At 32.5% G+C, this 72,089-nt stretch overlaps 7 protein-coding genes across 18 annotated transcripts in view; 3 read left to right on the top strand and 4 right to left on the bottom strand.

Moving 5' to 3' along the window:
• Window positions 1-9,528: 9,528 nt before the first annotated feature.
• LOC103501583 (reactive Intermediate Deaminase A, chloroplastic-like) lies at window positions 9,529-25,440 on the bottom strand. The gene is made up of 6 exons (XM_008465190.3): window positions 25,043-25,440; window positions 11,514-11,629; window positions 11,240-11,284; window positions 11,087-11,160; window positions 10,379-10,428; window positions 9,529-9,837 (listed from the first exon to the last, which is right to left on the bottom strand). Exons 1-6 carry the CDS (start codon window positions 25,224-25,226, stop codon window positions 9,743-9,745), a joined length of 564 nt encoding a protein of 187 aa, XP_008463412.1. The 5' UTR covers window positions 25,227-25,440; the 3' UTR covers window positions 9,529-9,742.
• Window positions 21,607-25,028, bottom strand: LOC127149781 (uncharacterized). Its single transcript, XM_051085685.1, has 2 exons — window positions 22,114-25,028; window positions 21,607-21,931 (listed from the first exon to the last, which is right to left on the bottom strand). The coding sequence occupies exon 1, from the start codon at window positions 24,151-24,153 to the stop codon at window positions 23,506-23,508; it is 648 nt and encodes a 215-aa protein (XP_050941642.1). The 5' UTR covers window positions 24,154-25,028; the 3' UTR covers window positions 21,607-21,931; window positions 22,114-23,505.
• Window positions 25,441-32,991: 7,551 nt separating the features above from the next.
• LOC103501584 (calcium-dependent protein kinase-like) lies at window positions 32,992-37,676 on the top strand. The gene is made up of 8 exons (XM_008465191.3): window positions 32,992-34,182; window positions 35,917-36,060; window positions 36,182-36,334; window positions 36,456-36,571; window positions 36,675-36,842; window positions 36,932-37,059; window positions 37,152-37,251; window positions 37,335-37,676. The coding sequence occupies exons 1-8, from the start codon at window positions 33,504-33,506 to the stop codon at window positions 37,404-37,406; spliced, it is 1,560 nt and encodes a 519-aa protein (XP_008463413.1). The 5' UTR covers window positions 32,992-33,503; the 3' UTR covers window positions 37,407-37,676.
• A 6,700-nt stretch (window positions 37,677-44,376) lies between these two features.
• Window positions 44,377-45,857, bottom strand: LOC103501585 (protein translation factor SUI1 homolog 2). Its single transcript, XM_051085686.1, has 2 exons — window positions 45,706-45,857; window positions 44,377-44,968 (listed from the first exon to the last, which is right to left on the bottom strand). Exon 2 carries the CDS (start codon window positions 44,930-44,932, stop codon window positions 44,594-44,596), a length of 339 nt encoding a protein of 112 aa, XP_050941643.1. The 5' UTR covers window positions 44,933-44,968; window positions 45,706-45,857; the 3' UTR covers window positions 44,377-44,593.
• Window positions 45,858-48,761: 2,904 nt separating this feature from the next.
• LOC103501586 (ATP synthase gamma chain 1, chloroplastic-like) lies at window positions 48,762-50,138 on the bottom strand. Its single transcript, XM_051085687.1, has one exon. It carries the CDS (start codon window positions 49,974-49,976, stop codon window positions 48,924-48,926), a length of 1,053 nt encoding a protein of 350 aa, XP_050941644.1. The 5' UTR covers window positions 49,977-50,138; the 3' UTR covers window positions 48,762-48,923.
• Window positions 50,139-52,663: 2,525 nt separating this feature from the next.
• LOC103501624 (uncharacterized) lies at window positions 52,664-57,737 on the top strand. 4 transcript variants are annotated; one of them, XM_051085697.1, is made up of 9 exons: window positions 52,664-53,150; window positions 54,065-54,121; window positions 54,340-54,392; window positions 54,521-54,572; window positions 55,354-55,419; window positions 55,495-55,554; window positions 56,532-56,574; window positions 56,932-56,976; window positions 57,191-57,737. In XM_051085697.1, the coding sequence occupies exons 1-9, from the start codon at window positions 53,039-53,041 to the stop codon at window positions 57,252-57,254; spliced, it is 552 nt and encodes a 183-aa protein (XP_050941654.1). In that variant the 5' UTR covers window positions 52,664-53,038; the 3' UTR covers window positions 57,255-57,737. The 4 variants fall into 4 exon arrangements, with proteins under 4 accessions (XP_050941654.1, XP_050941653.1, XP_050941655.1 ...); XM_051085696.1 differs by having other exon boundaries at window positions 52,749-53,150; window positions 57,170-57,737; XM_051085698.1 differs by lacking the exon at window positions 57,191-57,737 and adding an exon at window positions 57,059-57,139 and having other exon boundaries at window positions 52,749-53,150.
• A 13,782-nt stretch (window positions 57,738-71,519) lies between these two features.
• The window catches only part of LOC103501588 (nuclear intron maturase 3, mitochondrial), a 6,178-nt gene continuing 5,608 nt past the window's right edge, over window positions 71,520-72,089 (top strand). For all 9 annotated transcript variants that reach the window (XM_051085693.1, XM_051085695.1, XM_051085688.1 and 6 more), the window contains exons 1-2: window positions 71,520-71,840; window positions 72,035-72,089. The exon at window positions 72,035-72,089 is cut by the window's right edge. The gene's annotated coding sequence lies outside the window, so the exon portion shown is untranslated. The remainder of the gene's footprint in view (window positions 71,841-72,034) is intronic.

Here is a 72,089-nt window from a genome sequence, read left to right on the forward strand (position 1 = left end):
AATGTTACAATATGGAATTGAATGAGAGTTATATGAAAATTGTAACCTATATAGCTTATGGATATGTATATTTCATTTTTAATTATAATTAATGATAAAATGTCAGTCTTATGTGTACAAGTGATGATACATGCAGAATAACATGACCTCATCTAGATAATAGAAGTTTTTTCTTTCATAAGTAATGGTCTGGCAATCAATTGTAAACACTTGATAAATGATTCTGCCAAACCATTTTGTGTATGAACATGAGCTACAAGAGGTTCAATATTTATCCCAATTGACATGCAATAATTATTAAATGCTTAGGATGTAAACTCACTAGCATTATCAAGTCGAATATTTTTTATTGTATAATCAAAAAACTGTGCTCTTAATTTGATTATTTGAAGTAATATTCCAAATGCAAGGATTCGACTTGATACTAAACTCAAATGTGACCATCTACTTGATGCATCAATGAAAACCACGAAGTATCTAAATGGTTCACTTGGTGGATTAATGGGTCCACATATGTCACCATGAATTCGTTCCAAAAATATAAGTGACTCAACTCCCACTTTGGCTAGTGATGGCCTAATAATCAATTTTTCTTGAGAGCAAGCAACACACGATAATTCTTTGGATTGAAGAATATTCTAGTTCTTTAGTAGATGTCCATGAGAATTTTCAATAAATCTTCTCATCATTATTGACCCAGGATGACTCAATCGATCATGCTAAACAGTAAACATATTTAAATTCATGAACTTCGGATTCATGGTTGCATATGTTTCAATTACTCATATATGAGTATAATATAATCTAGAAATAAAGCAAGCAGTGTTTCCAATATACACTTCTCATGTGAAACAATAATCTCATGTGAAACAATAAATGTAATATAAAGATATTCTATATTATTTTTATTGTTAGTTTGAAACTGATAACCATTTTGACGTATATCTTTAAAACACAAGTTTCTTTTTTACTTACTAGAGAACCAAGTATTACTAATTGTGAATTTTGTTCCTCTAGGAAAAATATGATTTTCTTTACCAAAACCTTCAATCAAGTTTGTAGAACCTGATATTGTACTGATATTTTCTTCAATCATTGTCAATGTAGAAAAATATTTTTTTTACTTTTAAGTATCATGTGCATAGTTTCATTATCTGCCAAACATAAGTTTTCATTATTCATCTTTGAGTTAGCCAAAATATGAGAAATGTTGATAATTCTTCATTAAAAAAACGATTACAATAAGTATCTTGGTAAAAAACAAAAAACTAACCTTGAAATGTAAATAATGTAAATAAACTGGTAAATGTTAAATAGAGAAAACACTAAAACATAATGCAAATATTAGTTTTGCATATTATCATAATTAAATTATTTGCTACTATTTCATTAGCATCAATTTTCTCTTCGAGAGACTCAAAGAAGTCAACAACAACCAAATGTGTCATATTGGAAGGGTCAAATACATCTTCTTGATAGGCAAAGTTTACTTCCACACCATTCCATTTTTCCTTCAATGAGGCTTGATAGAGATCGATTAAGTACTTAGATGTACAACAAATATGAGTCCAATGACCATGCATACCACAACGGAAGCATTGATTTTCACCACTTTTAAGTTTCTTATTTTGTGGAGTCTTCCTTCTAGGATCATCATTTGTGGTTTTCTTGAAATCTGAATGATTTATTACCACGTAAAGTATAATTACTCCTTCCTCTACCTCAGCCACGATCACGACCTCGACCTCTGCCATTATTATTTGAAAATACAGCATTCGCTTCAGAGAATGGTGTTGCTCCAGTTAGTCAAGATTCATGGTTTTTCATTAATAACTCATTATTTTGTTCAATCACAAGAAGGCATGATATATGAGTTCAAGATACATTTTAAAACCTCTTTCTGGATATTTCTGTTGCAGGAGCATATTCGAGACATGAAATGTTGAAAAGGTTTTCTCTAGCATATCTCATCATTAACTTTTTCTCCGCATAGCAATAATTTTGAACAAATTTTAAATAATGTGGAATTACAATCACTTACTAATTTAAAATCTTGCAACCTTAAGTGCATCCAATCATATCGAGATTTAGCAACAAATCACACTTTTTTTATGATCATGTTTTTCTTTTAAACTTTTTCATAGTTTATAGGGATTTTTTACCATAAGATAGTCAATCTTTAGTCCCTCATGAAGATAATGTCGAAGAAAAATCATGGTTTTTGCCTTTTCTTGACTTGAAGTCATGTTTTCTTCTTTAATCGTTTCTCCAAGATTCATGACATCCAAATAAATTTCAACATCAAACACCCATGATAAATAATTATCACCATTGATATCAAGAGCTAGAAATTTTAATTTGGTATGACTTAACATGGTAGAACTATAACAAAGAACAAAGAAACTATATTAGAAATTTAATAAACATGTCAAACATGCATCCTAAGACAACTTAGATAAATATCATAACATGCACATGATACAAAAATCAATGGGACCAAGATATAATAATTCAAAACATGCATATTAATGTACAGTAATTAAAATTATAAATAAAAATTTCATATATATATATTATGGAAAATTAACAATAATACACACCAAAAATGTTAATTTTACAACATACTTATACATAACATGTTAAAACAACATGCTTAGATAAATTGATAAAAGCCTAGATCATAAAAACTATAACGACCCAACTCTTTATGCTAAGTCGAAGTCATTACTAATTTAAAAGATAACTAAAATTTCTTAATTTAAAAAAAAAAGAAAAAAATAGAAAATATAACAAAACCTCCGATACTTAATAAAATCATAAACAAATGTATGTAAAAATAAAATTAAATAACATCCTAACTCGGACCCTATCTAGTTTTTAAAGAAAATAAATAAAATAAAATAAAATAAAATAGAAAGTGCATCAGATGAAATGACATAAAGCGAAAGCAACAATGATCCTTATGGCTCGCCACGGTCACTTCTTGTCATTCGCCAGCTTCCCTTTGCTCTTACCTCTACCTCTGTCTGTAAAATTAAGCAAGAAAGAGTGAGTATAAAAATATACTCAGTAAGAGACCCACTACTAGTCCCGCTAGGTGTATGTTAATTTCCTATTAGAGTCCTGAAAGTAGTATCCCTGAACTGGCACGTTCCCGAACACGTGCAATTTATGGTCTCATAGGAACATATTGAAGGGACGAAAACCCTTTACAGCGGAATAATTACAGAAATCCAATTTTAATTGGAACCTTAAAAATACCAATACATTGGCAAAAAATTACAAAAATAATTTTTATGGTTAAACATGCTTTGAATAAAAAATACAGAGAAGAAAACTTACGCTTGTTGACGACTCTGATTCTACCAATCACCAATTTGGGCACCACCACTTGGAAACCTTCCTATTCTCTTATTGAGATAGTTTGTGGGAACCAAAATTGGAATAAGGAAATTTTTCTTGTAGAAGAGATTTTTTTTTTTCAGAGAGAATGGAGAGTGTTCTTCTTTGCAGAACTCACCCGTTGTAATTGTTATGCAAAGAATTCCCACTTCTTCAGACGGAAGAAGTGGGAAGTTGGAGATAATAAATGGGAACGTGAGAAAACTACCCACATTCTCTATTAACTTAATAATTATTATTAAATTAATATATATTAAACTAATTAATTAATTTAATAATTAATTAAATCATATTTAATAAATATTTTCATTTAAATCATATTTAAATGAATATCTCTCGTATAACCTATACTTTTAATTTAATTAGTTTAATTAAATCAAATTTAATTAGTTTAATTAAATCAAATTTAATTAAATCAAATTAAACTAAACTATTAATTAATTCTCCAATTAATTAATTTCTAAATTAAATATCTTCTATTTAATTTAATCCATAAGTTGAATCATATTCAAATATAAATTTCTCTCATAACCTATAGTTTTAATATGTATCATATACATTAAATTTTAACTTATAGTTTTAATATGAATCTAGTTCAAATTAAACTAATATTTGAACTTATTCAAATATTTTATTCTCTCGTAATCAACACGTTCATGTCAAATTTGACGTTTTTTTATCTCAATTTTATATTTCGATATACTTGTTTCCATTATATAATAGATTGTAACGACCCAACTTTCCGAACTAAGCTGAGGTCACTACTAAATACCAAAACTCGACCACACAACATAAAATTTAAAATGGACCGGTTACGATTCATTACAAACGTTAGAAACATTACAAAAAAACAGTTTCGGACCCTATTTTAAATCAGTCACAAAAGTTTCAAATAAAAACTCAAGTCATCAGTTCAAAATGACAAACCAAATATTCTGACAAAAAATACATAGCGAAAGCAATAAGAAAACCAGACGCGTCCATATGGCCTTCACGCGTCCTTCTTGCCTCTCGTCGGTCTGCCCTTCGCTGTGCCCTTACCTGAAAAGTTTAAGAAGAGAAAAGGGTGAGTATAAACATATCCAGTAAGGGACCCACTACTGGGCCCGTTAGGGAACAACAGTTAACTTCCTATTCAGGGGTACCCTACATAACAGTCTAGTGGTTCCGTAGAACGCACATATCAGTCTAGTGCTCCCGAAGGATGCACATATCAGTCTAGTGCTCCCGAAGGATGCACACATCAGTCTAGTGCTCACGAAGGATGCACACATCAGTCTAGTGCTCCCGAAGGATGCACACATCAGTCTAGTGCTCCCGAAGGATGCACACATCAGTCTAGTGCTCCCGAAGGATGCACATATCAGTCTAGTGCTCCCGAATGTTGCACATATCAGTAAGGCACACTACCCCATAGATGAAGCTAACCGTTACCCCTCAGTCCATACTAAACCATCTACAACAGTCATACCCCATCAACACTCATATTACAATTTCGCCATAGGCTTTGCCAGTCAGATAGTACAGGTTTAAACAACTACACCCTCAGTTGCCATACGCGTAACCGTAACTTCAAGGTCCATCGACATACAATTCCAATCTACCACGTAGCCCATTAATATAACCACACTATACCGGACATCCAGCATCGGGGTCTATTAGCAAGTAACTCCTTATACCCGATAGCGCACAAGTTACAACTAGCGGTCGCGTTACTCTTACATCAGACAAGAATATAATAAAAATGCTTAAAAGTCAAACACACATATATTTATTTGGTACAGTTACTAACGTGTAATCCCCTGTGGACTACTACGTTTCCAACCTCGCTCCGAGGTCCAGTAGTAGGAAAAACCCTTACCTGAAACTTGGTTATGCCCCTCGATCGAGTCCACGCTCAACGGATCCACCTGAACGAAAACACAAGGGTTTTTAAACTATGATACTAGTAGAAGTCATTTTACTTGGCCCTAAGCAACAACCGTTGACTTACCCAAGGAAAAGAAAGCTATCTCCAACCAAGCCTGCCGCGGAAATCCGTGAACTTAAACGTCAACTCCTTAATACCTTCAAGGGATGGAAGATAGGACCAAGGCTTATTCCAATATTCAACTCGAACCGGATATAGCAACATTATGGAAAATCATCAAAACAATCCTTACCGAAAACTCACCGTGACCCGGAGTGGAGGAAGGAAGGCTTAGGTGGCTCGGTAAACAGGGAGCTCGGCTTGGCTTGAAGGTGTTCGGCTCGGCTCGGCTTGGCTCGTGGCTTGGGTTGGCCAGCTCGCAGCTCGGCTCGGCTTGGATCAGTTTACGGCTCGGCTCGGCTTGGATCAGTTTACGGCTCGGCTCGGCTCGACTCAGTCTTCAGCTCGCGGCTCGGCTCGCGGCTCGACTTGGATCGCTACTCGGCTCGGCTCGCGGCTCACGGCTCGACTTGGTCGGGACTCACGGCTCGGCTTGGTCGGTACTCACGGCTCGGCTCGAAACACCCGACGCACAAGCGAATGGCTACCTTGGCTGCGCGTGACGACGGACAAAAATTAACACAGCGATGGCGGCGACGGTCTTCGGTTTACCCTGGACCTTATGGGTTGCACCGGACGGCACACGGAGGAGGAGATGTCGCTTGTAGTAGAGACAGAGACGGCCGGCAGATCCGTGGTTGCTTAAGACCGAAAGGAGATCGGAGATGGAGGCGGCCGCGACGGCTGGAGCAGTGAGATTCGGACGACGGAGACAAAGGAGGTGAAGCTGGCGCTGTCGGAAAAGAAGAAGAAGATTGACGAGAAGGGTGGCGTCGCTGTCGGATGGAGAAGAGAATGAAGAAGAAGGAGATGACCGTCGGGAAAATGGAAGAAGAAAAACTTGAGGGGGTGCGGCGGCGCAAGAAAGAGAAAACGAAATTGGATTGGGGGGGGGGGGTAGCTGCGCGCGCCTTAGGGTTATTATTTTTAAAAAAAAGAATTATATTATTATATATATATTTATATATTAACTTTTAATAATTATAAATAATAATAATAATAAATAAAATATTATTATATATATATATATGTTAACTTTTAATAATTAATTAACAACAATAATAATAACACTAATAATAATAATAATAAAAGATAATATTAATATTAAATTATATATAAAGATTATAATAAATAATAATAATAATAATAATATAATTACTATTATATTATTATTATATAAATTTACAAATATTAATTTCAGAATTTTAGAAATTAATCTAAAATTTAAAATTCCCGAAAAATTATATAAAATGATAAAAGTTTACCTCGAAAATTCGGGGCGTTACATAGATGGTTGAGATTTAATGGAGAAGTAGATTTTCAACTAGAAATATGAGAAAAAATAATCAAAATCTTGTACAATGCAGAAAACATAAATTTGAAATATTCTACGTTAAATGAGAGTCAGAGTGATGCTATTAAATAATAAAAACAAAGTAAAATAAAATTTGATGTTAATAAAAAAAAAAATTCAAATCAATTGTTAATTTAATCCAAAATTAAAGCTAACAATTAACAAATTGTTTGAAATGAAGATTATGCAATACTATAATATCCATAATGTTATTTCAAAATTTCCAATTATACTAAACCCCTCGTTTGTTACAATATTTATTATTTGCTGCAAAGTTTACTATTACCTTTTCAAATTAAAATAATTTACACCGCAAATGCATATTATTATAACCTAAATTAAAATAATGTATATCTTAAACACAAAATATTATAATTCAACTATAATAATCTAATACTATAATAACTCACTCCTTACCTCGAACACCCTTAAATAATTCAAAACGAATGATATTCTTGAATACACTGACCACAATATATTTCTTGTTTGTTTCGTTTCCGCTAGATTAGCTTCCCTGGTAATACAATCTTTTTTATTATTTAGGTTTGCAACATCTAAATTTAGATATCGAAGTGGACTCTAAAATTCTCGCTTTAAATTTTGAGTTTCATTTTAATTTAAAATTTATATTTTAAAATATTATAATATTGATCTTAATATTAATCTTGACATTTGTGTTTTTGTTTGGATTAGCCTCTAAATTTCAAACTTTATGCTTTTAACCTCAAATTTTTATTAGATAATTAACGTTAACATCAGTTTTATATAATTATAAAGTAAATTTAAAAATTTTAATAGTGGAAACAAAAAATAAAATAAAAACAATGGAAGTAGTCAAGAAAAATTTTTAAAACTACGATTAGTCTCGAAACAAAACTTAAATCTCTAAAGTAAAATTACAAATTTTTGAAATCAAGAGATCTAAACAATATAAATATTTTAAACCATACATACATACATACATACATATATATATATATATTTTTTAACGAGATGTTTGAGACAATGAGTAATTTATAATAGTCTTGGTATTATAATAGTCTGAGTTTGAGGGCAGACTATTATAGTATATATTATTATAGTCTGTGTTTAAGATGCAGATTATAGCATAGGTAATAAATTATGTTTGAGGTGGAAATTATTATGATGTGTTATTTATGATTTTTTTTTTTTTTTTTTTTTGTCTACACAATATTATACATGAAATGCACATATTTCTTCGATCAATTTTATTAAATCTTGTTGGTTATGATGTTCATTTAATAAATTTAGCTTCAAATATGGTTTTTCACTACTCTTTTATGTCATGCATATGTATGATACATGAAATACACATTTTTCTTCTACTGATTTTATTAAATTTTGTTAATTAAAATGTTCGTTTTCTTCAATTACATTTTTCATAAATCATTACATATCATAAAATGAATTTTAGAAGAAAGTTTAATTACTAATTCTCCATTCTCATTATTTAATTACTAATCTTTTTCCTTGCTTTGTGTTTTTCTTTTTGGTAATATTTTTTAAAGAAAGTTATATGTTAATTTTGTAAAAGTTAAAACAAAATTTTAAAAAAATAAATTATATAAACTTTTGCACTATTTTAACCGATACATAGCTATCATTTTTTTCTAAAATGCATTTTTGTATTATAATTGATTCTTTATTTTTCCTAAATATGATACAAATTTATTCTTTTTATGACAGAAATTTATTCTTTTTCTCTTTTATCATACTATCATTCTTTTTGTAACACAAATTGTCTACTAAAAAAATATGCATTATCATGCATCTTTTCTTCTTCAAATTTATGATACAAATTTGATTCTTCAAATTTTGTTTTAGGCTAAATCAAAAAACCTAAATTTTGATTCAAAGAAACACACGAATAATTTCATTTACCCACTACGACCTAGTTACTAATATTTACAAACATTGTCAAAAGTTTTTTATTGGGCAATCTTTTGTTTTTCCTCTTTTTAAAAACTTAAAATAAATCGATAAAATTGTGTATTACAAAATTTTAACAATTAACTTTTTTTTATCATGTTTAAGCATTAACCATTTAACACAATTTTTATAAATTTTTGCAAAGAAAATTTTCTAATTTTTATAATGTTATTGTTGCAAATGTATTTTTGTAATTTATCTTCCCTAACAAGCTATATTTCTCATTTTGTTTTAAGTGGATTTTTCAATTTTTCTTACGTTATTTTTGCAGATGTATCTTTTGTAATTTATTTTTTCTAACAAGTCATATTACTAAATTATTTTTTTGCAAAAATAGATTTTTTCTAATTTATTTTTCCTAACAAAAGTTAATAGATGATTTTTCTGGTGGCATAATTAATAATTGTAAAATATATAAGAACCCCTAAAAAAGTGAGGAATAGTAACATAGAAAAAATGGAGTAAGGAATATCGAGAGGAGAAAGGGAAGTTAGAAATAATGATAAAGGAGAAAAAGTAGAAGTAGAATAATCCTAATTCTAATCCTACGATTATAATAATCTTGAGACCAAATATGAAGTGAGCTAAAATAGCCTACTCCACTCCTTCATAGTCTGAGGACCAAGTAACTCCTAAAGTGTTCAGCTTTCGAATTTTCCAGCATGTATACGTTATTTATATATATATATATATACTAATTAAATCTTGAGTGTTCGGCTTTCAAATTTTGCAGCATGTATACATTATTTTAATATTTAATTTATTTAACATTTTTTGTAAGAAGGCATTCATGTAATCTCATCAATCAAAATGGTTTATCTAACTTTGATTTTCAATGGTAAAAAGCACGTTTAACTTTAATGTTCATGTCAACCACTTACGATACTATAACAAGAAAAGCCTAAGTGAAAACAAGAGCCAGAATTCCTGTGCTGTGATTGATATCTCCATTTTATTAATTTACTCTGTCTTGAAAACTGGGGTACCTGAAATTAGGTCAGAGGCCTTCAAAGTGTAGCGATGCATTCGATTTCGACCTTAGCATCCAAAGGCAATGCTGCAACCTGATATGTCGACCGAGCTGGAGCAGGGGACGGAAAATCTACAATAAAAAAGTAGCCAAGAAAACAAAATCATCTCAACTTGAGCAGTAGCACGTGTGCATTCATGCAAATTTACACACATTTTGACTGATCTTAGAAGATAACCAGTTTGACGTTACAACATTTAAATGTCAAGAAAACTCAAACAATATTAAATCCTAGGTAGTTGACTACCATAGATAGTCCTTTAACGAGGTCATGCCCTCTCTTTATCACTAGGTCAACCCATGAACAACAAATACATTTATATCTACCTATTGGAATCCGACCACAATAATTGACCCAAAAGAAAACTATACATCAACGTATCAAAGTAACCAGCAAGTACGCCAGGTAAATTGTTGCAAAGGAAAGTTCAATTTATCTCCAAGTAGAATCTCATTCGTTGAAATTTTAATTTCCAAGTTCACTCATTTTAACTATACTCTAGAAACTAAAGTTGAACCGTAATGGAGACGGAGAGATCATACAGACGTATCTAAGGTACAAGCTCAGCATTTGATAACAGAGAGATTAGAGGTTCAGTTTAGCAAAACTTACATTTACCATATATCTCGTTAACTTTCTTGAAATCCTTCAGATCAGCCAACCTGCAAGAAATTTGTGAAAGAACTGAATAAGAATAAAAATATGGGAGTTTTTCTGAGAGATGTTTTCATTACTTTTAGAATAACTATTTGATTGAAAACAATGTCTATAAAATGTCTTCTAAAAGTAGTTGTCTCATAACAGATGACAATATTTCTTGCAATAGGTTTAAAGTATATTTTTGTACATAATCTTCCATACCCATTCTTTTTAAGTCCCCAATTTCAAATGTTCTAGTCCCCACATTAATTTTCAGTTATATTTATTATTTATCGAGAGTCTATCCATTTTGAATACCTACAACTACATATGACTTACTACGTGTTGAACTAGCTTTAAAATACTTATTCACGCCAACATCTACACATCGAGTAAAATGGCAAAAGGTATACTTTGTCGACTTTCTGTTGAATAAATTATACAAAATTAATAACAAAGACAGATGATATTTATTACAAAGTTGAAAGGCTAATACAAAAGGTTTGATAAGTAGAATAAAATTGAATCTAGACACTCAGAAAAACTTGTAAGTAGTTGTGGTTGGGTAGACAAAGACATAAAACCATTTTTTGAAACAACTACTAAACAATTCCCTAGTTCTCAGATATCAACAGAGCAAGGATATTATGGTCATCAAGAAAAGAGGCCAAAATTCCATACATAATAGTCGTCTTAACCACAGAAGAATAGCTGGCACCTCCAGCTTTCAATATTTCGCCCATATTTTTCAGGACCTGTCAATTTCATTCACTCAGATTTTATGATATTCAGCTCAAAGGTGATACGAGAAGACACCATAATCAATGGACATACCTGCTCCGTTTGGTCTTCAACGTTATCTGAGACAAATTTCCCTGTCTACATTAGAACATAAAAACACACTCTATTAGGCAACTTAAAAACGTGCACATACAGAAGCCCACTTTAACATTATGTTTCTGCTTTCAATATTTCATTACAAATATTAGAAATGAAAACTATTCAACCTTTCAAGCTATGCTCGAGTCAGCATCCAAAAACCCACATAATCTACACACTCATAAGCACAATCAAATAGAAAATAACAATAACAATTAGATGAAGCTACCTCAGGATTTAGACCTAGGACACCAGACACAAAGAGAAGGTTGTTGGCTTTGATAGCCTGAGAATATGGCCCTAATGCCGCTGGAGCCTTGTCAGTCTGAACAGCTTCCTTGATACCTTCCACACAAGAAGTTGATATTACGTGGTGGACCAGGTGATTATGGATCAGTCATAAACACTCAACAGAAACAATTAGAAAAGAACAACTATTCAATTGTTCCCCCAAGGAAGAATCATCATCTACAACTATCCAAAACAGAACCTTTAAAGAACTATTTGCTCCAATACAACTACATTATGAATTTAAAAAAGCTCTCCAATTTTTTCATACGTTGTTTAAGCTGTTTGATGAAACTAAAAATTAAAACTTCCCATAATAATCTTCGATTTAATTAATCTTGTAGATCTAGGATGTCAGTGTGTAAGACCACCAATCATTCACAAATATAAAAGGAAAGGCAAGAATAAAAGGAAAGGCAAGAAGGTCATTACACAGGAGACAGACCTAGGAGAGAGAGTTGGAGAAAAGAATAATGCTGGTAGGGCCTGCGAATGATGAGGTATATAAATAGAATGTTTTAGGGATCGGTGAGGTTAGGTTTTATTATAGAAAAAGGCTGTTGTGTCTTCAGGGAGAAGCTGCCAGCCTTCTGTTAGACCCCCTGTTATACACCAGCATCGTAGAAGGGAGAAGAATGTAACTAACTCTTAAAGGTGAGTCGGTTAGTCAGAGGAACCACATATTAGGAATATAAATAGTAAGAGGAGAGAGAAGGTAGTGAGTTTTATTTGTAGGAGTTCTTCACTGTAAACTCTAGAGAGCAAGGATTGCGGTTGAGAGAGAGTTTTCTATCGAATTACAACTTGTAATTCGATTTACTTTTCTACATCGTAAGTGTTTACATTGAAATTCAATAAAATCCATTCGTTCTCTTCTTGAGAATTCTGTGTTGGATTTGAGATCCAACATATTAGTATCAGAGCACAAACATGGGGAAGCCGAAGAAGATGGCCAAAAAGTTCGAGGAAAAATTCGAATCATTGGACCAAGAAGTCTCGGAGATGAAGGTCTACTTACAGAATTGGTGATGGAAGAAAAGTTGTCAACGATCATGAAGAACATCGAACGACTGAACGTGCAGAATGAAAAACAGCAGCAACATCAGCAAGCCCTGATGAAAAACTTGGATCGATTGAGTTCGAAAGCCAATAGTCAACAACAGCAACACCAGGTACTTATGAAATACATTGAAAGTATCGTTAACGAAAAATCGGTTACGACTTCCGATACGGAAGGATCTTCCAGCAGATCGAAGGAAATTTGCGGGAAAAAGGTTGAAGGATTTTCAATAAGCGACGAACCGATAGAAGATACGAAGAAAGACGCGAAGGAAGAAGAAGATAAGATTGTCGAGCGGAACAAGTTCAAAAAGTTTGAAATGCCTGTTTTCAACAGAAATGATCCAAATTCGTGGTTGTTCCGAGCCGATCGTTATTTTCAGATCCACAAACTACAAACTTGAAGAAGATGACCGTTTCTGTAATCAGTTTCGATGGACACGCGCTTGACTAGTACCGAACCCAAGAAGAGCAGGAAAAATTTAACGATTGGGTGGATTTGAAAAGAAGACTGTTGGAGCAGTTTCGATCGATCAGAGAAGGATCATTATATGGAAGATTTTTTGCGATTAAGCAAACTTCAACAGTTGAAGAATATAGAAATTTGTTTGATCGATTAGTAGCACCATTAACTGATCTTTCAAACAAGGTTTTGGTGGAAACGTTCATAATGGTTTGTTTCCATGGATTCGAGCCGAACAAGTTGGATTGCCTCAAATGATGCGTTTGGCTCAAAAGGCAGAAATCGAGGAGATAATCAGGAAGGAAGCCAATCTATCCGGATATTTAGGAGGAAAGTATCTGTATAATCCGGCAAATTATAACAAACCTAATAATGGTTCAAATTCGAACGAAGGAAAGGCAGGGGAGACAATTCCAATGCGAACGATTACTTTAAGGAGCTCGGCGAATGGAGAACTCAAGAAAGAAGGCCCGAGTAAACGTTTGTCTGATACTGAATTCAAAGCAAAAAGAGAAAAAGGCTTATGTTTTAAATGTGATGAGAAGTACTACTCGGGGCACAAATGTAAAGAGATCGAGCACGGGGAACTAAGAATGTTCATGGTACGTGCTGATAATGTGGAGGAAGAGATTATAGAAGAAGACTATTATGAACAGAAGGAGTTGAATATGTTCGAGATGGAAGGAGGAGTGAATGCGGTGGTAGAGTTATCAATTAATTCAGTGGTGGGCCTCACGAACCCGGGTGCTATAAAGGTTAGAGGAATAATACATGGAGAAGAAGTTGTTTTCTTGATAGATTGTGGAGCTACCCACAATTTTATATCGGACAAGTTGGTGAATGACTTGAAATTACATACTAATGAAACCTCCCATTATGGGGTCATCCTAGAGTCGGGGACTGCTATTAAAGGGAAGGGTGTCTATGAGAACGTGGATGCAATATTAGGTACGCAATGGTTGTACTCATCGGGGGTTACGGAGATGGATTGGAGGAACTTAACGATGACTTTCATTCATGAAAAGATAAAGTGGTGATCAAGAGAGATCTCAGTTTGACAAAAACCAGAGTAGGCTTGAAAACGCTAATGAAATCATGGACAATTAGATCAGGGGTACCTGGTAGAATGCAGAGCATAGTGTAATGCTACCCAAAGAAACACTTGTGGAAGAAGCTAATAATGTACCCCAAGAAGAGCAGAAAATGTTGGCTAAGAATGATAATGTTTTTGACTAGCTAGAGAGATTACCTCCGAGGAGAGCCATAGAGCATCATATACACTTAGACAGGGACTGATCCGGTGAATGTAAGACCCTATAGGTATGCATTTCAACAGAAGGCAGAAAAGGAGAAGCTTGTTGATGAGATGTTGTCTTTAGGAATCATACAGCCGAGCAATAGTCCATATTCAAGCCTAGTGTTGCTAGTAAAGAAAAAGGATGGAAGCTGGAGATTTTGCATGGATTATCGCGCCCTCAACAATGTGACAATGCCAAAGAAGTTCCCTATTCCTATCATTGAAGAATTATTTGATGAACTTAATGGTACAAATCTATTTTCTAAGATCGATTTAAAGGCTGATTATCATCAGATTAGAATGCATAAGGAGGATATTGAAAAGACAGCTTTTGGAACTCATGAAGGACATTATGAATTTTTAGTGATGTCCTTTGGCTTAACAAATGCTCCAACTACATTTCAGTCACTCATGAATTCTATTTTTCGATCTTACCTAAGGAAATTTGTCTTGGTCATTTTTTATGACATCTTGATATACAGTAGAGGAATAGAGGAGCATGTATATCATTTATAACTTGTGTTAGAACATGTATATCATTCAATAAAATTTACTCATTCTCTTCTTGAGAATTCTGTGTTGGATTTGAGATCCAACACCTTCTCTAAAGTGCTGCGCTATTTTGGTGCGCTCTTTGCTTTTTCTCTTGTTACTTTCCTTGTATGAACTTTTGGTTAATTGAATATAAGCAATATCACATAGTATTGTATCTGTTTCTGCCTTTTGTTGGGATTATTGTTGTTTTTAAGAGTGAAATCCTAACAAATTGGTATCAAAGCCAAAAAGTATGGGGTAGTGACGAGATTGATGGCTAATAAGCAAATGGAAGAGAGGCTGGAAGGTACTGAGAAGGAAGTGTTGGGTCTGAAAGAGATGATGCTTGGCTGAAGAAAGCAGTTGACAGAATGGTCGATGACATGAGGGAAACCAGTTCTTGCCTACGGAGAGATGAGCTATGTACTTCCAATGGGTTAGTGATGAAACTAAAAGGGAAGATGGGCAATTCGGAAACATCTACAGAAAATGTAGCGGGGACAATTGACTGAAGCAAGTACAAGAAACTCAAAATATCTTTGTTCGTCGGTGAAAACCCAGAATCTTGGGTATATTGTGCAGAGCATTTCTTTTAGATTAATGACTTGCCTAAAGCAAAGAAAGTTAAAGTGGCGGTTGTGAGCTTTGGCCAAGATGAAGTAAATTGGTTTAGGTGAAGCAACAATCGAAAAAAGGTGGAATCGTGGGCAGCTTTGAAGGAGCGGATGTTCCACCATTTTAGAGACAAAGGACAGGGGAGCTTAGGAGCAAGGTTGATGCAAGGTTGATGCAAGGTTGATTTGAATCACTTACAATGACTGTAAAAAAAAAAGTTAAAACTATCCGGCCCCTCAACCTGACATGGCTGAGAGTGTACTTTATGGATGCTTTTGTAACTGGGTTAGAACTTTCTCTGCAAGCATAAGTAGTGAGCAGATACCCACTAACCTTGGAGGCATGTATGAAGGAAACTCAATTAGTAAATGACAGAGACTTGGCCTTGAAACCGGCCGTAGTAGAGTTGAGTAATCAAGGTTTAGGAGGAACTGCAAACCAATCCTCAAAGAAGATAGGAGGAACTGAAAAGGGGAACACAAGTAGCAAAGAATTACAAATGAAGCAAATAACCATTCCTATTAAAGGTAACTACCAAAAAGGGGAACCACTGGTGAAGAGACACTCTGATGCAGAATTTAGAGCGCAATTGGATAAGGGGCTGTGTTTTAGATGTAATGAGAAATATTCTCATTGACACCATTGTAAAGTCAAGGAGAAGAGGGAACTCGTGCTGTTTATAATGAATGAAGAGGAAGGGGAGGATTGACAGTGGGGCCCACCAAACCTTGGTAGACAAGCTAGGGCTAGCAATTGTCAAAGGTACTGCTTTCACGATGACTATTGGGGATGGATCAGACCAAAGAGGAAGAGGGTTTATGCAAGAGGGTGGAAGTGAAATTGCATGAGTTGACCATCATTGCTGACTTCTTGGTAGTAGAGTTAGGAAGGGTAGATATCATTTTGGGAATGTGATGGTTGTGCACCATGGGCTTTATGGGAATATATTGGCCAACCTTGACAATGTCATTAGCCAATTATTTTAAGAGGGTACTCATCACTAATGAAGGCAAAGTGCTCTCTTAAAACTATCACTAAAACATGGGAAGAAGAAGACCAAAGTTTCCTCTTAGAATTCCAAAACCTCGAAGTGGAGGAACAACCAATTTGGGATGAAGAGTCGATAAAGGGGAAGAAGATCTTCCAATGATTAAGTTCCTCCTCCAGCAATATGAGGATATTTTGCCCCCCACCCCCAACTGGACTACCACCCTAGAGGGAAGTTGATCATCGCATTTTAACTATACCAGGACAGAGACCTATTAATGTAAGGCCTTATAAATATGGACACCTTCAAAAGGAGGAGACTGAGAGACTGGTGGATGAGATGTTGCAAGCCAAAGTCATTAGATCGAGCCACATCCCTTATTCGAGTCCAGTTCTATTAGTAAAGAAAAAGGATGGAGGATGGCACTTTTGTGTTAACTATAGAAGATTAAACCAAGCCACCATCTCAGATAAATTTCCAATTCCAGTGACAGAAGAACTCCTAGATGAATTACATGGGGCAACCATCTTTTCCAAATTGGACTTACGCACGGGGTATCACTAAATCAGAATGAAAGAAGAGGATGTGGAGAAGACTGCCTTTAGAATGCATGGACACTATGAATACTATGAATTCTTGGTGATGCCATTTGGGTTAATTAATGCTCCACTGACAAAGCTCTTACAAAAGAATGCGTTTAAACGGAATGATGAGGCAATGGAAGCTTTTGAGCAGTTGAAAAAAACCATGGTTTCCATTCCAGTTTTAGCATTGCCAAATTGGTCATTACCACTTGTTATTGAGACTAACGCATCTAGGATAGGTTTAGGAGCAGTTTTGTCACAGAATGAACACCCCATTACCTACTTTAGCCAAAAGCTTCCACCCAGGGCCTAAGCAAAATCAGTCAATGAAAGGGGGCTAAAGGACGTGGTCTTAGCAATCCAAAAATGGAGACGTTATGTACTAGGGAAGAGATTCACCGTCATCTCAGATCAAAAGGCACTCAAGTTTCTGTTAGTGCAAAGAGAGGTACAACCTCAATTCCAAAGATGGTTCACCAAGTTACTAGGCTATGACTTTGAAATTCTATACTAGCCAGGTTTACAGAACAAAGCTACTAATGCCCCATCAAGATTAGAACAAACCAAGGAGCAAACAACAGACATAACTGAAATGACTACACCCGGGGTCATTGATATAGAAGTAGCGTTGAAGGAAGGTGAAAAGGATCTTTTTGAAGTTGTCAAGAAGAATCTAGAGGAAAATACCAAGTACCATTGGTTGAATGATAGGCTGCTTTATAAGAGGAGATTGGTGATTTCTAAACACTCATCGTTGATACCAACACTATTACGCACTTTCCATGACTCCATATTAGGACACTCCAAATTCTTAAGAACATACAAACGAATGAATGGGGAGCTTCATTGGGAAGGGATGAAGATTGATATAAAAAACTACGTGGAACAATGTGACATTTGCCAAAGAAACAAGACTGAATGCAGCCTGTTCCATTGCCAGAATGTCTACGGATTTCGTGGAGGGTCTACCTATGTCTGGGAATGTGAATGTAATCATGGTGGTGGTGGACAAGTTAGGAGTATGCCTACTTTGTGACCCTAAAGCACATTTTCTCAGCAAAGCAAGTGGCCGAAACCTTTATAGACAGAGTAGTAAGAAAGCATGGTGTACTTAATTCTAGTATTACTGACCGAGACAAAATATTTTTAAGCAATTTTTGGAAGGAGCTATTTACCACTATGGGCATTACTTTAAAAAGAAGCACACCCTTCCATCCTCAAACGGATGCCCAAACTGAAAGAGTCAACAGATGCCTTAAAACATTCCAAAGATGCTTTTGCAATGAACAACCCAACAAGTGGCACAACTTTATCCCATGGGCAAAATTATGATACAATACCACATTCCATGCATCAACAAAAGCTACTCCATTCCATTCCAACTAGTGTTCGGCACCACCCCCTTCGATTTCGTATGGAGAAAAGAATCACCAGATAATGATGTGGAACACTTAAACATCAGTGCTTTGAAAGAGAATCTGAATGTGGTACAGAATAGAATGAAGAAGCTGGCTGATTTAAAAAGAAGAACGGTGCAGTTTGCTGTGGGAGATGAAGTTTACTTGAAACTAAGACATTATAGGCAGCGTTCTCTTGCAAGGAAAAGGAGTGAAAAACTGGCACCAAAATTCTATGGAACTTATGAAATAGTGGAAAAATTGGAGAGGTAGCCTACCCTTTGCAACTCCCATCTAAAGCAGTTATCCACAACGTGTTCCACGTATCTCTGTTGAGCAAGCTAAGACAACAGCAACAAGTTCAAAATATGCCACGTGAGTTGACCAAATAATTTGAACTGCAATTAAGGCCAAAACCATGCTGGAAATACGTCCGAGCAAGGAACTGGGTGCAAATGGATGGTTGGTCAAGTGGAAGAGTCTACCGGAGAGTGAATCCACATGGGAGTCAGCCTACCAAATGAACCAATAGTTTCCCACTTTCACCTTGAGGACAAGGTGAATCTGGAACCCCAGGGTACTGTAAGACCACCGATCATTCACAAATATAAAAGGAAGGCAAAGGACATTACACAGGAGACTGACCTATGAGAGAGTTGGAGAAAAGAATAATGCTGGTGGGGCCCGCAAATGATGAGGAATATAAATAGAATGTTTTAGGGATTGGTGAGGTTAGGTTTTATCATAGAAAAAGGTGGTTGTGTATTTAGGGAGAAGTTGCCAGCCTTATCTAAGGTGCTGGGCTATTTTGGTGAGTTTTCTTTGCTATTTCTATTTTGGTGAGTTTTCTTTGCTATTCTCTTGTTGTTTTCCTTGTATGAACTTTTGGTTGATTGAATATAAACAATATCACAGAGTACTGTCTCTGTTTCTGCCTTTTGTTGGGATTATGCTAGGATTCTACCTTAAGATAATATAATAATCCTAACAAAAGGTCAAAAACAGAGGCAGCACTCTGTATTATTTATATTACTTAACAGAATAAGAAGTCACAGGATGATTTCAGCAAGAAAATAACCAAGCAAAAATATAAGAACATACCTAGCACCTTAAAGAGGGCTGTAAACCTTTTCCTTAAGCTGCAGCAACTTTTTACACAAAATAAACCCTCCCTACGCAATCCCTGTAACATTTTATTTATATCTCTCCTCTACATGTGGGCCCCACCTATCAAAATCTTTTCACCAATCATTTCTCCGTCATTTATTTGCTGGCTAATGACCTTTCTGCCCCTCCTTTTATATTTGTGAATGATTGGCGACCTAACAATACCTTTGGGCTCCAAATTCACCTTGTCCTCAAGGTGAAACGTAGAAAATTGTTGGTTCATCTGGTACACCGACTCCCAAGTGGCTTCACTCTCTAACATGCCCTTCCATTTGACTAGCCATTCATTAGCCCCCAATTCTTTGCTCACCATAACTGTTTCTAGCCATAGTTGTAATTCAAACTCCTCTGTCAGCATTGGTGGCATATGTTGAACTCGCTGCTGTTTTCCAAGCTTTAGCTTCAATTGAGACACATGGAAAACGTTGTGTATAGCAGCTTCCGATGGGTGGTAGGCAACCTCTCCAATCTCCTCTGTTATTTGACAGGTCCCATAAAATTTGGGAGCAAGTTTTTCACTCCTTTTTCTTGTCAATGAGCGTTGTCTATACGGCTAAGCTTCAAGAAGACTTCTTCTCCCACTTAAATTTCATTTATCTTCTTTTCAAGTAAGCCATTTTCTTCATTCGATTTTGAGCTACAATTAAATTCTCTTTCAAAGCATTGATTGCCAAATATCTTCCCTTGAGCAGCTGTTCCACTTCATTGTTGGAAGATTTTCTATCTCCATAAGAAACCAAAGGTGGTGGTCTGCCAAAAACCAATTGGAACGGTGTGGCCTTGGCTAAAGCATGAAACGTGGTATTATACCACAATTCTGCCCATGGTATATACTTATGCCACCTATTAGGTTATTCATTTCAAAAGCATCTCAAGTAGGTCTCCAAACATCTATTGACCCTTTCAGTTTGCCCATCTGTTAGGGGATGGAAAGTTGTACTTTTTTTCAAGGTAGTGCCCATAGCTAAGAATAGCTCTTTCCAGAAATTGCTTAAGAATATCTTGTCCCGATATGTGAATGATGGACTTAGGGATGCCATGTTTTCTCACCACACTGTCAATAAACATTTTGCCACTTGTTTAGCTGAAAAGGGATCTTTCAAGGTGATAAAATAAGCATATTTACTCAGTCTATCCACAACAACCATAATGACATCAACTCCCCCAGACATTGGTAATCCCTCCACAAAGTCCATTGACCAATCTTCTAAAATGTGCTCGGGTAGTGGAATGGGTTGCAACAGACCTGTTGGCCGAGTAGATTATGTCTTGTTCCTTTGACAAGTATGACATTGTTCCACATACTTTTTGATATCAGCCTTCATCCCTTCCTAATGAAGTTCCCCACTCATTCGTTTATAAGTTCTCAAGAACCCCAAGTGACCTCCTAAAATGGAATCGTGGAATGTATGTCGTAGACTGGGTATCAAGGTTGAATGTTTTGAGAGCACCAATCTACCTTTGTATAGGAGTGACCATTCACCCATTGATACTTGGTATTTTCACTTGGTTTTTTCTTTATGGCCTCAATAATTTTGTATAATTTAGGGTCCTCCACTTCTTTTATCACCACTTATAAGTCTACAATTCCCGATGTTTTCATGACAGCCAATTCAAGGGGTTGTTCAATCCTTAAAAGATCATCAGCAACTTTGTTTTGTAGCTTGGTTGATATAGAATCTCAAAGTCGTATCCCAATAGCTTAGTGAGCCATCTTTGGAATTGAGGCTGAACTTCCCTCTATTCCAGTAGGAATTTAAGAGCTTTCTGGTCTGAAATGATTGTAAATTTCCTCTATAGGTAGTACCTCCATTTCTGTATTGATAGAACCACAGCCATTAACTCCCTCTCATAAGTCAACTTAGCCTGGGCCCATGGGGCTAATTTTTGGCTAAAGAAAGCTATGGGATGTCCATGCTGTGAGAGTACTACCCCAGTACTACCCCCAATAAGCATCTATTTCAGTGACAAAAGGAAGTGACCAATCAGGAAGGGCTTAGACAGTGATGGATATCATGGCCTTTTTCGGACTTTCAAAGGCCTCTATAGCTTCCTCACTCCACCTGAAAGCATTCTTTTGTAGGAGTTTAGTCAATGGTGCAGAAATTTCCACATATCCCCTTACATATCTTCTATAATAGCCGGTTAATCCCAGAAACCCTCTTAGCTTTGTCACATCTTTGGGTTGGAGCCAATTCATCATCGCATGTATTTCTCTTTATCTACCTCCACTCCCTTACTCGAAATTCAATGGCCTAAATATTGTATCCTTGAGTGAGCTATGACACATTTCTTACAATTCACAAACAGTTGGTTATCCCTAAGTAATGCAAAAACCATCCCCAAGTGATTTTCATGCTCTATCATGTCTGAGCTATAAACTAGGATATCATAAAAAAGAAACTAATACAAAACGCCTCAAAAATGGTCGAAATACCTGGTTCATCAATGATTGGAAGGTGGTTGGGGCATCGGTTAGCCTAAAAGGCATAACCAAAAATTCATAATGTCCCTCTTGTGTCCGGAATGTTGTCTTTTCCACATCTTCTTCTCTCATTCGAATTTGATGATAACCCAACCATAAATCCAGTTTGGAGAAGATAGTTACACCGTGAAGTTCATCTAATAGTTCCTCTATGACTAGTATTAGGAATTTATTAGCCACTGTAACTTGGTTATGCTTTCTACAATCAACACAAAACCGCTATCCCCCGTCTTTTTTCTTTACTAGGAGAATCGGGCTTGAGCAGGGATTGTGGCTTGGACGGATTACCCCTACTTGCAACATCTCAGTTACCAGCTTCTCGATCTCCTCCTTCTGAAGGACACACATTAATTGTTTTCTACCTTGGTAGTGTAAGAATACAGTGACCAACCTCTCTTTTTGGTGGCAGCCCGGTAGGAGATGCAAAAATGTCTTCATATTGTTTAAGGAGAAATTGAATCATAGGTAGTTCCTCTTCCTCCCTTTTTTCCCAGCTCTTCGTCATATTTTGGTTCCTCCTCTATTTCAAAATTCTGTAGTTCAAGCAAGAACCCCTGATCTTCTTTCTCTCATGTCTTGGTAATGGTTTTCAGAGAGCATTCAGCCTTGATTAATCCAGAGAGCACTGAGCCATGGAGGTCACTGTCAATGAAGGCCAATGTATGTCCATAAAACCAGTGGTGCAGAGCCACTGCATTCCTAAAATGATATCAACTCTCCCGAATTCCACTGCTAAGATATCTGCAATGATAGTTAGCTTGGGTAGCTTTAACTCCACCCTCTTGCACAAGCCTCTTCCCTTTCGATCTGTCCCATCTCCAATAGTTACCCCAAAGGCAGTTCCTTCAACAATTATTTAATTGAGTTCCTCCACTAAGGCTTGGTGTATGAAATTGTGGGTGGCTCCACTGTCAATTAACACCACAACTTCCCTTCCTTTCACCGATCCCCTTAGCGTAGCTCGACAACTTCTTCTTCTACTTCTATTGCTACTCCTTCTTCTAACCCTTCTTGTTCATTAAAGATTAACAGCATTAGTTCCCTTTTCTCTTTCACCTTGCAACGATGCCCATGGGAGTATTTCTCATTACACCTAAAGCAAAGCCCCTTATCCAACCGAGCCCTAAATTCTACATCTGAAAGTCTCTTCACTAGTGGTTCTCCCTTAGTGTAATTCCCCATGATGGGAATGGTGATCTGTTTCATGTTAAACTCACTCTTCCTTGGGTTCCCTTTATCACTTCCCCCTGGATTTTTATTAGGTTGGGATTCTGCCCCTCCTGGCTCAGAAATCCCCAATTCTGTTCGTGCAAATTTCAAAGCCAAGTTTCTATCATTAACCGATTAAGCTTCTCTCATACAAGCTTCCAACATTTGAGGATATCTACTGAGTACTTCTGCTTGTAAGGTTGGTTCTAATACAGTCACAAAGGCATCCGTCGCATCCATGAGCACACTCTCAGCCATATCGGGTAAAGGAGTCCAATAGTTCACAAATTTCTTCACATAATCATTATAAGACCCATCTTGCTTAATACGGATCAATCTAGCCCCTAAGCTTCTATATCCAGTATCACGAAAATGCTCAAACATTCTTTCTTTCAGATCTCCCCAAGATTCTACTTTTGTACAGTTGTTACTCCATTTATACCAATCTACTTCATCTTGGCCAAAAAAGTGTTCAACACAGTACACCCAAGATTCTGGGTTTTCTCCCACGAACATAGGCATCTCAAGTTTCTTATACTTGCTTCTGTCTGCTGTTACTATTCCATTGTCCATCATTGTCTCCAAGTCTTCCATCTTTCCTTTCCGTTTCAATGTTGACCCATCAGATGTGCACGATTCATCCTTGCACCTATGGGTGTTGCTTTCTCTCATGTCTTCGGCCATTCTTTCGACAGCCTTCTTAAGTTCAAGCATCATCTCTTTCAAACCCTGAACTTCCTTTTCTGTTCCCTCTAGTCTATCTTCCATCTTTTTGTGAGCCATCAAGCACGTCCCCACCCCCAGATTTTCAGGCTCTGATACCAATTTGTTAGGATTCTACCTTAAGATAACACAATAATCCTAACAAAAGGCTAAAGACAGATGCAGCACTCTGTATTATTTATATTACTTAACCAAAATAAGAAGTCACAAGATGACTTCAAAAAGAAAATAACCAAGCAAAAATACAAGAAGATACCGACCACGTTAAAGAGGGCTGGAAACCTCTTCCCTAAGCTCCAGCAGCTTTTTACTAAAAAAAAAGCCTCCCTGCAGCAATTCCTATAACATTCTATTTATATCTCTCCTCTACCCATGGGCTCCACCTGTCAAAATCTTTTCCCCGATCATTTTTCCATCATTCATCTGCTGGCTATTGACCTTTCCGCCCCTCCTTTTATATTTGTGAATGATTGGCGGTCTAACAGATTATTATTGTTTTTAAGAGTGAAATCCTAACACAGTGCTCGAGTTGTTCCCCACTAATTATTCCCACTCATCAAACGCCCCAGAGATTATGTGAGAAATATATCATTTTATAACATCTTCAATACTTGCAAGTAGGTTTCTAAATTCAAGATGAAAATAACTCAAAATTAGCGGTACATTTCGAACAAACTACAATAATTTTCCAATATGACAAATTTTCTTACTTAGAAATGGGAGGAACGTCAATCAACAACATTCCCTCACCAAGCTTAAACCTAATCGCATAGAAATGCCCTATTTCAAAATTTCTATAACTATTCAGCTGAAACACAAAATAAACCCTACAAAATCCATCGAGATTTCCGCAAATGCAAACAGAGAAAAGTAATCGACAATCCGCAACAAAAAATTGATCGAGGAGCGACTAGAAAGCGAAGGAAAATGCAGAAAAGTGAGAGCGTACTAGAACTGGTGGAAATGCCGAGGGAGGCGAAGGGAATTTGACGCTTGGAAGTTGAGGAAGACCGCCACAAGGTGGTTCCGGCCACCGATACACAACCAACGCCGACGGCCAAGGGAGTCTTGGAGCGTAGTGCAGTGACGTCGAACGCCGGCATGTGAAAGGACCGAGTCGCACACCAAGCCATCGCTTATCTCCCTGATCGTCCCGGTGTAGGTGTCCTCACTCTTCGCACTCAGCAGCTGACTAACCAGTGTTTGGTAATACCATTTATTTTGGCTAATCTATAAAAAGATATGTAGATGCTGTATACGTATACCCTATCGCATTTACTTTCTTTTTAATACAATAATACAATGAGGCTAGGAGGCTAAGGCAGGGATCTTCATTTAACCCAACCCTATTCCATGGAGCGTTGCAAAATCAACAAGTACGTAATACAAATAAATATACACTTTAATTTCATAATCATCCACGTACAAATACGAATTTTGAATAGATTTCGACTGTATTGTCCTCAAACCCCTACCAAGGTGTACAATTGGATCCCGACTCGTTGATCGATCAACGAGATCCTTGTCTTGGATCTCTTAATGTCAGATAACACAAGACATTCCAACAAACAAGTTGGTGAATTTTCGATATCAAAAATGGGAGATGAAGTGGGAAGATTTCCTCGTTAAGGATGGAGATGGAGATTACATTGTCTAGCCACATCTTTGCTCTGTCTCGTATGTGTGTGTATATGTATATATATTCTTATTATAATTTAAAAAATAGAAGAAAAAAATTCTTCATAAGAGCTTGATTCCCCAAATTTTGGGTGGGGAAATCTTTGCTTAGACTTTCGTGAAGAATCTCACAAAGATGGAGAATGAAATGAGTAGTGGAGTCAGGTGATGGAAAAGTCATCTCTAGGTTCTAAATTTAAATTATAGACGTCTTGGTCTCGAACACATGTCGCACAAATTAATTAAGTTAGCTTTCATGTAAATGGTTCAAAAAATTTCTTTATTTTAATATAAATCTTTTATTTCCGAGTTAAAATAACAACTCTAACCTTTTATAAATATTTGTAAATATGTAAAAAGAAAAAAACAATTTTAAGTGTTGTTTGTTTATATGAAATGAGAAAGTTTTATGTTATTTAGTGATTAAAGGTTGTTTGACATGGAAATAATAAAACCTAATTAAATGAGAATGTTATTTGTCGTAGGTTGCATAAAGTAAGGTCTAAGTCCAACAAACTACAAAGAACAAAAGCTTATGTTAAGGTCTATGAGTCGATAATTTTCCTTATCTAAGGCCTAAGTCATTAAGTTAAAAAGGCGTTCAATGTCATATTAGATAGCTTTTATAAGTAATTTTATGCACAAACATAAATAATCGAGCATGTGTCATGGTCATTATTTGTGAAATAATCTAAAATATGTAAAAAAAAAAAAGAAAAAAAATCAAAATTTGAATTACTATGTCTGTTTTTATTTCATTAGTAAAAAATTGTTAAAAACATGTCTAAGATGGATTTACAATTGGGAAGAGTTAGAATTGTGTCCATGTTGCGATTGAAATACAATTGCAATCTACAAAACCAAAAAGTGTTCAAATTTGTCGGGATTGTAGGTTTTTTTTTTAAAGTTAACCAAAATCATATAAAACTTTCGTTATTTTCGTCCACGATGATTAGGAAATATCTACAACGTATTTTTGTGGAAACTCTAGCCCTTGGAAAAAGGTATCGTTTTCATACCAAAGATATATAGGATGGATAAAATTGAAGAATCAATCAAACTCAAGCTCCTATAATTTAGTGATTTTTTTATATTTTCATTTGTTTGTTGGAATGCTCTAAGGAATTGTTGTTTATGTTCCTCTTTCATCTTATGAACTTTTCCTTCGAGTGCTTTATTCTGAAGTGCTATTGCTCATCTCAAAAGAGTGGTCTTAGCTAGATTGAAAGACTTCTCTTGTTTTTTTCTTTTCCTTTTTTGTTCTTATGTTCTTGTACCTTTCACTTATAGCAGTTTAGTTTTAGATGTTAGCTACTATTTTTCATTCCTTTACATCGAAACATGTTTTTTAATTCTTTTGTATCCATTAGCTATGATTTCTTCAAATCCTTTATTTCTTGTGTATTTTAAATTTCATTTACTAAGATCCTTTTAAAGATTAAAACATATAGATAGTCTGGAAATGGATTAAAAGCTTTGTATGTGTCTCATTTACTTTTGCTCAACTCTTAATTTAAGTTTTCTTTTTTCTTTTTGAACCAACACTTAGGTTAGCTTGATTGTCTAGATTGGCATTGAAGAGATTGAATGCTAGTGGAAGCCATTGATCTTCTTGTGCATTCGATTATACATTTGAAATAAACAATAAAATACATAGAAAACACAAATACTTATATATCATTAATTCGAAAATAGTTACTGTTGTCTTTTACTTCAACATTTAAATGTGTAAGATATTTCAGAAAAAAAATTAAAATTAAACAGTTCCGAATTGAGTTCCTTATAAATGGGCGTTAATGTTTTACAATAGACAAAATGCATATCGCTAACGTGATGTGTTAAACATTGACTCAAGAAAAAAAGGAAAAAAAAAAAAACTAAGACCTAATCATTGCCATACACAAATGTATGTCCTAATTTCATTCAAAGTTTTATAAGCAAATTACTGAAACATGTATAAGAAAAAAAGTTATAGTAAATAACAAACAATATTTATAAAATATAGCAAGATTTTAGATTATGACAATGTTTTATGAGTGTCTATGAGAGCATTGATGGACATTAATAAAAGCATATCAATATCTATCACTTATAAAATCTAAAATTTTGCTATATTTTAGTTCATTTTTCTATATTTGAAAATGCTATGAAAAATCACCGCAAATATGATAGCTTTCAACAATAGTAAAGTACTTAAAAACAAACGCGTCAAATGACTAAGGTAAGAAGTATCTTTTATCATTTAGAATCCTACGATCTATCCTTAATTTTTTTTTTTAAGAATTAAACCATTTTTTAGCCTTTAACCACAATTTAGATCTTAATATTTAGTAATAACATTTGGTCATTGTATTTTCAAAATGAAAAGTTAAAGCAAATAGCATGTATAATTTATAAAATAAATTAAAAATATAACACATGGATAATATACTTGCCAAAATAGTAAATGGTTACTGGTCAACTAGTAATCTTTTTCAAAATGTCAGGTCTATCATTCAATGATTATTCTTGATAAGTTATCACTAATAGCAAGTGACAACACATTTCTCAAATCGAAAATTATCACCGATAGCATTTATCAGCAGTAGTTACTATTAATTACTATTTCTAATAGCTATAATAAATAATAACTTTCAATTTGAAAAAATTGGGAAGAAGTATTCGTACTATGATAAATAGAAAGTGATAACACGATTGATAGCAACAACTAATGATATTCATTGATTATAGCTCTGAACGTAAAAAGTAAAAGAAAAAAATGTACCTTCGAAGAGATTTGTCACTTAGAAAACTCGATTATTGTAAATTTTAAAGCACAAAATCGCATTATTATAAATATAGAGAATAAATCCAACTTTATTTTAGTTTTAATTATTGTATGAAAAAATGGAACATCTATATATATGTGTGTCAAGTCCGAAAATGAAATCCGTGTTAAAAACGCGTTTAAAGTTCTTTTACTCTTTTCAAAATGTTTACAAGGAAATATATATATATATATATATAAGGGATAGAGAAACTCACACGGTTTGCCGTGAAAGATGACAACTTCCACGTGGCCAAGTGGGACAATGATCTTTATTTATATATATATATATGCCAAGTGGGACAATGATCTTTATTATATATATATATATATATATATATATATATATATATATATAAATATTATAAAATTGGAGAAAAAGAAGAATGAGAGAAAAAATAAACATAAAAATAAGATAAATACAATGGTGGCAGAAACAAGGATATCACATGTACTGCATTTATTTGAATAAATCTATCTATAATCTCTACGACTTCTATTTATATTATTAGGTTGTGAGAATAATTATTACAAAATCAATATAAATAGAAAATAAGAAAGGAGACGGATGGAAAGGTTAGTGAATAATTTGTAAACTAGAGAGATTATGAACATCTAATAATATTCAACTCTAATTTAAAATATCCGTAATATATATACTAGCAATTTTTATTTAGAAATTTCAGTAAATCAGTTTCTACTACTTTTCTCAAAGTATGCTTAGTCTTTAAAAATAATTGTTTAATAAGATCTTATCAAAACTTTTAGAATAAAATATAAAAGATGTTTTTGAACTTTACATTTTGTATCAAAAATGTCTTCAAAGTTTAAAAAGATCTTTCAATTTGAAAGGTAAGTTCAAAAATACTTTTGTCGTTAGTTTTAAATCTAAATCAATAAAATTTTGTTTAAAAAATATCCACAAGCGTTCAAAAGTTTTGAAACTACCTCAATAAAATTTCAAAAAATATCTCTACCGTAAACCACACAAAAGAAAACTACAAAATAAAAAAAAAAGAAAAAGAAAGAAGAAAGAAGAAGAGGAAAGAACAAAAGGTAAATTAAAGTTCTTATTTTAAATCAAATTATAAAAAAAAAAAACCCTACGAAGTATGTCAAAGATGACTTACAATTTTTGTTTGTTTTCTAATAATGCTTTTCTCGAGATGCTTAGGAAAAAATGTGGAAAAGAAAATACAAAAAAAAAAGAAAAAAAACTAAAAAAATATAGAACAAAAATTACAAAAGAAAGAAGAGGAGGAACAAAGGCCTTTGACAAATAAATATAAATCAAATTAAAAGATTATAGGTTATTCTCGTAATTCACTTTTTTAAGGACTTTTTTTTTTTTGCTTCTTTTCTAGTCTTTGAGTTGATTTTGTTCTATCGATTTAGTTTTGGTTTTACAATTAGGAAGTTGAAGGAGAGGATATAAAAGGAAAGAAGAAAGAGATACATATCAGTAACTCTATATACCATTTAGAACTATCTTAAACATTTGAGACTTAATTTTGTTTTTTTAAAAAAACTACATAGATCAAATAGACATGAAAGTATAATTTGTTCGAATATTTTAAGTAAAAAAGGTTTATATTTGTAAATAATTAATTAATATTTGTATTTATTTTAAAATAAGATATGAAACGTGAAAAATGAGGACTAAAAATAGAAAAATGCCTAAGAAAGATGTGATAAGAATTACATCTCTGTCGCTGTCCCATTGGCAACCTCGAGTAGATATGACATAAATTTAATATTCATTATTAAATTGTCAAAACTTATATATTTTTTATTTAAAATACCATATTTTGTTTTTTATTTTTAGTTGCATTTTACATTCTTTAATTTGGGTCAATTTTACAATGATACTTTTTAAAAAGGGTAATTATAATAGGTAACAATTTTTAGAATAATTATTAAGTATGTAGCAATATTTTAAAAAAATTGCAAATATAGCAAAATCTATCCGTAATACACTTCTATCGTTGATAGACTCTTATGGTTTATCAGTGATAGACTCCTATTATTGATAGATTTTGACAGATTTTGCTATACTTGCAATTTTTTTAAAATGTTGCTATATACTTAATTATTTTGAATATAATTGCTAAATTTGCAACTATCCCTTTTAAAAACTATCACTACTATTATTATTTTGAAACATTAACTACTTTCTTTTTATATACAACCTTTTTTTTCTTTTGTTATTTTATTGATTTTTGTGAAAGGACTAAAAATATATATATAATAAAATATATCCAAACATTTATAAAAATAGTAAAATATTATTGTTAATTAGTAATATATCATTATCATCTAATCATGTATCACTAATAAATACATACATATGTTTATTAGTTTCTATTAAGGTCATTGTTATATTTTGTAATATTTGTAAATAACTTTTCGGTTTTTTCTTTTAAAATAATTACTCAAAATGAAATTTCGACCATATTCATTTTTTATTATCCACGTTGTTGTTTCACTTTTTTATATAATAATTCTTTTACTTGTTTCATTAAACTTTTTCAAAACCAACCAAAACACTATCAAAGATTTAAACCAAAACTTTAATTATTGGATTGGAAGAATGTTGAAATCGTGAAGAAGGGTTGATGAAAATTCAAAGGGGAGCGGATGAAAAATACTATTTTTTTTGTCTCCTATTTCTACCTCTATGTTAATTTTCATCCATCTAAAATTTTCTATTTAGTTTCGTACGAATCAAGTTAGAGATTTATCACAGAGAGAAAAATTCATCAATGTGGTATCCAACTTCTTACACTTTGATACTTAAGTTATTACAAAAATATTTAGCTCACTCATTACAAAAAACCTAAAGTTAGGTTATTTCTCTTGAAGATTTTCTACTCTATTTTGGGATGATTGAATGAGACTAGCTATTTATATGCCTTGACACATACCTCAAGTAGCATATAATTAACGATGACGATATTGATGACTTTTTTGATACTTGAGGTTGTAAGATGTCAATTTAGGTCTAGCTTGGTTATTTCGAAATTAGTATACTTTTACCAACTCGACTAATCGACCCAAACTTCAATGCATTGATATTTTCCTTAATGGAAACATATGGTCTCCTATGGCTTCTCTCAAACTCCTATAAACATGGACCCCTCTACATATCCTATTGTATATATGTTTTATGCCATTATCAAAAGTCATGTCAGACATTATTAAACCCATGACATATATTTGTACCATTCTCACTTTAAATTCAACTTTGTATTTAACAAATTTTGATAAAAATATTTTATTATGTCTTTTTTTATTAAAAAACACTCGGTAGTTTGTATTTTCTCCGATTTTTTACAAGATGTAGATCAAATATACAATCTATGAAGAGGAAAATCATGTCAATCATAATAGAAACATTAGTTATAAATATTTTTAGTTTTGGAAGGAATAAAATAGAAGTAAGAGAAAAATCTTTCTAATTTGAATAAAAAATTCTTTTAATAATTTTAGAAAAACATTGGTTTTTTTTTAGAAAAATAGAAAATGTTTAAATTATATTTTTACTCTGGACTTTTCTATTTCATTCCGTATACTATTTAAAAGCTCTACTAAATTTACGTATTCTCGATTAACCGCTTGATTTTTCTTCTAAATAGATTGGGTATATATTTGGAGAAGTATATCACTTTGTTTCATTTTCGAGTTGTTCCTGAGGTAACAAAATCAAGCTTTGAGTTGTTTCCAAAGATAACAAAATGACCCAAATATAAATTCTATTAATAATAAACATTAATAGATACCGATAAACTTCTATCAACGTTTATAGAAATCGACAGACTTGATAAATTATAAAATTTTGCTATATTTGTAAATATTTTCAACAGGTTCGTTGAAAGATTCACTTTTTAACTTCTGAAGCCGACCACCCTCGAATATTAAAGTTTATTGGAAGATACAAGCTTCTTTTTAGGCTCAAACTTAAAGAACATCACGTGCTTTCCATCAAATGTAAGTATTCAACCGAGATAGATTTGAAACAATTTTCCAACAATTTTATTTATTTTTCAAAAAGAAAGAAAAAATCTACTATATATCTATCTTAAACTATTTATGTCATTTCAACAAAACTCTTACGAACACGTTATTACACACAATCAAAGTCCCATTACATAAATCATTTAAAATCTAAGAAATGTTCTTTTTTAATATATGATTTTGCCAAATTAGAGAGAAAATGGAGAGTGTATTTGATATGATGTGCCAATATTGCAATTAAGACACTTAACATAAAATAAACCACACATGTAACCTTCTAATACATCAAAGAGTGTAATACTTCTAATTAATTGAGTTAGGTTGATGAAGAAAATCAATTAAAAAACACCTTAGAACAATTCCATAATTTCGACAAGTATTATTGATTGATGGCTTTTCATTTTTATTTATTTGGGAGGAGAAAGTTTGGTGATGGCTTTGAAGAATGGGGACTCTTATTTATGGATTTATACAATAATATAATTGATATATTCATAACCTTCTCAGCTGTAATGAATAATCGGCTGCTATGAGCAAGATATTTATTTTTTTCGTATATATTTTTGTCTCCTTCAAAGCTCTTCTCCTTCAACAATGGACAATAATTGACCAAATTTCAACTCCTTCTGATTCATTGACTCGGCTTCCACCCTCCATTTTTCTCCCTTCATAGGCTTCGATCCCCATTTCCTTAAATCCAGAGAGCTTCTTTTCTGTGCAATCCTCCTCCTCTTTCTCGCCTTTCAACCCTCTGTGAAGCTTTCTTTTGAATTTCTTTTCATACCCATCTCCTCTTTTTTCAAGATTCAACCAAAAATCAGCTTCCTACTACCAATTTTCCATCTGGGGTTTTCTTATTTTCGAGTTTCTGATCTTCAATTTCAGTGTGGGGGGTTTGTTGATTTGATCTGTAATGGGCATCTGTACCAGCAAAGGCAAATACTCACGGCAGTATGATCGTTATGAACAACAGCCAAAAGCCCCAGCTCAACACGCTCACCGTTCGCCGGAATATCATCAACCGGCGGCGGCGGCTAAGTCATCCGGTCCTCCTAAAAGCCCCAAACATACCCCCTTCAGGTCTGATACGATTCTTGGGAAGCCATTAGAGGATGTTAAGCTGCATTACACGATTGGAAAGGAATTAGGGAGAGGCCAATTTGGGGTTACTTATCTTTGCACTGAGAATTCCTCCGGTAAGCAATATGCTTGCAAATCCATTTTGAAGAGGAAGCTTGTGACCAGAAATGATAAGGAGGATATTAGGAGGGAGATTCACATTATGCAGCATTTGAGTGGGCAACCTAACATAGTTGAGTTCAAGGGAGCTTATGAAGACAAGCAATCGGTTCATTTGATCATGGAGCTTTGTGCTGGTGGCGAGTTGTTTGATAGAATTATTGCTAAGGGTCATTACAGTGAGAAAGCAGCTGCCTCAATCTGCAGGTCTATTGTTAATGTGGTTCACATCTGTCATTTCATGGGAGTGATGCATAGGGACCTCAAGCCCGAGAACTTTCTGCTTGCTAGCAAAGAGGAAGATGCTATGCTCAAAGCAACAGATTTCGGATTGTCTGTTTTCATTGAAGAGGGTGAGATTCTTGCTTTGCTTATTGGTTTCTTCTTCACGTCTTTTTGATTGGGTGTTTCTCTGTGATAGTTTTAGTTGATATTGCTCTTCTTATTGATGATTTTATAAGGTCAAATGTGTGGGAATTTGTGTGTGGCTTAAAAGTTTTAGATGGTAAAACTAGATGTGTTTTTTCTACATTTCATTTCTACGATTGCTCTTGGTAATCATCTATATTTCAAAGTCTTGGGGATTTCGTTTTAGGGGAAATTCATATTTCATCCTGTATTTGCTCGATGAGACAATTTTAGTTTTGAACTCGGTTTAATAGAATTGAACTTGAATTAACGGTGCATACATTTTAGCTAGGTTTTGTCCTTTTATTGCTAGATTTGGGCAATTCTTATACTTGGTTTGGAATATTTTGTTGGTTGAATTTTGTATGAGTTATGGATTGGTTTTTTGATGCTTTACTAGTTTACTTTTGAGAAGGTGTTCATTTCACCATATATTCAAGTTTAAGCCAGAAGGTATTGAAATTGAAATTTATAGGTTAAAATTGACTGAGCGAACTAAGTGTAGGGTTGAAAATCACTTTTATTATATATTTTGCATAGTTGCACCTAACTACTTAGTTTTTTCATGTTGATGCCGATTCAATGTTTGAAAAAGTTATAAGTTCTACGATTTGGTTATTAGTGGTATTCATGTACATATCCAAAAATGACAGGTAAGAGTTAGTCAACCTCCATATAAAAACAAAGTATTGTTATAAATCAACTTATAAGTATTCGATTCACATTGGTATAGGAACTATTCTTTTTGGTCAAGGTTCAATATTATGGATTGATAACCTCAACCTTGAAGTCTTGAACTTTCCTAGGTATTTTCTTCATCAAATAAAGCCTACGTAGGTGGCAAGGTTGAAAAGTACACAACTCTTGTAGCACATTTATAGTTTTTTTGTTTTAACCTTTATTTTAACAGTGTTTAATGCCTTCATCCTGACAGAATTGGCAACCAATGTTGAGTTGTATAAATCTCTTCAATTAATCATTAATTCTTTTCTTGAAATAGATTGGTGTATGAGTTTATTTCATGAGGTGGATGGCCTCAAACATGGTCAACTTTTATTTTGCGGTTTTTTAATGTTGTTTTCTTAATATCATGAGGATGAAGCGCAGCATTTTAAGCTTGGGCGTTTTGTATTATGATAAGTTCTCTGCTTTTCTCAATAACTCTTGCTTTGATTTCTGTATGTAGTTTTTTTTTTTTCTGTGAATTGCTTATAGCCTTATATTGTGGAGGGGAGTAGCACTAGTAATGGGATCATATACTGAACATCAATGATCAATCTGCCTGAAACTTCAAATATATAACAATTCAAGTTAATTATCATTTTAATAAGACAATTCAGACTTAAAAATCACTTTAACAAGATGCAAAATCCCCAAGTAAACTCGTGATAAAATTTTGTTCACTTCTAAGATACATCCTCTGATGATTATATGTGTTAATAGATAGTTGTAAAACTCCTTTCCTGCAAAATATGGGTCGAGGCAGGATCCATGACTCAAGATAGCCTAGTTCGACCCTTCCCATCTTACTTGATAATTTGTGCGATGAAATTGCTCCATAATCACCGAGTAACAAGTGCACTTGTGCCAAATGGACTCGTACATTGCTGAAGAGCGCGGGTAATATTGATGGAATTATATGTGCTTTCCCTGAAAATTTGGCATTTGACTTCTTTCAGGAAAGGTGTACAGAGACATAGTAGGGAGTGCTTATTATGTTGCCCCTGAAGTGTTGCGTCGTAAATATGGGAAAGAAATTGATATCTGGAGTGCTGGAGTCATGTTGTACATATTACTCAGTGGTGTACCTCCATTTTGGGCAGGTAAAAGAAAGCATTACATTCTTTTTCTCCTTGCCATGCTCCGTCTATTAAACATCTATCACATTTTCTTTTTCTGAAAAATCCCTGGCTTCTATTGTGAATAACGCAACCTTTATTGCAGAAACTGAGAAGGGCATATTTGACTCAATATTGCAAGGACATATTGACTTTGAAAGCGAACCATGGCCACAGATTTCCCACAGTGCTAAGGACCTAGTTAAGAAAATGTTAACTCAGGATCCAGCAAACCGGATTACATCTGCCCAGGTTCTTGGTATGTCAGTATCTTGTCTGTGAATGCTTTCATGAATTCTTTGCCTAAAAAATCTGCAAAAAATTGGTAAATGAAACTATAGCATCTAACCGGGGGAATGGGATTTGTCTATCTTCTTTAGAGCATCCGTGGATGAGAGAAGGCGGAGATGCATCGGATAAGCCAATAGACAGTGCAGTGTTTACAAGACTCAAGCAATTTAGAGCAATGAACAAACTGAAGAAACTTGCCCTGAAGGTGATTGGTTATATTTTTTCTACATAGCAGAAGTTATACTTGAATGAGGGGCCGGGGATAAAGTGTTTATTATATTAACAGGTACTTTATGATACAATTGTAGGTTATAGCTGAAAATCTTTCTGAGGAAGAGATCCAAGGCCTGAAAGCAATGTTTACAAACATGGATACCGACAAAAGCGGAACCATCACTTATGCAGAATTGAAGTCTGGACTGGCCCGACTTGGCTCAACACTAAGTGAGGCTGAGGTCAAACAACTTATGGAAGCGGTACTGTATGATTAAACATTATCTATCACCCACAGTTCCTTATTTGTTTTACCTCACATGAACTGAGAAAACTTGTTTTGCCATTTCAGGCAGATGTGGATGGAAATGGTACAATTGATTACATTGAATTCATCACTGCTACGATGCATAGATACAAGCTAGAAAAAGAAGAGCATCTTTACAAAGCCTTTCAGCATTTTGACAAGGATAACAGTGGGTCAGTTTCTAATCCTAGAATATATAAGCATAAATCTGCTTTTTGAAACTACCTTTTTCAGCTTTTTGAGTATTTGCTTATCGCTCTTTCAGTTATATCACAAGAGATGAGCTAAAAGCTGCAATGAAAGATTATGGAATGGGCGATGAAGAGACTATTAGAGAAATTATCTCTGAAGTCGATGCAGACAATGTAACTTCATTCATATTTACAGATGGATGTTCTTGTCAATCTTCTGTCATAACATGTAACTAATTTTTGTTCGGTTTTTGTAGGATGGAAGAATCAACTATGATGAATTCTGTTCAATGATGAGAAGTGGAACCCAACAAGCAAAACTCTTTTAACATGTAGAATGACAGAAGATCGATGAAGGGATCGTCTCCTGCGGAATTACCGTAGAAGAGCTTGTCTGTTGACAGCAAAAATATCGAGACTACACCTAAAACGTTGATTTCAGGTTTTAATGTGATATTTTTGCATAGCAATTGAATTGGTGTTTATATTTTTCTGTATAATTTTGTTGGCCTGTATAAGATATATGCTGATGTTTAAGGACAGTTGCTTGGTGGGAGAATTTGTATTTGCCTCAATATACTTGTTTACTTGAGTACCAATTCCGTCCACTTGATCTTACTCTTTTTGGGTAAAAAAATGTTGACTTTGGCCAGGATTGAGTGATTTCAGATTGGATCTTTATGAAAGTTGCTTATTTCTTAAATACTTTTTTCCCCCTTTGATGAAGAAATAGACTTTGAAAGAGTCATGGCCGAGTATTTTGTCTTGGCTTTTTTAACAATAGGACTCATATTTTTTGGGTTAGTTTTCATTCGAGTTAGGCTTCTTTTAATAGTAGTGATATCTATTGTTCTTTTTCTTTTCATATTTGCATGGATTAACTAAAACATTTTTCCTTTTCTTTTTCAGTTTAGGATTTCTTGTCATTTAGTTTGAAGCAATCTTGGCAAGGATTATCTAATACTATAATAATCACTTCTTAGCACACTGTAATGAACTATTTTCTAATAAAGCCAAAATAGTTTACACATCAAACAATTCAATATAAAAGAATATACATGTTTGGAACTACGGTGGGATTGTTGACAAAAGTTTGGAAAGAAATTGTAGAAATAGAGTTGCTGGGAAAGTATTTAAAAATTTATGGATGAACTTTTGTGAAATTAATTTGTAATAATAGTAGTCTTGGTTACAAAGACCGAATACCTTATCAAACGCATGGGGCATTCATCAGCTCTGACAATAGGCGTCCGTTTTTCTTTTTCAATTTCTGTTGGCATTCATCGGCTCTAAGGGTTGGACGTCCGTTTTCTTTTTTTATTTATTTCCTTTTTCCACCTTTAATAATAAAGGTTTCCGTTTTCCATCTTTAATGAAATGGAAAACTCTCCCTTTCCTTCCCATTTTGTGTTCCGTTACGCCATTTTCCCTTTTAAAAGAAAACCTGTTTTTTTTTTTCAGACAAACAATAACCAAATAGATTGAGTTTTATTTTCAGAAGCAACCATTTTGAAATTCAATTAATTTAGTGGGTGGGGTTTTAATTTTTTTTTTAGATTTTAAAGTATTTGTAAAAATAAGCAAGTGATGATTTTAGTTTTTAAAGTATTCGTAATAGTCAAGTGTGTTGTAAATTATTTGAAAAAAATTGAATTCAATCAAGTTTAATTGTTTAGATTTTGTAGTACGATTATTGTCATAGTTCGTGTTCATGCGAATTAATTGAAAATTAAACTATTGAAAGATCAACAAGTTTTTTATACTTGAACTATGTTGGAAAGTTAGTTTTGGTGAATTTAGTTAAAAACAAAATATCGCCTATTCAATAATGAGAGGTGATACACTTTGATCAAACTTAGAATGACCATGATTTCCATGGATCAATACAAGTTGATGTTTGCTCTTCATCAATACTTGCATTATGGGATCAAAAGGTCACATATTGATCATCAAACCCATATAGATTATTAGATAATTGACTTATGTCCTTGTGTTCATTTATAGATTTACAAATGAAGGAATTGTTGAATACAAATCAAAAGTGATTGAGGGTTGCATAAACGTAGACGTGCATTGTGGATTAAACAATGAAGTTTCATAAGGTACGCTACGGTCGGTTGAGACGTGATCTTGAACGGAAATTTTCTCATTGAACAAAATGATCATCATCTTGAGTTGGATTATTTCTGGTGTTAGCATATAATTGTCAATGCTTCTAAGTTCATTGTGTGACCTTCGCTTAAGCTTGGAATGTCACCATAGAAGACAAAACGAAAAAAAGTTTTAGGATGTCACGCGTTGAGCTAACATAAGAACAATTCCTTACCATAGTATGAAATGATGTTCTTGATTGTGTAATGTATTTCCTACTAAGGTTGGAAAACCACGCTTCATATCCAGGACCAACATCTGCACCCCCTAATGATATATCATGTACACACAATTTTTCTTCTCCAACACCCAAGAGTAAGCAAAAAAAAAAAAAAGAAAAAAAAAAAAGAAAAGGGGTTTTGTAATTAAGCCATAATCAAACTCAGGGATTTAGTGGATCTATCAATTTGAACGCCTATAGTTCCATCTCTTGCGAGGGAAAGAAATAGGTGACGTGGAAGGTGGGTGAGTGTGGATCTATAATGAACTAGACCAATCATCATATTGCAAGCAACAATGAATGGGATGGATGAATTCACTAAGTGATTGTAGAACTAAAAAGATTAATAGTTTCTTGAAATGATAGATAAGTATAATGATTAACTTCTAATTACGACAAGAAGCCTCTCGGTGCCTATGCTACACATATTCACATCTCTGGATATAAATGTTGAAGTTCAAGCAATCACTTGTCTCTAAACAATGTATAAATAGACGTTCATATTTCAACCTTTAATTAAGACAAATGCCATCGCTCTGGTGCCAAAAAAGGCGTAATTGATCACGTGCCCATATTGTAATAGGTATTAGTGGGTCTAACAAGTCTTTATTGTCCATTACTGCACTTATACATAGTTGTCTATATAACAATGCAGAAGAAGATGCTTCCCAACTATAAGTATCTAACCTTTGAAGATTTTCCAATAAGGGGAGGTACATCAAGTGTATCCATATTGTTAGTCTTATCGGGTAATGTGATGCCTCCGATAAGAGTTAGTATATTGGCCTTGGTGTAACTAACAATTTGTTCTTCGTTTGTATCATGCGATAAAGGCCTGAAATTATTAAAATGTTAAGCTAAGACGACCATCTTTCATAAAATGCTCATTTAGTTGTATCCCTAATCGTTGTTTGCACAATTAATACCAATTCCCTGAAGCTCCTCCAGTTACATCTCTTTAGTCGATTGGTAGTCCAAATTGAATAGCAAACATCTTGTAACGTGACTATCATCTCCCCCATGTGGAAGGTGAAAGGTATGGGTCTCTTGTCGTTATTGTTCTACCAATGTTGTAATTGAATGTAAATCTAATATAATAAATTCAATACTCACCTCGTAAAATCCTATTGCACATAGGTATGACATAATACATTCGTCTAGCCGCCCCATTCTATGTATTACTGCTTTTCGGCAATTGCAATGTATCACGTATGTATATTTATCCTATCAAACTAATTCTGATCTATGGTTGGTTTGAACATGCAGATACATAAGGGTTATACGACACCATTGTTGCGAAATTGTCCATCTAATGACGGTAAAAAGACATGCAAAGAATAGAAGTTTATCCAACAATAACAATGAAATTTGAAAAAAGTAATACTCTCCATTTTGGTGTGTTGTCAACATATGTATACACCCAAAAGCATTAGTAGTTTAGCGTCAATAAATGTGTCCATCCAAATATAAGACAGACAGTTTATGATTAAATACACAACATTATAAACAATACTCATTAATGATTAAGATGTCGAGTTAGGTGCTCGAAATAATGGGAAAATTCGTTTATTATGTCATTCCTGTCTACATATCGAGTAACGTCATTTAATAACTCCCTCTCACCGGTCCATCTTGTTTTGTATACGTGAGTTGCGTGGATATGATCTGATACTTTGCAATAACCTCACATTTGGTTGAATAATGTATTAAAAGTTTTGAGTCAGGCACACGACTTATGTAGGAAATGGGTTCAAACTGGGGTTCATAGCATGAAAGAAACGCAACAATACGTAATATGATTAGACGAGCCTTAAATATTCGAGTTAGAGCTTCTTGCATGGAGCAATTGCATGTGAACAAGAGAATTTATATGTTTGCCATTTATTGCAAACACACGTTCGCTCAGTCAAATGCACACAATAAAGTGGTTCCACTTTTTAATGGTATTTGATCTATTGTCTTGATGACATTACAAATCCCCATCAAGTGATCATACATGATCACTGCATGTGCATTTGCACTCGCTTTCCAAACTGTTAGCTTACTAACAACATACCTAATCAATATGGCCATGAGTACTGTTTATATTGAATACATTATTTTTTCTTTTGGTGAAGATTTTGTGTTTACCCAGTAAATTGCTCTCTGTCTTGAATTTTAGTTTGTGCTTTTTCACATCATATGGTAAAGTACATTGCACTTCGAAAAAAGGTTGCTTGAACTAATGCAGTTATTGGTAGTCGTCTCACTCCTTTCAATACTCTGTTTATACATTCAACCGCTTTTTATTGTCAGCCATCCATATCGACGACTACCATCATGTGATGATTGTATCCATTGTGCAAAATTCAGAGTCCAGTGAAATGAAGAAAGTCACACACTCTTTATTTTCTATTTTAAGCTCAACTATATACTCCTTATATTTATGTACTCGGAATCGGTGCGATACATTAAGCTTTTTAATGTCTTATCTTTGTCCTTTGTGTTGGAATGATGGTGCACATTTTCCCATCTATTTGGTCGGTCCCTTATAGCTGATAATGTGCCTTTATGTCGATATGGTATTAGACATATCCTCTTCTTCTTGCATACAACATGATGTCATATGTAGTATATAAAAACCACTCCATATTTCAACACTTTCTTCAGGCACAACTGCATATGCAATAGGGTATATATGACTATTTGTATCAACAAAAGAAACTATTAATTATTTGCCATTATATTTTTTGTCCAATATAATTAAGTAGGATTCATCAATTTGAAGCAGAGATCTGCAATGTTGGAATCCTTCTATTGTTGGTCAAATGGTCAAAATACATTGTGGAGGATGGCTTCGTTGTTGGATCATACATCTTCTTGGAACTTCCATGCCAATACTATTGATTCATAATCAACTAATTTCAAAATATGAGTCCAATTAGGCAATAAATATACGATTCCTCCCAATCTGATCCAAAAACAATTTTAGTTGACTTATGTTTCTCATGACATGTCTTCCAATGGTCCAATACATATTCATACTTCATCAAATATCATTTTTTGCAGGGTTTTAACGGCGATAGAAGGGTCGTATCTTACACTAGAAACTTCCACAACAATCAAATTAGATTTCAATTTTGATGATCTTCACTCAACCTTGAATAAACACAAGAAAGTGGGCCACATATTGCGTAATCTCAAATCTCCCATGTTTTTAAGGCAGCAAGCACAAAGTCTCCAAGTGCAATATTTGTTGTATTTTTTTTACACTTCACTGCCCATACTTTCTTGTTGGATTCCACAGCATCAATATGTTGATGAAGAAGAATGGAATAGCTCTTTACAACATTCTTTAGATCAACTTTGGATTTAAAAACCATACCTTTCAACAACGTTTCAGGTGCATTAACTTCTTCACTAACCCCTGTTTCGGGCATGAAATCTATAACCTCCATGTTCAAATTCTTAAAGAATTGATCAGGAATTTTCACTCCTCCCTATCGCTCGTCTACCTCACCTATACTGTCACCATCTTCTGTTTTGACATCTTCATCATTTGTGGCAATGCATGGAGGTAAAGTATCATATACAACGATGCCAGGGGTATTGTACGATTGATTGTGTAAGTCTTGACTTAACATGGTAAGTTGTGATATAAATAATTTGAGTGTACGTATACGGAAGTTGTGGAGTATTTGACATCATAAATATAAGATATATCTCACTCCTAAATGAGATAGGAACGTAATATGTAGATCCACAAGCTAAGGACCTGCGCTTCTATACCTAAACACTACCTTTAATACTTCATTTCGATCTACTGATCATGTATCAAACAACGAATCCATGAATATGCGGTCTTTCATATTGTATGTAGCTCAGATAGTTAATTATATTTCCATTCATATAAAAAACAAATCCTTCTTCAACGCCATCCATTCAACATTCTCGAAGTAACTAAAAAAATTAAACATGCATTCATGATCAACAACAACAACCAAAAAAAAAAAAACGAAAATAAACAATGTACCTTCAAAGTGAAAATGTTGAGATAGCTTTTAAGAGCCTTCTAAATGAAGAAGTGGAAGAGAGTTTATAGATATTTTTTTAGTGTTTTGAGATAGTTTGAGAGTGGGGAAGAAATTTGAGAGAGTTTAGAGAAGTTGATGATTTTGCAGAGGATGATATTTGAGAGAATTTGTAAGAGATTGAGGCAAAATTGAAAGAGATGGAGGAGAAAACTGATGAGAGTTATGAAGAGGGATAAAACTTTAGGGTTACGAAAGTTGGGATATGAGAAATAAAAGAAAAGAAAGAAACTAATTTTTGGAATTTTTTTTAAAAAAATCGAACAATCAATGCCAGTGTGCAATCAACTCGTTGACGTCGACTAGAAACATTCCTCCTACAGCTGGTCAACGTCATCATCAGTCAGGCCTATTAAGAATTCCAACATGGTTCAATCCTCAATGAAGGTTGAATTCTATTCCCTTCGGTTCGCTTCCGCTTCATGTCCACTTCCCACTTCCACATCGACTCCATCTACTTTTAATGTCTTTCCTTGAAGACTGATCGACACTTATGTTCAGAGACTCAATCAAATAAGACACAAAAAAAAACCACTCAAAATATGCAAATACTTTTCCAACAATTCGTAAATATTTTCACCAACCCCAAACATGCATCCGCCAAAAGAATGTAAACGAAATCAAATAAACCATTTAAAGTTAATATAATTAGGCCTCAGAACTTGGTGGATAAAAAATGCAGAGAAATGATCAAAGATATCATAAAAAAGTCACACTGCTAAAATAATAATAAAGGTAAAAACAGTTGTCATTCTCAAACGCATTTTATATTACTAGGGGACCATATGTAAGCCTATGTGATGATTATATATATCGTGGTCTCTATTTTTCAAAGTGGCCCAAGAGTGGGGGAGATAATTCTTGTAAACATTCTTTTTACTAATTAATAAAACGAAGCCATAATATTCCATTGCAATCCTCTTTGTGTCAATGCACTGTAAAAACAAACCATAACAGAAACAGACAGACTTAGCAAACACTAAAGACCATTCATCAATCTCTCCTCTACACGAAGATTTGATTAAAAACTTCACACACAAACAGCATAAACAGCAGACCTATTTAAGGATCCTGCTCAAAAACCATGTATCTTGATTTGATCCTTCTTGACAAGCCCGGCCTGAACAAGGAAGTGAGAGACGTTCTTGCGCTGATCGCCTTGGAGCTGGATTATCTTCCCCAACTCTTTGTCCTGCACAACATTCCCATTGCAACAGAAGTCCTTCTTCAGGTCCTTGAGGATCTTATCATAGCTGAACTCTTTCTTAAGCCCTTGAACAGTTGTTAGACACTTCTTTCCATTCCTCTGTTGGACCCTTATATGGACGTATTCTTTGGTTCCGGGGGCATCCGAGTCTTTGGCGTCAGCAAAGGGATCGAAAGCGCTTGGAATCTGGACGTCTAGATCAACCATGTAATTTGCTTGTGGTAACTAAAGGCGCCCAAGAAACTGTTTCCAAAGCCCACATAAAGAAAAAACTATTTAAAATTCACCCTTGAAAGTTTAACCAGCCAGATTGGCTATCAGTAGATAACTGTTTTTGATAGATCAGAAGATATATTTTAAAACCCATAAGTAAAAAATAATGTGGTAAACTTTGTCAATGCAGAGTTCCTAATGAAAACTAGTGAACCAGTAAGCTATATTCAAGATAAAATAGACACATTTTTTATTGACTTACCTCATCAATAAATGTGTACGAAGATAAACATAGATATACAAAAGTTGAAGGAAAGATTTGTTAAATCACTAAAAGCTTAATGGGCTTATATCAAATCAGTACTCTGGTCTTGACTTTGATCTTGAAAAATTGTACAGGGCGAATAAGTAGAAATCAAATAAGTATTAACTGAGAGAAAATTAAATTCTTCCAACTAAAGACAAGACACATACTAAATCACTAATCAACCCAAAAGCTTAAAAATGGTAAATTTAGTTATAATCAATACCTTAACAAAGAAGAAAAATAAGAGTTGAACACCAAGGATGTTTCTTATAAGATTTAGAACACTTAATATAACAGTTAAATTTGTGATCGAGATGAATTCCGACTCAAAAGCATCACAGAACAGAGGCTTATAAGATGAAACAAGGACATCATATATATATATATATATATAAAGATCAACGAATCCCAAAAACAACTAACAATTACATAATATAGAAACCAAGAAAGAGAGCTGTACCTGAAGGTGAAGGGGAAGGAGAACGGGAGAATGAAAAGGTTGGGGGAGAATGAAGAGGGTGAGAAGAATATATATAGAGGTTGGGGGTTTGAGAGAATGGAGGGTGGGGGATGGAGTATTTGATTGGGAAAGATGGACGGCCAGGATGAATTCGGGGTGTATGGTTATCAGGATAATATATTCTTTAGATGTGGGGAAAAGGGAATCCTTATTCGTCATAAAGGGACGCGACGCGTACAATGAACGCACCCAACATTCCAATCCAAACACCACCGAACATGAGAATTTTCTAAAATGAAAATGATTGATTGTATACTTTTTCCTTTTTCTTGTAGAGAAAAATATTTTTTATTACTATAAATTGTTATAAATTATAACAATAAAACAACACAAAAAGAATAAAATATAAAAGAGAAAATATAGAAAATAATCGAATTCAACTTTAACGAGTCCTATTAAAGCACCACATACCTCTATTAGAACATGTGATGACATATATTACATTATGAAAATTAGTAATCTAGATAGGTTATGGATATCTAGATTTATAATATATAATTATGTTTATAATATAAATAATATAATATAGAGAATAATAGAGGTATGGGATGTTTAGTGTCTATGTAATCTACTTCTTATCTGTCAATTTGTGGTAGTATTTAGTGGGTTTTGTAACACATACACATCGTTAAGAAATCCAAATTTCTTTTTGGAGAGAGTGGAGAAATTTATAGAAATTTATTTCATATTTTCTTGTTTTTCTTATTTTATATATTATTGTATTATAATTTCATGTTTGCATCGTGCTTCACTGTGCTTTTCAATCTTACAGCATTTATAAGTTTTTTGGAAATCGTGTCTTCCTTGAAAAAAACTTTGAAAATTGTTTTAAACGAACTATTTTCAATTAAGCAAAATTTTACGATCTATTTGTGATAGATTATTATTTAAGCATATCACTATTTGAGTAGACGAATCTGATTATGAGCTCAATTGTTATGAGATTAACTGGCTGAGCTCTTTTAATCAAGTTAATCAACGTTCGTTAACTAATTGGTACTATTGACTATAGTTCATAGTTGCACTCTTCTCGTTGTAGATATATTATACCTACCTGATATAATCATGATTAGTAAGTCAACCCTTCAAAGGTTGTTTGTAATCTTAGTTAGGTCAATTTACTGTTTTATGTCCAAGATTACATCTTGTTCCTTAAACCTTCGTTAATCATTTAATGAACAAATTGTTTATAGTCCTACTATTAAATCAAATTCCTCTTGGGTCAATGGGTGAGTAAGGCCTCTTTGTTCAAGACTTGGATTTAACATTTAAGGGCACATCTTATCTACTACCCCTAAAAACGATATGGAGTGAGTTCCATTTTTACACCTTATGCGTCTTCAGCTATTCACCTAGTCTTACCTCTGAAATATGAGGTCATCTATTCAAATCTAAATAATCCCAAGTAAACATAAATTCATAGTTAGGTTAGGATTAAGCTCGAGTTATCTAGGTCAGTCAAAGTTAGTTTTAAACAGTAAACGATATTATAATATAAAGGTTCATTCATGATCAGTTTTTATATAGACTCTTTTACATATGATGCCTCACTCACATGTTTCTATACGAACAATTTAGGATCATGTCATTTGTACTAAATACAAAGTGAATCACATCCATAGTATATTCAGAACAAGTCACTCAACATTATTTCTATATTATAAACCATTTAAACCATTGATTCGAACTTAATCCACGTTTATGTCTCTACATAAAATTCAAGTACTCATACTATAGTCAACGAACCTTGTTTATTGGATCATGAGTTTATATCTAGCAAAATCTCTTAACCAATAATAACATCTTACTGAACAATACTTCAATAACTACTAAATAACTACTTTATTGAATAGTTTAGTATTCACAAATCACAAGTTCTATGACATAAAATTCAACATGTTTGACACACTTGATACACTATTGATATCCACTTTGATATACATGTGGTATACACTTGATACCCTTCTAATAGGGCATTTGATACGCTTAATATACACTTGATACACACTTGGTACACATTTGATATACACTTGCACACTTGAATTACCAAATATTTAGATTTTTAATAACAAATTTTGAATTTTTGTTAAAAGGATTGAGAAAAATATATATATAAACCAAAATACATTCTATTATAATCTAAACTAAAATAATCTACACTCGCAAACGTAAATTATTATAACCTAATTATAATAACATAAGATCATAATAACTCACTCATTACTTCCAAATGCCACCTAAAAGTGTTTAACATTCTTTTGGCCCTAAAGTTGATAAAGATTAGCTCATTCACAAAAAGTCGCCATGCTTTATTTCCCCTATATCATTAGGGATATTTACTTAATTGCCACTAAATTCAAAATCTTTAATATTTTGTCATTTTTAACATTTATGTATATGTATATTGAGTATCACTTATGTTGAACTTGCTTTTTTTTTTTTTTGGTCATATCTTCAAAATTGAAAAAAATTTCTCTACTTATCTTTACTATATTAAAATGAGTGTAAAATGAGAGAATTATTTTGCACTTCCCAATTTTACTCTCACTTTTGAAAAATGACCACTATACCCTCATGCTTCCAACGATTTATCGTTTTGGTGTTGAACTTTATTGATGCATTAGTATCTCACTAGAGATGTATAAAGCTTCTTTTAAACTTATTTTTAAAAACTCAGGAATAAAACTTAAAGAGAGACTAAAAATTTGCATTTTAAAAATGTTTGAGACCAATTAAATATATTCATTAAAACCTAGATAATAAAATGATAATTTTTTCAAAAAAAAAAGTAAAGAAAAGAAAAGAAAATCGTATAAGAAAGCAGTATGAAAATAAATATAGGGAGAATTTTTAAATATATCAAAAACTTTAAACTAGTATAAGATAATTTTTTTTTTCAAAGTTGAGAACCTATTTATCTTGAACAAAACCACCAAAATACACTTAGATTTTTCAATTTTCCAAAAAAAAATTATAAACAGTTATGCAAACTAAAATGGCAAATGAACATTTTAAATTTTAAATTTAATTAAATTGAAAAAAAATAACCATTGTGTTTGTTTGGCAAACTCCTCGGTGTCAAACATCTCCTTCTACATCTTGAAAATAAAACCTATGTCAAATTTTCTACCACCCAAAGCAAAATGCAAAATCAAAAATCAAAATTCCTTAAGAGCTTCAGCTCCAGCAACAATTTCCAAAATCTCCCCAGTAATCTTAGCCTGTCTCTCTCGATTATAAGCACTCGTAACAGATTTCTTCAACTCCATTGCATTCTCAGAAGCATTACTCATCGCATTCATCCTCGCCGCAACTTCACTCGCCATTGATTCCTGCAAAGCTCTCAAAATCTGGCTGTTCAAATACAAAGCCATCATCCCATCTAAAATCTGAACTGGGTCTTGTTCAAACTCCAACAATGGCGAAATTTCCCCTAATTCCCCTCCTTTCCCCTCTCTCTCCACCGTCAATTTCCCCTCCGCCGTCGTCAATCTAAACCCACCATCTCCCATGGCTTCCCCTTCCCCCAACAATGGCAGCAATGTCTCAATCACAGGCTCAGATTTCAGCAACGAAACGAATTTTGTGTAAATTACTTCCACTTTGTCTACTTCTTCGCTGATGAACAGAGAAAACACAATGTCTGCTATGGCTTGCGCTTCTTTTGCTGTGGGTAATGAAACACCGCTGCAGCCGGTGATGAATCGATCGACTTCAATATCGGACCGGCGGCGGAAATAGGAGTTGCCCTTTTTCCCGACGCTGATTAGGGTGTGACCCAGATTGAGGTTTTTCAATTCCGCCAATCGGGTCTCGGCTTTTTTTAATACTGAAGCGTTGAAGCCTCCGCAGAGGCCCCGGTCGCCGGTGAAGACGACGACGGCGACTTTTCTGACGGGTCTGGGATTTAGGAAGGGGAAATCGATGTCTTCTCGTTGGATTTGTTGGGTGATGAAATGGAGAAATTGGGCGAGGGATTGGGAGAAGGGGCGGCTGTTGATTACGGCTTCTTGGGCTCGTCGGACTTTAGCGGCGGCGACGAGCTTCATGGCTTCGGTGAGCTTCTGGGTGTTTTTGATGGAGTCTAGTCGAGATCGGAGCTCGCGGGTGGCGCCGCCGCATCGGATTGAAATGGGGTGTGGAGATTTGGGGATGCGGCGGAGAAGGGGAAGTGGGGTTTGGTGGAATTTGGGTTCGAGAGAGTGGATCATGGTGGAAGGAGACTTTTCAAGGGTTTTTCTCTTTTTCTTTCTTCCTAAGTTTGAGAATGTGGTTTAGGAAGGGGACATCAAAATTGTTGTGGGTTGAGTTGGAATTGAGGAACAATTTCTTTAGAAGTTTGTCTTTTTTCTTTAGATGTGGTTTTATTCGATTTTAAGGGGAAATGATACTGAAATTTATAATAAATTTTATAAGAAAGTATTTGCTAACCGTCTATTTCTTTTAGAAATACTTTAGAATTTGACCTTGAATTTTATAGTTAAATTAGAACGTCATGCTATGCCCTATGTTTGATAGATTAACTCGAGGTGGAATGTGATATCAAAGATGATCTGATAAACAGGTGTTGATACTAAAACTCTTTGCTAAATATGAGCCAAGGGTAGCTTTGGCTTTCCTAAGTAGCTTCATCCCTATAGATTGCACCAAATGTTGACACTTAGATCTTGACTACGTTGGCCTTGGTCGTGAGCCTTTTGTATACTTGACCTCTAGATTGCTTCTTCTTGGTTTGGTCTTGAGATACTTTAAGCTAACCTGCATAAGTGATACATCACAATCGATTCTATTGCATTCTACTGCACTATAATCCTTAAGTTAGTCAATTGAGTGTTGATTTATCAAAGTAGAAGAGAAGTAAGGTTGTGCATTTCCTTTGGAAGTTACTTATTCTCTCCCTTAGGGTGGTCGTACCGTAGGCTCTTTCTTTGACACGTGCCTCTTGTTAAATGTTATGTTGACGATGTCAGATGCGTTTCTTGTGAGCGAGGTTGTAGGGTGTCAATTCAAATTCAGCTAGGATTATTTTCTTTATTGGTATATATTCATTTCTCGGGTGGTCGATCCAAACCTCACGACATTGACATTTCTCTTTTCGGATGCACTCTCTCATGGTACCTTTTGGGCTTGGTGTTCACGCCCCACCTCAAGAGTCTATGCGACCTAGTGGAGGCGTGCCACCTAGACACTTAATGTGTATTTCCTCGTGAGGTAGTACGTTGAACGCCTATTAAGCGAAACAACTTCAAAAACCAAAATCCAACAACTTTGATAAACACAACGTAACATAATAACTCAAACAAACAACTTAACTCACTTAATTTAGCTTTACTCTTTTAACTACTAAGCAATAAGCACAACAATGCAACATAATGACTGGTACTTCTTTTTTTTATTAATTGAACACTTTACACCAAATACAAACAGATTTCATGCTTTCTTTACAACAAGCCTGAAATAGGAAATCCTAAACGCCTTCACAGTCTTCAACCTTCAATGATCGCTTAGCTCCTTAAACAATTGCTTAGCCCAGATCGCTTAGAACCCTAATCGATCGCTTAGTTTTGATTGCATATCCTTTAAGCCCGATCGCTTAGCTCTCTAAACGATTGCTTAGCATCTTACAACCTAGGGAAGGGAAACCTAAAATGTAAGTCTTACTTAGTGAGTGAGAGTTTAGAAATACCTTTTGGGGAATACAATTCAATCGTAGAAATCACTTTTCATTTTCATAAACACATGTTCACAACGTCTTATTTTATAAAATTACTCATTAGCTTCTTTTTATTCCTTTCCACCAATAACATGAATCATTCCCTATGCCAAGACCTAGGATTCACTCTCACTTGCATCTTGCGTTTAGACTACTGTGATGTTCACTCTATCCACAACATCCAAGAATTTTCCTTATTCATTTCTCGTTGCACAAGTTGTTCACACGAGGCCTTTACACATTATGTGCACACAACATAACATCAGTTCACTTGATAGGAATAAGACTAATTGTTTACTCGCATATAAGCATCACAAATCAATCATTTTCTCTTTTCAAATAACAACATCAATATCAACACGACAATATTTAGATATACAGAACACGTTATGCATAACTATGGTCTCAGAAAGAATACTATCAAAACAATTCTTTTCTTTATGAAATTCATTCACAAAACACTTCTTTTATTAAAGACTACTCACGAAACACTTAGGTTTTTCTTCCTTTTCTTCCTTTCAAAATGAGAAGTGAATCATGAAAGAAGGAGTTGAATTTGTGGTCATCGTAAAGTGAAACTTCGAAAGATGAAGATGGATGGAAAGGGGAGACTTTGGTGTCCAACCCTAACCACTTTGAAGCATTACGCGAACCAAATCTTTTTTTTTTTCTTTTTTTCTTTTTTGTATGAATGAGAATTCAATTTGATTCGGTTTGGTGTTTGCAATTTTGGTATCCACTCCCTAACTATTGATCTCTTTCCCCCTCAACACATATAAGTATCAATCAAGCTAAGTTTTTTTTTTAATTGATAATATATTAGATATATATATTAAAATAATTAAAAAGGAGAATGGTCAAAATTAACAAATTTGACAAAATATTTACAACATATAAAAAAATCTCAAATTCTATCTATGGTAGACATTAATAAACACTTATATGTTTTTATCAATAAACAACGATAGAAGTTTATCAAAATTTTAATATAATTTGTAAATATTTTAACTTATTTTATTATTTTAAAAAATATCTCTAAGTAAAAATAAATATCTAAGTTCAATATTTTTGCTATAATTAACATTTTAGAAACCATGGCTAGATTTACAAACAAAAGATAACATATGTGGTTAAGCCCAAGCTATTATAATCAAATCATACCGTCATAAGTCCAAAGTTTTTTATTTTGATTGATATAACCCTAAATTTAGATGTAAACATCAGTAACTTATAACTTTGACATTGTTTCACAACTTCATCAACCCTTTTTCCTTTTATCTTAAATTCTGTATTTATCCCAATTTTTGTACAAAATAAACATCTTATTCATATTGTCCGACCTTCGATACAAAATTCGATTCCGACTATTTTAATTCAGAGGACAAGAAGGAAGAAAAATCGAGGGATCTTCAAATTCAAAGCTTAAACTGAGAGAGAACACGATCTTAAGGCAGGTCTATAATAGGGAGAGGATAATTTTTCTGGAGTGGAAGAGGAGAAGAAATTTTGGGATATGAAGGCTCTGTAATACCCGTTCAAACGGTGGTTGAAACGAAGATAATGTCGAAACTTTTTGGGAAAATTGCCGGTTTCTTCAGCAATAGAACTCTGGTGGGAGTGGACAAAGCGGGAAACAGGTACTTCTTCGTAAAAGAAGAAATCGATGGTATAAGTAAGTAGGTCTAAATCCCCTTTCTTTCCTATTTCTATATTTTCCTTTCTTAGACTGCATTTGATCGGAATGATGTTCTTTCTTTGGGTTGCATTTTGAATTTCTAGATTCTTTTCACTTATTTGTTTTTAAAAATTTATTCTCTTTATTTATTTGTGCATTTCCAGTTCCATTGATCTGTTAATTAAACAGTATTGGAAGTATGTAAGTACACAAGAATTTAGCATCTAACTGATTTTGAACTGTGGAAAGCCAGCAGTTTTCTAAGCCCAATGTTGAGCCTTTGCAATTGAGTTTTAAAATTTTAGGCCATGTGTTGGTAACATTTTTTGGTTTCAGTTTTTGAAAATTATGCCTACAAACACCCCTTCTATGTTAAATTTCTATGTTAAATATCTTGCTTTGTTATTTACTTTTTACCCGCATCTTAAAGTCAAGTCAATTTTTTAATACCAGAAAAGATAGTTTTTAGAAAGTTTGAACCATCATGGTTGGCCTAGTCTCAATAACTAACTTAGAGGTTATGTGGTCACCACCTACCTAATAATTAATTTCTTATGAGTTTTCTTGACACTCAAATGTTGTGAAGTCGGATGGGTTGTCTCATGAAATTAGTTGAGGTGTCTGTGAGTTGGTCCGGACACTCACAAATATAAGAAAAAAATTGTTTTTGTTTTTAGAAATTGGCTAAGAATTCAACTTTTGTACCTAAAGAAATATGCAAGACATTGTAAGAAATTACCTTTTTGCCCAGTTGTACTCTACATTAAGAGGATGATGTTCCTGACAAATGGAGGGTTAGAGCACTCTTGAATTAGAGTGATTCATAGGTAGCTTCCTGTGTTGTTTATAGGATGAAACTTCTGTTATTGGACATATACAGCTCACAAAATTTTCACTCTTTGGTTTGCTAGTGAAAGAGAAGAGATGGGTGGTATTTAAGGGTGAGGATGATCCAACGTCAATTCCAGGTAAGCATTTATGGACCTATGTTTAAAACTTATGAATTAAAAGAAGGGCTTTGTTATTTGAATCATCCGATTATGTCATTTTTAAATCACGGTTTAAGATATAGTACCATTTTTGGGAAAATGGTTATTAACATGAGCTGGGTATGTAGTCTAGGAAGAACCGAATTTGCTGATGGTAGGTTTTTCTGATGATGATTGCTTATATTTTATTGCCGCAGTGGAATGGATATGTTGGTTAAATGGGCAGCGTAAAAAGGCTCCAACCCCAGAGGTAACTCATTACCTTCTTCCATGACCAACTGATCTTTGCATCCCACTTGAATGATCAGAAGATTGGTGATTGGTGTGCCACACATGATTTGATATTTATATTGTTAGTTCTTTTGCCATTGTCTTCAGGAAATGATGGAACTAGAAGCTAGGCGTGAACGTGTACGACAAAATGTTGCTCGTATGTTGACTCTTCAATAAAATTTTGCATCTTTTTACTCGGTTGTTCATGACTGAACATTTTTCTACATCATGTAATTAATTATCTTTGTCAATTTCTCCATATCAAAATTGTGACTTATATGCAGGAAGAAAGGTATGAGTTGCATTGTACCTGAAATTGCCAAATAGAAGTCACCCAAACATATTCATATTTGAGAATTAATTCTCTTAAAGCCCCGTTGGTAACTATTTCGTTTTTTGTTTTTGGTTTTTGGAAATTAAGCCTATAAACACTTTTTACCCATGTTCTCAAAGCCCAAGTAAAAATTTGGAAACTAAGAAAGTAGTCTTTAATAGCTTGTTTTTGTTTTTGGAATATGGCTAAGAATGCAACTCTTTTATTTGAAGATTGATACGAACTGTGGTAAGAAATAAAAGAAAATCGGCTTATTTTCAAAAACCAAAATAAGAAAATAAAAAAAAAAACGAAATGATTACCAAATGAGGCCGTAGGAATTGATGATTGGCTTTATAATCTTACTCAAAACATTCTTACCAAGGTCCTCTTTCCTGCCTCAGTAGATTTTCTTATAGATAGTTTATGCTTCCAATGGGCATTCATATAGCTTCACCTTTTTTCTGTAACCATCTTTTTGCGACTTTTTATGAGGTGTAAAAGCAATTATCATTTGATTTTGCATTTCAGAATTAAATTTATTTGATACTTTTAGAAGAACCAATATCATTCTCGTTTTTTGACTTAACATGGTCTAATTGGAAGTTATCTGTGATCAATTTAGTTCTCAAGAAAGAAGAGATGGAAAGAAACTCTAAAGAAGGCAAATTACGGAAAATCATCAGCACTGGTCAGTTGCTTATTGACAAAAACTTAAGTGCTTGTTACACTTGTAGCATATAGCTAATATTCATTTGCTGCATAGGTCAAGTTATGGGTCCTGACTTGAAAAGCTTTATCCGACAGGTCCCAACTGGTTCAGAAGGTATCATTTTATTTCATTATGTATTTTTTAGCCCTTTAATCTCCTCCCCACTTCTCACCAAGAGAAAAGAAATGTCTTTTCATTCAATCCTTAAATAGGATTTTTTTTTTAAGAGCCATTAAGATCAATGTTTTAAAAGGCTTTTGATATCAATGTTTTAAGAGGGTATTGAGGTTTATGCCTCAGTGAGGCTCGCCCTATGCAAGACTCTAACTTTTAACCTTGAGACTTGTGCTTCTAAAAATGCACCGAGTGACAAAGGTTTAACGATTTGAAAAATAATATTAATTTGCCGCATTCTTCAAATACATAAAAGGTTTGATTTGTGATAATTTGAGCTATTACTATTACAATTACTACAAAAAAAATATATCATTGATATAATGGAAAGAAAATTAATGTTCAAGGGTTACAAACTCTCGAGTCTTGAAGGAAGTGAAAGTAAAACAAAATCAGGAACTTTGAAACAATTACAATCCTCTTCCTAATGCACACTATTTTGAGCTATTACTAATTTCATATCGTTGCTTTAAGAGCGTACAAACATAAAATTATAGTATAAGTCAATCATATAATAATAGTAGTGACATTGATGTTAAAGATAAGCTATGGCACTTGACAATGGTGATTATGTACAGACACACTTTATGATTATGATGTTCAGTAATACCTAGTTAGTACAATTTAAGGATTTGTAAAATATTTCATCAAATTTAAGGCTTGCACCCCACCTAGAAGAAAAGCCTCAAGATTGCATTTAGCCTTTTTCCCAATTGGAAATAAAACATTTGATTTTAAATAATCATTTGGAATGATCTAAGTATTTTTCTCTTGTTGGCTGATTAATTCCATGTACGTCTTCCGGTCATGTGTAACTCTCTCCCAAATTTGATAGTTCATTCCATTTGGATTCGAGTATATTATACCGATTAGATGCTTACACTCATTTCATTCATTTTGGTATTTCTTGTTCAAAGGTGCCCAAGATGTGGAAGGATTGCCTACAAGAGATACCCTGAGGTGGGCCATTCGTTTTAAATTTTATACTGCTATTTTCTTTTATTGGTGAGGTGACATAAATATTGGTTTTTTCTCAATGTTATGGGCATTCCATGGGCAGAAATATTTAAATGTACTTTTCTAGGAGTTTGAGTTAATAGTTTGAATGCTTCGAAGGACCGAGACTTTAGAGCAAGTCTATATTGCTGAATGACATTGATTGTTATTCTTTCTGAGTTTGCTAGTTAATTAATAGTATTATCATTATATCATTTGTTTGCTGTTAAAAACATATGAAAGTTTCTGCGAAATGTGCTTATGCTTAAAGAACTATTCCTCTTCTCTTGTAACGTGGATTTACCTTTGCTTCACCACCAGGAACTCAAACGAAAAGGAGCCAGTTCAAGAGAAACCAATTCCGGAGTAAGTTTTTTTTTTTTTTTGCCATCTTACGTGTTTGTTTAGGGCCTTGACTCAACTCAATAGTCATAAATGTCAATATTAGATTGCATAGGATTCACGTTGACATTAGATACAAGGGATTGTGAAGGTTGGCATATCTTTTACCTTTTCTGAAAAAAAGAAAACAACAAAGTGCCTATTGAATACCAAAAAGTTCCCATTCTTTCATATTCAGGTCCTCCGAGCCTGTTGGGTCTGGCCATACATTTAGACCCGGAACATGGCAGCCACCAACATGAATGATGATTGCCCATCAAGGAGAACTCGCCAACACTAAAGCTAGCAGTTCGTTCTATGTCCAACAATTCAGTAAGCTTCTGCGTTCCGATTACTTACCTCCAAATTTTCCTGAGGACATGCCCTTCTACTTGACTGTATCAGATCCTGCCCTCCAAAAGTCTCAAACAAGATTGTCACTCTGCATTGCCTTGGTTATTTGTCTGATGAAAAGCAGTTATAACTTAAATTTTATATAGTAAGTTTAATAAGCATCCTTATAGAATACTTGTGACAGTTTTGACCTCCCCCATTCTATCTAGAGGCTGAGAAAAGTAACTAGCAATTGTCCGTAGCGGCATTGCCTTGGAAAATTCACTGTGGGATTGATATTATTCCTGTTGGTTATGATTTGATTTGTAAAACTTTTTATCCCATATTATTGGAACTCATTGTAATGTTTTCAGGCTCATCTTGAGGGATAAATAATCATGATGCATGCGATATTTTGTTGTGTGCTCTTGCTACTAAATTTGTGGGGGGTGTAAGGATAGAAGGTGAAGCCTGAGAACATGATGTTAGGGCGTAGGAATAGGATTCATATGTTAGTGTTTGGATCTTTGAGGATGAGAATTTTGGAGATTTTTATTTCATTTGGCTGTCTAAAATATTATATTTTTGTCCTAAATTGATTAATTGTATAAAGTCTTTTTTCCCTTTATGATAGGATTGGGGGGTTCGAAGCAATATGTTAATCTCAATTTATTGTATAAAGTTAAATCAACATTGTTGTTTTTATTTAGTTCATCTTAGATATAAAATATTGTATAGTTTTTATGAATAGTTCAATCTGAAATTAAATGTAATAATCTGGTTTTGATATCCATTACTTTTGGTGGATTTGAGATGTCAATGTTATTGTCTGAATAACCCTAGCCTTGTGTCATGGGTAAAGGAAAGTCTTTAGTTTTAACGGGGTTTTCAAATTGGATTCATGCAATTGGATTGCCAATTCATTACTACTTTAGTAGAGCCACACATTTCATATATCTTGTGGGAGTGTGCCATCATGTTGCAGGACGTTGTGATCCAGTTAGGGTCATCGGTGGATAGGGAGCTTGTTGTGGAATCATTAATGTATAACTGAAAACAAGTATGTGAAGATTTTTTGTGAGTTCTACCACCTAACATAAAAGGTTAAAGGTTGAGCATTTCATAGTTAGTCGAACAGTTTGTAGAGTTGTCACGTGAGCGTCTAGAGAGATATGCTTGTGCATACATTATGCAACTCATTAGAGGTTTTTTGTTTGTCGACAAGTCAAATATCTTGTACATTGTATGTTTCTTTCGCTTTTAGACCATACTCATACATATTCTTGGGGCGCTACATGCCTTGCATGACTTTATAGGGAATTGTGTCGACTCAATAATGCGTAATCCTTAGAAATAGTTGAGACACTAATGCTACTATTGAAGGAATGGATTTCCTTTGTAGAAAGCGTATGAACGCCGTGCGAGTGAAATTCAATTTATGAAACCAATAAATTCAAAGAAGAATAATAAACATGCTTCTCATGGAAAAGGTGAAAATAAACTGACCTTTGTAGAACCAATTCTTCTTCCAAGCTTCGTGACACCACAAAATCTTCCTCGTTATTCTCCAAGTAAAGAATCACAAAGAGTTGTGGGCTTCTGTAATTTTGGTGAGGGAAGAAGCTTTTGGGAGAATTTTGTTTCTTTGGGATATAGAGACATCGTAAGATTGTGCTGTTCTGAAAAAAAAAATTAATTAATATATATTATATCTCATATAATATAAAATCAATATAAATTTAATTAATATATATTATATCTCATATAATATAAACTTTATATTATATCATATATAATATAACCAATGATTTAGATCTCTCATATAATTTATAGTTCTAATATGAATCGAATTCAATTTTAACCTATAGTTTATTTATGAATCTCATTCATATTATTATTATTATTTGAATCATATTCAAATATTAACTTCTCTCGTAAAAAACTTTACATTATAATGTATCAAATACATTATATTAATTGTATCATATACAATTTATTCCCTTTAATCAATTTGAACAATTCAAATTAAACCAAAATAAATTTGATTCTCATTTATCCTTATTGAGCTAACAAGGGGATCTTATGGACCTACAGATTGAAGCTCCAATGAAATGAGATTAATTAATTAAACTCTTTAATTAAATTTAATCTCTATTCATTAACTATTAGTCATTAACTATTAGTCTTTAGTGGAATGACTAATAGTTGCACTCTTCTAACTGTAGATATATTTTTGTGTCCATTAGATATAACCAATCAACAGTGCAATGACCCTTCACAAATTGCTCGTAAGTACAGCTAAGCCAAAATTACCGTTTTGCCCCTGTAGTTACATCTAACTCCTTAAGTACCATTGATTCCTCTAATGAACAATAATTATAGTCCTACTATAACTGAACTCCTCTCAGGCCAAGAGAGGGTGTGGCGCCACATTGTTCAAGCCCTGAAATCAACCCTTAAGAGAGCAAATTCTCTACTTACTCTATCTATAGAGAATGAGTGAATTCCTTCTTGTGTAGCTGCGTTCCCAGCTCCCCAATCAGACGAATCCCCAAAATGGTAGGCATATTGAGTCGGCTACATAGGCCACTCTCACCCATACAAATCAAAGGATCGCCTACATAGGCAGGAGTTCACAACTCACTCAGGATTCAGGTCAAGTCACCTATAGTCATCCTGGTGAAATGTAGTCTCAACTAGTAACGGTGTTAATAAGAGAGACTATTCATTTCATGGTCTGGTCTTATACAAACTCTTTGTATAGAATACCCCCGCTCTAATGTCTCGACATAAATGATTAGGATCAAATCATTTGTAGCACTTTAGAACAATTGTAACAACTACAAAGCAGGCCGTATTTGTAGTGTCACCAAGATAAGGTATCCAGCCTTATCCTTTTACTACAGACCATTTAGGTTATCACTTAAACACGATCCACTTGTATGTCTCCACATACATGTTTAGGTTACAGAAGATAACCTTGGATGTTAGTTTATTGGTTTTGTGAGTTAATGCAACTAAATATCAAATAAAATAAAACACTTTATTTTATTAGATAAATAAAAAGTTTGTATAATATATACAATTACAAACTACAAGACCATGAGATTTAGGGCATCAACCCCAACAACTATAAGTATGGACATATGACCGATCTCCTATTGTATCATCATAAGTTGCATTACAAGCTCCAGTTGCTCGATCACTAGGTTTCATATAATATTTTATTTATATATTATTTTTTAATATATTTGCACTGTTTATAATTTATTATTAACTTTTTTCACATATTAGATGGAGTAGTGTCCTACCTACATTGAAATAATTAGCAAATATGTTATTAACATATCGACAAATATTTGATCGACTAATGGACACTCAGGTTGTAAAGTATCATACGAATGTTATCTACTTATGGTTGTTCTTACAGATTAATTGAACATCACACACACTCAATATTATGACATTGTTATCTGATCGATGTCATAATGGTGAAGAGGTCTAAACTTACTCGAGCTCTATGATATGCTTTCATATCTTTGAGTGACATTTATCAGATTGTGTTGCAAATCGCACCATCATTGTGTTTTACAGACCCGACATCACAGCAAATTGATTTAAGAGGTAAACACGATCAAGATTGGTGTAAAATTCATGAGTATATCACGATGTGGCATATGAGTCATGATCATTGTGCACAAGGAGAAATAACACATAAGTCAACTGTAGCAGATGACTATGTTTCATGGTACAAGTCAATTACAAAACGATTTATCACACCCGATGGTGCTTACTATTATAGCATGGTAAAAATGTTAATGTGATTTATTTTCTAACTTTATAGCATCCACATTATTTGCAATCATTCATAATAATTTTATTCAAGACGTACACAGTTCACAATTATTTGGTGGAACACGATTTATAAGATTTGAGTTCAATGTGTGATTTAACTTCGATAAATGTAGAACATATTATTTAGCAAATAAAATGACTTAATGTTGCAGACACAACTCGAAGACGTATTCGACATAGACGATGACGACAAGGTGAGGATGTTGTAGAGGAAAATCAATATAATGCTTAGTTCGTAATTGTAAATGTTAATTCATATGAACTTCAATTTTGAATGTAGAATTATACAAACTTGCATTCTTATTTGCACCAGCATCATGGGCATATTAGAAACTTAAGAAGAAGAAAAAAACCTTGAAAGCTTAAAGAAAAAAGTCACCTAAAAATGTATAATTTATTTATTTATTTCAAAATTTGTTCAACTAGCTAGCTTAAAATATGCAACCGCATGTGTTAATAAACACAAAAATTGTCAAAGAGTACAAAGTTGAAATAACTATCATTTATAATAGGTTAATTTGGGGATTAGTAATTTTTAAAAAAAAATTATCAAAGAGTCCGAGCCACACGACTTCCTTTAGCACAAAAATCACTCCATTTTTTACAATAGTTTCAACTTCACCCTTACTTGTATCTATCTTTTCCGGGGTACCTAATTTTTATGATAAGTAGAAAAAACGTTATTCTTGAACTTTGTCATATTCAAATCATATTTTTTAAATGGGTTTTAACTCGTATAACTGTCAATTACATAAAAAGTTTAAAACTACTATTTTTCTACACTGGGTTTCAAAATTACACAAAAGTAAGGCCCAAATGATCAACATTTTCCATCATTATGATTAATATTATTAAAAGAAAGTGGAAGAGATTCTTAATGATATAAATATGAAAATAAAATGAAAATATTTTTCATGAGTTAATTCCAAAATTGACTTTAATATTTATTTTTCATTTTAGTTTGAAGCATTTAATTTAGATAAAACATATATATTATTTTTAATTGTATGAGATTCGATTTATTTAATGTGATGTTATATATTTTTTTAATTATAAATATTTGATTTATTTTTTTCTTTTCCATACAAATTCTAATTATTTTCATTTTTTATAGTCATTGTTATATGATTTTTTACACACATTCAAAAATATACTATAATTTATTTTTTTGTGTTGATAAACATATTGAAAAATGAGATTAAAAAATGAAAGTATATTTCTTATATATTGTTTAGCATTATGTTATATTGTAAATTTGTTATGGGAAACTTTTCTAACTATAACAAACTACTAAAATATTTACGGTGTAACAAAGCCCATAAATTTAACCATTTTTTAAATATTCTAGATTTGTCCTTCCATCCTTTTCTCCTCTCTGCTATTTTTTTTTGTTTGTACTCTTCATGCGATTTCTTCCATCGTTCTTTTTTTTTTAGATTTTGGTAACCAAATCTATTTCTTTTTACCATCATTTGTTTTTCTCTCTTTTTTAGGCATATCTTTCTTCGTGTTTCTTTTTTTTTTTTTCTTTTTCATTCAGTGCATAGATTGTATCGTCTTTCTTCTTTTCTTTTTTAAACAAGGGTGTATAAAGAATCTTGAAAATTGGTTAGACATTTAAATTAAATTAAAGTAACAAAAACCAAAAGATTGTGTATAAAGAATATTGAAAAAAATCGTCTTTCTTCTTTTCTTTTTTACGCAAATGGTGTATAAAGAATCTTGAAAAAATTAGTTACACATTTAAATTAGAGTAACCAAAACTAAAAAATCGTGTATAAAGAATATTTTTAAAAAAAATTGTTTATACCAAATTTTGAAAAAAAATGTTTAGATTTGTGGTAGCCAGATCTAAACGATCGTGTAGGCAGATCTAAACGATCGTGTAGCCAAATCTAAACGATCGTATACCAAATTTTGAAGAAAAAAATTATCAAATTTTGAATTTTTTTAGATTTAGAACATCAAATCTAAATGATCGTGTAGCCAAATCTAAACAATCATATATCAAATTTTGAAAAGAAATGGTTTAGATTTGGGGTAGCAAAATCTACCCAAATGTAAATAATCGTGTAGACAAATCTAAATGATCGTATACCCAATTAATTAAACGATCGTGTATCAAATCGCGTTACCAAATATATTAGGCGCATTGTTGATGCCCTTTTTTGTATTTTATACGGTGGGCCTCTGGGCTTTTTCCATTTTCGAAATTGTTCTATACAATGTAAATACTTTGCCGCCTTTTTATATTTTTGAAAAGACCCATTTGTTATATTCGTGCACTTATTTGATTTAGTTATTAATTTTAAATATATACCATGTTTATATCAAATTCAATTATAGATTTTTAGTAAGTTACATAATAGTAAAATATACATTTTACGTACTTTATTATATATATACATATATATTTAATTATTTCACATATATATACTTCATATTATATAATAAACAACTCTAATAATGTCCTATATAAACTCTGTTATATCCTGAATACTCAATTAATTTGATTCAATAATATACTATATAACATATTTGTTTTACATACTGTACATATCGAGTTTTTCGTATGCTAACGTATATTGAGTGTGTAGTTTCATATTAACTTCTACGAATAATATGAAAATATAATATATTAATTTAGAAACAAAACTTTAAATATAAGAATAAAATTGTTTCATGAATAAAATATATTCAGCAGCAATTCAACGAAAATTATGAATAATATACATGGTTAATTTAGAAAACAGAATTTGTATGAACTAGTGCAACACTTGTTACGACATCTGTTTATGGATTAAAATATACTGCAAATAAATGAATTTTGTTAATTAAATTTAAAATACATCTTTTCTAATTATATGTTATATATATATATATATATATATATATATATATATATATATATATATATATATATATATATATATATATATCATAATTAGATAGAATCATTAATAAATGAAAACAAATAAATTAAATAAAAAAGTTAAATAATTAATAGTATAAATATGTCCATAATAAATGTAGTTCAAAAAATTTATAGTAAATAAATATTTTAATTTTCGTATATATTTGTTCACACGAGATTTTCGGAGAAATTTGATTCGTGGAGTTGAACTTGTGTTGATGTTGTATTTACGTTGATTTGATATTGTATTTATGTTGATTTGACGTTGTACTTACGTTGATTTAACGTTATACTTATGTTGATTTAACGTTATACTTACGTTGATTTGATGCGATGTGGTCCGATCTCTAGAATTTGATCATCTGATTCTCTCTCGACCGGATGCTTGTGCTTGATTTGAGAAAGCGAAACACATGATGTTCTTGGAGTTGGAGTCTTGGAAGAAAGCTTGGATCTTCAAATGAGTTTCAATCTTCAAGAGTGTTCTTGAAGTTAGAGTATTGGAATAAAACTTATATCTTCAAAGGAGTTTCAATCTTTGAAGGTGTTCTTGAAGTTGAAGTCTTGGAACAAAGCTTAGTTTTCTATCTCTTGGGAGAATTCTATCTAGATCTTCTGAAGTCAAAAATTTTTCTTTAGAGCTTCTAAAATTCAAAATTCTCTCCTTACAAATGAAGATAACTCTTCCATTTATAGCGTTTACTGGTGGGCTTTTATGGACTTGAGTCTGGTTTGGTCCATGGACCATACCGATGGGATCAATCACATAGATTTGGGTCATATTTTATTTTGGGCTAAATTAAGCTTATTTTTTGGCTCAATTGAATTTTAGCGTAAGTAAATAATATTTAACTGAACCAAAATAATTAATTTGATCCAATTGTCATAATAAAGACATATACATCGTTACAATTATCCAATTTCTCCTTAAATTTAATTTGGGACACATGCCAATTTTTAGTTAATCCCAAATACAATTTATTATTTTAGTAAATAATGTCTCAATTTGTGATTGGTTCCAAAATTTCTTATTCAACAATATCTACTATTTTAATAATGTCAAGTCCGTTCATAAAATTTCCTAAATCTTATTAATCAATTATAATTTAAAACTTATATAAATATTAATATAACATACAGATGCTCATTATCCATTAGTGTGCTGAGTGACTATAGTCACATGTCAACTCATTAGTCATCCAACATTCATGGCATGTGTCTATTAAATATTCAATCTTAGTGGTCATGTAACTCATCTCACCAAATTGCATATAAATTGTGGCTTTTGGAGAAATTGTAAGACACAGATTTCCAAATAATTTGGAGAAAGTGGGAAATTTTGAGAATTTTAATTTCTTAATTATTTTATTAATTTTCTTGTTTCTTTCTTTATTTATTTACTAGTGAAATACACGTGCATGACACGTATAATATGTGGCTTTAAATGATAGTAAAATTGCATTTATATGTTTAGGTCGTGCTAAGTTTAAAGGTACAAAATTCAAAATGTAATAGAATTAGATGTATTTGTGAAGAAGTTACAATAATAAGATTAAAATATAAAAATTTAAATGTAAAACTTGTATGTATCGAAAAAGGATTTCTTCATAAACAATATTTTTTGTACCATTTGAATGTAATTTATTGTCACATATGTGCTTGATCCAAATTTTGGTTGTCTTTATTGAAATTCCTTTAAATATTGCAACATAAAGTTGTTTATGAGAAAACACATTTTTCAGAAAGATATATTCCAACATTAGAAATTGTTTGTCATTGTGCTTTGTTAATTGTCATTGCAAAGCATAAATGAACGGAAGATTATTTTTTCTTGAACTTGAATGGATATCCATTGTCATTTGGTGGGCTTAACGGTATTCATGGAAGAAAAACGTATTTCCTGGCATGATCATCAATTGCTATTTCAACGTGTATAATATTTTTGCTAAATGATCGACATACCAATCTTGTCCCATTACACAATCCATTAGATGGATTCAAATTTTTCAATAAAAACGTTTGGTAGAAAAAAAATTAATGAAGTCTTTTATATAGTAGAAAAAAATGTTCAAAAAACTTTTCAACTTTCAAGTTTTTAAATTTGTATTGTTAATTAGAATTAATAAAATATTTAATTTTTAATTAATTTCTAAAATGTAAATGAAAAACTATTTGCATTCCAACTCTTTACGTCGTGCATACTTTAATTTCACTCAACTTAAATATAATTAATTTAAAAATTAATGAGTAAATAGAAAACCATTTGCATTCAACTTTTTACGTTTTGCACACTTAATTCTACTAAACTTAACTATAATTAATTCAAAAACCAATGGAAGAGAATGTGGTTTTTATAATTATATATATTACAAAAAAGAATAAAATTAAAAATGAATTTACTATAAAACCAAAAAGTGATTTGGAACATAGAACTAAACTCAAGGGTATAATGGAAGAAAAAAGTTTCTCCACATTGAATCTTTTATACATACCGGTTAGTAACACGTGCATTGCACGTGAAATTTATCGTTATATTTTAGTATATAAAAAAGTTAAATTTGTATAAATAACATAGTATGAATTTGTATATTCAAATATAGTAGAATCTCATATTGTATGATCTCATATTATTAGAACATATATAATTTTTATGAACGTGAAAGTAAACATACACAAGATAATAGTAACTATTAAACTTTTTCCCATAGAACTGTTCATGATTTGCATAATCAATCACTTATTTATCTTAAACCCTTCTCCATTTTACTCTAGTCGGAATTGAAAACATAAATTAACAAAAAATCATTTTAATGTATACCCTCCTTATGATGAAAGATAGAAAAGTTAGGAAAAAATTATAATGGTAATTTGTTAATTAATTGTGAAAACAATGATTGAATAAAAAAATATATAATTGAGGAAGAAAAACAGCTTTAAAACAAACCTCTTCGTCGACCAATCTGTCATTTAATTCTCCATGATTTGTTGAAAGGCTTCAAATCTCTAATCAAACAATAGGATTCACATGTTGATATTTTTCAAATCAATAGACTTTTAAATATAGAAGATTTGAAGAAGATACCCAATAATGTTATTAGAACGAAATCAAATAAGCCTTTTATATAATAGTGAAAATTAAAAAAGTGTTACAAAAAAACTTTTGAGATTTCAACTCTTTAAACTTATATTGTTAATTAGAATTAATGTAAGATATTTAATTTTAATTAATTTAAAAAATGTAAATAAAAAACCTCCAAACTTTTCACATTCTTCATACTTTATTTTTTTAATTCAACTTTTCACATCTTAAAAGAGAATCGTATACATTATTACAAATAAAGTAGTGGGTGGGAGTCCATATGAATTTGTTTTTTAAAAAAAAAGATAAAATAAAAAATGAATTTACCACTAAACCAAAAGGAGATTTGAAAAACAAAGCTTAAAGCAAGGGTATAAAGGAGAGAAAGTTTCTCCACTTTCAAGCATTTATATATAGTATAGATTAGTAAAAAACGCGTGCGATGCATGCGAAAATCATACACAAAAAATATATATAAATTTAACTCAATTTTATAAAATTTGGAACAGTCATTTCAATATTCTCCAAATTCATCATCTTCTTCTCCTATGTCTTCTTGTTCTTCTATTGATCGAACGTTGAATTTGATTTATTTGCACAATTGAAATTCAATTTTTTTAATATCTTGAGCTTACACGTTGCAAACTTGAACCATCAAATCTATATATATCCAAATAAAGTGAAAGATAGAAATGTTGTTAGTTATGTAATAATATGTAATATTAGTTACGTTGTGGAAGATGAAAAAGTTATATTATGACCTTAATAACATAGAACATTAACTAATATCGGTTATGAAATCAAAACCTATTTTTAATAAGAGGATGAAAAGTTAACGAAGAGTAACTTTTATCTTGTTGAATGTGAAAATGATCTCAAACTTTAGATCTATGTAAATGAGAAGATTGTCAATAAAACAAGACTAAAAAAAATTATAATGAAAGGGTAAAAACATTCACCAAAATCAGGTTTCTTTTGAAATTATAAATGTGAAATTATAATTTTTTTAATGATTTGTAGGTAAAAATTTAAAGCAAAGAATTTAATATTTTTTGCTTTAAACATTTTATTACCTTTATGTATACTTTATAAATTTCAACAATATTTACATTGTTTTAACAAAATCAAAGTATAAGTCACTCAACCATTTCATTAATAAAATATCTTTAACAAAAACAATTAAATGAAGAAAAAACATGATCAAGATTCTTATGGTTCCATTAAAAAGAGATTCTCAATATTATATGACTTAAACATAAATAGCATAGACATATGTACATGTCAACCATGAAGTTGATGATTCAAGTTTCTCCAACTTCTGTCATGTACTAAAAAGGAACCTATAAATGAAGGAATATACACAAACATACTTATATATATAAAAAAGAAAACAAGACAATAAAATAAAAAAAAATAAAAGATAATAGAAAAGCATGATTTGATCTCTTCACTACCCTTTTATGCTATGACTTGTGAACATGAATGAAAAAAAATAAGATATTTATACCCAAAGATTTGAAAATTAAGAATTTGAAAGATTTTGCAAGTAATACAAAAGAGTTAATATGAGATAAATGAACGTGAATATTGGGACGATGGAAGATTAAGGGAGAGGGAGGAATGTGAATGGATTTGGATAAATTTAAATGACATAATTAATTAGAGAGAATTTTAAAATTTTGAGAAAAGTTATAATAAAGAGATGAAAAGTTAACAAAATATAACTTCTATCTTGTTGAACGTAAAAATGACCACAAATATTAAATATATGTGAATGAAAAAATTACCATTAATGTCAAATATAAAAATATTATAATGAAATGGTAAAATGGGTTAAAAGTTTCTCCACTTCCATCCTTTTATATATATTAGTTTTTTTTTCACGTACCTTGCACGTGGATGTATGTTATCTTTTAAAATATAAAATTAATAATATAAGTTATAATAGTATTTAACTAATAATTATATTTTCATACTTTTATAAAAAATTTACCTAATTTAGAGTTACATCTCATCATTTTTTATTTCTATTTAGAATTAATATTTCATTGATAATTATAATTAATGATAAAGATGTTTCAAAATTAATTTCTATTAAATGGTGGATGCAAACTTTTTTTTTTTTTTGTTAGTCTCTTTATTTCAAGTTTAGTTATAAATTAAAATGTGATAATATTAAATTTACCTTTTCTAAAATTAATATTATATCCCTAAATTATAGAATAATTTTGAATTATATTATATTATTGAAGATTATTGAAAGAAGTAGAAGTTATAAAGAAAAAGAGAGTTAAGTAATATAATAATACTAATTTTTAAATTTAAAAACATATTCTCAAAAAAATTGAGAAATTTTGGAATGTTGATATAGAAAACATAACAAAGAGATATACTGATTTAAGATAAAAGACATAATAAAAAATAAGTTGTTATGTCATTTTACTTTCTCATTTTATTTATATAAAAAAAAAGGAAAATAAAATAGAAAAGAATAGGGGAGGAAATTTTTCATTCTAGTCATCAAGATAACAAAAAAAAAAGTTGAAGAAAGAAAGAAAGAAAGAAATAGAAAAAGGAAGATAATATTTACAAAGAAATGAAAGAAAATATTTGTATAGATCTCCAACACCAAATAATAAATCTTGTCTTCTTGCATTTTCCGCATTTATCTTATCTTTTTTTTTTTGTATAGATCTCCAACACCAAATAAATAAATAACATTTTCCACATCTCCAACACTAAACCCTCCTAATTGATAAATCTTTTTTTTTTTTTTTTGTATAGATCTCCAACACCAAATAAATAAATAACATTTTCCACATCTCCAACAGTAAACCCTCCTAATTCATGTTGTTATTTTCTAGATTCACTATTTATCTTATCTTCTTATATATATTTTTTTTGTCTCATTGCACTTCCCTCTCCATTTAACAATGATTTGTTGCTACAAGGAAGGGTACCATACATTTATATTGAATAAATTGGTGGAAAGTGTGGGTTAGAGAATTCTAAAATGCTTCATTGAATTTATTATCACGCCTATACAAATTCTTCCACTATCATGAATTTAATTAGGGTCATAAATATTTTTCAATTAAATATTAAAATGGATAAAGAAATTGAGAGGAATGGTTAAAATTCACCCACTATCCATCATTGAACTTGAATGACAAAATTGTTATCAAATGAACATTAAGAATACTTATAATCAAAAAGATAAAATGAACTAAAAAAATTTATCCATATAAGAGCTTTTATATATACTATAGACTAGTAAACAATGCATGTGATGCATATGAAAATCACACGCGAAAAAATTATAGTTTTAACTTAACTTTATAAAATTAGAATAGTCATTTCAATATTTTCATATTTATATCATTTTTATGTTCACATCGTAATAAGTAAAAAATGAATAATAAATTTTAAAATAATGTAATATACTATCTCAAAATTTATAATAGCTATAGAAAAAATTAAATGAAGAAAAAATATGAGCAAAATCCACATGATTACATTAAAAAAGATTCTTAATATTACATAATTTAACATAAAGAGCATATACATATCTACATGTCAACCACGAAGTTGATGGTTCAAGTTTTCCCAACTTTTGTTATGTACTACAAAGAAATCTATGAAGGAATATACACAAGCATATTTCTAAATAAAAAATAGACAAAATAAAAAATATTAAAAGAGAATAGAAAAATATAATTTGATTTGCTTTTCTTTTTCACCCATAGCATTTTGTTGTGACTCGTTAACCTGAGTGAAAAAAGAATAAGATATTTATATCCAAAAAATTTAAAAGAAAAAATTTGAAAGGTTGAAATAAATACAAAACAGTTAATATGAGATAAGGGAATGTAAATAATTGGTAGATAGAAGATTAAATGATAGAGAGAAATGAGAATGAATTTGGATAAATTTAAATAAGCAGCAGTAGATAGAAGATTAAAGGACGGAGAGAATGAGAATGAATTTGGATAAATTTAAATAACTAATTAATTGTCGATAAAATTTTAAAATTTTGAAAAAAATTATAGCAAGGAGATGAAAAGTTAAAGAAATGTAGTTTTTATCTCGTTGAAAGTGAAAATGACTATAAACATTAAAATGACGTGAATGACAAAATTGCCATATAATGAAAAGGTAAAATAAAATTAAAAAATTGATACACTACTTGTATATATAGATATAGATTTATATATAGGATAGATTATAATATAATATATACTATAGATATATTATATTATATTATATTTTATTATTTAAATGCTATAATTTATGGATTTCTTTATTTGTGTCTGTGAAAAATGAAATATTAGAGGCAGATTAGTCCTCAGGAGGTGAATTACAAAATATTTATGAGTTTTGAAATAGTTTGGGCAATTTTTCGGCCCTAGCACCACCACCTTCATACTTCGTACTACCAGCGGCCACCAAAACGCGATTCCGGCTGCTTGGTGACCTTTTCCACTTAACCGCGGCAGAAGGTTTGCAACTCTCTGCCTTGGTTGCCTACCATCTCCATTGCCCTTGCCAAAGTTTTGTGCTGCACGGTCGACCTTTCTCACTCACTCTACCAACTCTGTTTGCTTTCAATCTCTTTCCTTCGCCGTTTTAACCTTCCATTGCCAGCTTTCGGTTTCCTTCTCTAACCTGGTATGTGAATTGAATTCTTGATTAATTACAATCTTTTTGGTTTTGATTATTTACAATCTTTTTGGTTCTGTTTTGTTCATGCAACATAAAAGCTGTAGATTTTTTCTGGGTAAAACCAAGTTTTTATGTGTTCGTGTAATTGATAACCGTGTGCTTTTGTTTTTGTTTCAATTTTTTTTTTTTTTTTGCTACAGGGCAATGGAAAGACAGGGACTCGATGCCAATTGATAACCGTGTGCTTTTGTTTTC

The sequence above is a fragment of the Cucumis melo genome, chromosome 6 (assembly GCF_025177605.1).
Source record: "Cucumis melo cultivar AY chromosome 6, USDA_Cmelo_AY_1.0, whole genome shotgun sequence".
NCBI lineage: Eukaryota > Viridiplantae > Streptophyta > Magnoliopsida > Cucurbitales > Cucurbitaceae > Cucumis > Cucumis melo.

Excerpts from the sequence above, each read along its gene's own strand:
- LOC103501584 (XM_008465191.3), top strand. The coding sequence starts at position 33,504 with ATGGGCATCTGTACCAGCAAAGGCAAATACTCACGGCAGTATGATCGT. Across the intron at positions 36,061-36,181 it reads TGTACCTCCATTTTGGGCAG|AAACTGAGAAGGGCATATTT; the intron begins GTAAAAGAAAGC and ends CCTTTATTGCAG. Across the intron at positions 37,252-37,334 it reads CTGAAGTCGATGCAGACAAT|GATGGAAGAATCAACTATGA; the intron begins GTAACTTCATTC and ends CGGTTTTTGTAG.
- LOC127149781 (XM_051085685.1), bottom strand. The coding sequence starts at position 24,153 with ATGGCTCACAAAAAGATGGAAGATAGACTAGAGGGAACAGAAAAGGAA.
- LOC103501585 (XM_051085686.1), bottom strand. The coding sequence starts at position 44,932 with ATGGTTGATCTAGACGTCCAGATTCCAAGCGCTTTCGATCCCTTTGCT.
- LOC103501583 (XM_008465190.3), bottom strand. The coding sequence starts at position 25,226 with ATGGCTTGGTGTGCGACTCGGTCCTTTCACATGCCGGCGTTCGACGTC. Across the intron at positions 11,285-11,513 it reads TCCTAGGTCTAAATCCTGAG|ACAGGGAAATTTGTCTCAGA; the intron begins GTAGCTTCATCT and ends GTTCTAATGTAG. Across the intron at positions 9,838-10,378 it reads TAACGAGATATATGGTAAAT|ATTTTCCGTCCCCTGCTCCA; the intron begins GTAAGTTTTGCT and ends TTTTTATTGTAG.
- LOC103501624 (XM_051085696.1), top strand. The coding sequence starts at position 53,039 with ATGTCGAAACTTTTTGGGAAAATTGCCGGTTTCTTCAGCAATAGAACT. Across the intron at positions 53,151-54,064 it reads AGAAGAAATCGATGGTATAA|TGAAAGAGAAGAGATGGGTG; the intron begins GTAAGTAGGTCT and ends TTGGTTTGCTAG. Across the intron at positions 56,575-56,931 it reads CCTACAAGAGATACCCTGAG|GAACTCAAACGAAAAGGAGC; the intron begins GTGGGCCATTCG and ends CTTCACCACCAG.
- LOC103501586 (XM_051085687.1), bottom strand. The coding sequence starts at position 49,976 with ATGATCCACTCTCTCGAACCCAAATTCCACCAAACCCCACTTCCCCTT.